Genomic DNA, 65,326 nt, shown 5'->3' on the forward strand with positions numbered 1-65,326 from the left:
ACATATTATGCATGCATATATCCTATTACTGTGCAACTTGCAAGTTAAAAAAAAAGCAACCATAGAGTAATTACATAAAGTGGACATTTAAGAAGGGGACAAAGGGTAGCTGAGCCTATGATTTTACCACCATAGTATGATTCATATATCACCAGCCAGCACTGAGAGAGAGGAGAAGCAAGCTGGAATCATTAGCCTCTTCCACCAAAAATCTGTGTTGAAGAGTTTAATCAGAGAGACAAAACTTGATCTGTGCTAAATTCCAAAGAAAAGCAACATAGAGTTCCGAAGTGGTCCTCTCCCTTTGATGCGTGAACCAGCCTTGGAAGAGGATCCTTCTTTGCAATGATCCCTTTTGTCCTGTTGTTTATTGTTTATTTCTTTATTCTTAGTAAAGATAAAGGGTCGCAAAACAACACATGACCTTGTACATATTTTACAACCTCTAACTCACACTCCAAAGACCTGGCCAAAACCAAATGCTTTGACATATTCTTAATTTCATCTTCTGCCATTCTCTCACTCTCTCCCTCTTTCTCTCGAGAATCAAGAAATTAACATGGGCAATGAAAACCATCATCAGCATCAGTTCCACTATCACAAAAGCACATTCCTTCCAATGCTTTGTTCAAAGCCATCCATCAAAGAAGTGACTCTTCCTCAGTGGACAGAGCATCATCCAGTGTCCTCTAACAACGACCCTTTGTCCCCAAGAATCAGTTGCATGGGTCAAGTGAAGAGAAACAACAAAATAGCAGGCATCCCGACATCAAACAGGTTCAATTTCATAACCAAAAGTAGCATCACTTCACCTGTAGTCAAGTACTCTAAGCTCAAAAAACTCTTCTCTGGTAAGAACTTTATCATTAGCACTCCACCAACTACTAAAGCTTCCACCACCATCTCAATGTGTGGAACTAGGCAACGGGTGGGAGCCAATGGTGCAGATGTGCCCAAAAACCAAAAGGGTGTTAGGAATGAGAATAATAATAAAGATGTTGTTTGTGTAAGCATTGAGAATATGGATCCTCCTTTGCCTGTGATGAAGCGAGTGCCCAAGTTGGAAGAAGATAGTCTTTGGAAAAGGAGATCAGGTACGGGTAGGCCTGCACTCAAAAGTTTACATCTTCAACAGATTCACCATCCAAGGATTTGTCTTCAGCCTCCTACTGTTTGATTTGATGGCCTGTGGGATTGGGTTGGGATCACATCATAACAGATCCATATTTGTTTTTTCTTTCCTTCTTTTTCTTTTTAATTAGATTTTACGTAAACTAGACAGATATTGTAAATGATTTTCTCTCTTAATTTTCTCAGCTTGAAATTTCCAAGTGTTGTTTGTTTTCTTGAGGGCATGGCGGCGATGCAGAGAGAGCACCATGGTCATGCTTGGGTGGGATATATCAGTAAACTGGTCAAAGTTAAACCGTCAAACAATTAATGAATTTTAATTATTTTATTTTATTTTTATAATTAAAAATTAATGACGATTTAGGTGAATTATTTTACCACTTATAGTCTTATTGAGTTTGAATAAGATTGCCAAGCTTTATGTTGAGAAAAAAAGATTGAGTTAAATTTATGAATTCTAGATTGGTAAGATTTTCCTCTTTATTTATGTAATTCTAGCAGAGAAGAGGATAGAAGTGTAGTCCTCTCTGATATTTTTAAAATGAATTTGCTCTGTGCATGTCAAAATATTAATACAATGTCAAAAAAAATAAATTCTACTATGTAGCAAATGCCAAGAAATGGTCAACATAGACAATGTAACAGCAGAGAAATTGTATTAGTAAGGAATTTTATACAGAAGTTTTTATGACAAACAGGAAAATATGAAGAGAAGACAGTGGTGTGAAATAATGGAGTTAATAGAATAAAAATAATAATAAAAGATGAAAAAAAAAACAATGTATTATAGAAAAAGTCATAAAAATTTATTATATAAATAAATGATTTAGTAACAAACACATTAGGTACATTATTAGAGTCAGTATTCTATAGAAAGAACCGTTGTTTGTCTGAACATTGGTGAACCCCGCAAATGTCACATAGTGGAAATTTTGTATAAGGAAACGATTATATAAACAGCAAAAAGAACAGTTAAAAGTTGTTTTCTTATTTTAAAAATTATGTATGAAAAATAAAAATAATTAAATATAATATTACAAATGATACTATAATTTTAATATTAATAAAACCGGTTTCGTTTGGTAAGATAAAAGCATAAAGAGGGGAAAAAAAAAGCAATAGAATAGGAAAAAGGTGAAAGAGCTGTCATTTGCCTTTTCTTTATTCGTTCTTAATCTTCAGAAAATGGGAGGGATGAGACCATTTTAAGACCAATATATATATTATCCCACCATCAAAATTTCACTCTACACACCAAAAAACAAAAAGACCAATTTTTTATTCTCCCTCGTTTTCCTTCTCATTCAAAATTCCCATAACAAGCCCAATATTTGAGTTAAAGGCCAGCAATGTAGAACCATGGTTGGAACTTGGAAATAGTAAGTCAACATTCTACACTGAAGGCGAAATGATCTAAGTAAATCCTTTAAAAAATGGAGAAATTATAAAATTAATGATTTGTGAAGATGAAGAGGAAATTGTTCAAGTCAACAACATCAGGCCATAACTAATCTGAACAATATTTGATGGACAATATGATCAACTGCGTACAAAAAATCAATTGAAATAAAATTATGTATATCTTTGGTGACGGATTACATCAACTGCTTTAAATAAGACATGAATTAACACTTTTTGCTTCCAACTTCAAGCAGCAGTTTTTGAATATCTCCCAGGTGTGGGTTTAAATTTAATTAAGTCATCTTTGCCAATTGAGACAGCCGCCAAAACCAATTGAAGAGAAATTTGAGGGCATGCGAATTCGTGTACTTACCTTAAACTTGACAAAATTAAACAAATAATCTCGAGAATAACTTTTTTTTTTCTTCAAATTATTTCAACTTATTTATCACCACACCAGTGGCAGACACCATATATGGCTAAACCAACAATCTTTCATCTAGCATAAATAACTAACAATGAAAACATAAATAAGAGTTGAGATAATACTTTGTCACTCTTTCTTTAATCTTATTTCTTTTCTTTTTTTGTCTTTCCTTTTTATTACCTGTTGTGTCATAATTATATCAGTTATAACATAATTTTGAAAGAATAATGCTATTTATTTTATAAAAAATTATAATATTTTTTATGATTAATTTTTTTCTTTAACTCTATCTTAATCATATATGGTTGTGAATGATATAAACTATAAAGGAACAACACGAGAAAAAAAGTAGAAGTGACATAAATAAAAATATTAAAGTAGATGAGTGATAACCCAAGAAATAATAAGATAAGAAATGATATTATACATAAGAATATTAGAGTTGTATCTATAATGAAAAATATAACTAAATTATTTTTGGTCACCTGCAAAGAATACCTATGAAAGCTGTAACATCCCTGTTTTTATAGTAATTATAATTGTATTGTTATTATAAATATGCATGTGAAAAAATATTAGAAGAATTTTGAAGTGTTAGAACTATAAGATTCTCACTGTAAAGAGAATAAGGCAGTAAAATTGAAACATTCTGGAGCTTTCTCACTATAACAAGAGAAGTGGATAACATTGTCTCACCTTCAGCAAGAAGTCTTGTTGTAGCGAGAAAGGTCTGAAACAAAAAATACAGAAAACAGAATACAATGTTATCTGATATTTTTGCTATAGCAAGAAAGCACCTCGCTATAACGACAGTCTCTCACTGTAGCAAAGAGTGTTACGAGTAATCTCTCGCTGTAGTAAGACATGTTCACTTCTCACTACAGTGAGAATGTTGCGATTCTGAGGGTATTCTAAGGTTTTCATGCATGAAAACTTCACTTTCTCTCACGCCCAAACTTCGTTTCTCTGAACTCTCTACAATTTCTTAGGCAAAATCCCTCAAAACAAACACTGATTTCTTCCCAAATTTGTGATTACTCATTCGTTTCATGTGATACAAAATAAAAGTGCCATTTTAGGACGTTCTTCATCATCAATATCCATTTAGATCTTCATTATAAAGTAAGGGGGCTCTATTTTATCATTATATGTTATAGATTATATGTTGAGCTCAATAGAGCATATTTATGTAGCAATTTTTTATGAGATATGCTTGAGTAATTAGTATTAATAAAGAAAGATTGTTGATATATATATGTCTGACTGTTAGTTAACTGATTATACTATGTTCATATGAAATATATGATGAGAAAATATAAAATTATGACTAAGCAAGTTTCAATGATATTTAATGAATGCATTGGATATGGTATGACTTTGTTATTAATAAATGTCTAAATACGATGAATAAGTCATCGATGATTCATTGAATAATGTGATTATTGTAAATAGTTACAGAGATACACTGGAGGTATAGAGTTAGATAGGATAGAAAAATATGGAGGAAATGTAAGGTGGTTAGCGACATTCGCGTATGTGTACACATTCTGTCTGAGAGCGAATGCGTCACATGGCCTTACACTTGTTTCTCAACTAGACTCTTAGCTATGCCTTTGCTAAGTGACCCGTTATTGTATACGTTATATCCATGTGCATGGGCTAACCAACGACTATTTACATGATTGAGCAAGACCTTGAGAACCACTGGAGGCATCAAATGATTGTGATGTACTGAGAGTACGTATTAAGTATGGGCTATTTTGCTGAGTTCCTTAGAGAGAGTTGTCTCGCGCCCCTGAATATTCTCTACCTACCCACTTGTGTCGATTAAGGGTACATGTATCCTTTTGTTAAAGATCATTTGAGCTTTTTCTGAGAGTATGGCATGGATTACTTCAGCGTCGTAGCACCTGGTAATATTGCTCCTTTGCTTTTACTTTTTTAAATAGTCTTAATATTTATAAATATTAATACATATATCCACTTTGGATTTACTTCAACATTCTTTAGTATTTTTTATTTCAACATAAGAAATAAAAAAAAGAGTAATAATGAAAGGGTAGAAATTGAAGTATAGGTAATTTTGATATAGTATTTTTATATAGTATAAGGATAAGGGCAGATGTAGCCAAGTGGATCAAGGTAGTGGATTGTGAATCCACCATGAGCGGGTTCAATTCCTTTCGTTCGCCCATAAAAAAAAAAAACCAAATGAAAAAAAACACACACAACACAATATCAATATAAACATACAAAAGAAAATGTCAATGAGATTGTGTAAATATGTGTGTTGAATGAACATATGTTATGTGATAATGTCGCATGAAATGATGATTATTATGTGTTTACGGTCTACTGGAATAAGTGATACGATGAAATTGTGTTATTTTTAAAAGATAGAATAGTTATTCACCCTTACACAATCCTACTAGTAGTAAAGATGACAACACGTCCTGTGCGGATTAGTATAATAGATTAAATTATATTTTTAAAGAGTATAGATGTGTAACACATTTAAATTTTAGAGTGTATTTTGAGAAGAATCAGGAATACGCTTTAAAAGTAATCTATACTTATACAGTTCCTTTTGATTTTTTCATTAGTGGCCAAATTCATCAGTCTCTTAATTTTCATCTATACTAGGAAATAGAAAGATTTTCTTCGATCATAAATAATGTATTTACTTATCGTGAACATGATTTGCTAAGAATGTCTAATAGCTATACATTTGAGAGATTCCTTAGTATAGAAATGGTGGTGGACTCTGGTAACACCTACCTTGAAAAGGATGATGAATTAACATTGAGGACTTGACGAAAATTAAGGGATGACATGATATAGATGAATATGTGGGATGAGTATGAACTGCTGTATATTTTAAAATATGTTAAATGGAAGGTTTGTAAATGTAATATTTCATGATGTAAATAAAATTTTGAGTATGTTAACATAGATTTATAGCATATTTATACAGTTATTCCTAATTTTTATGATTTCACACATGACTTTAGTGATGAAAAATATTTTATTTTAGTAAATTCTGATTATTTGAATGATGAAAATTTAATTATTTCTTATAACTCCTCATAAATTGACATATTTGAAATAAAGAAATATAAGGTATTACAAAAGCACTAATAGAAAGAGTAAATTACAAAACTTTTTTGTCTAATAAAAATAAGTCAAGAAAGAATTAAAAAAATAAAATTATTAAAAGAGATATTTTGATTAATAAATTCTTAAAAATTTTGAAATATTATTTCACTCACATCATATTATATAATTCTCTTTTCTTTTCCTATTTTTAATTTTAGTAAAAAGCAATGTAAAAAATTATTATTAAAATAAATTTAATTATTTTGACATACAAATATAACAAAGATGACTATAGGCAGGATACAATATTATACATTCTCATGCTCATAAACATATACTAAAAGAGAGATCAAAATAAAATAAAATTATTTTAATTAAAATCAAATATAATGTAATTAGATAAATATATAATAGAATAAAAATATGACAGACTAGTAATATATCTTATTGCATTTACCTATTAAATCTAAATTGAATTATTATTTTATATAAGTGTAAAATAGGCTGTAAGGGTGAATACCAAAATCTTTCCTTAAATGTTTCCATAAGTCCAACAACTCAACGGACTCAAATGTTATTATGTGCTAAAAGTTGTCTTGACGACCTTAACGTTTCCTAATGGATTGTGTCCATCTGATTTATGGTTGAAAAATAATTCACATTTTTAATTAAAAAACATACGTTACAAAAGATAGTTTTATTGAATTTTAAAACAAATGGACCTTTAGTTAAAAGTTCTGCATTCTGACTAAGACATACTTGTTGACCCTAGTACTCACCTAATTATTTTAAGAGTTCATATCACAAAATTGATTTCTAGAAAGATATACAATGCATGTTTAGATCAACGTTAAAATGCTGGCAGGTGTTAGAAAAAAATGCTCAACTTGACACAGCCCAGGGCCCAGAGGGTCGGGCACAAACTGGTATTAAAGACGGTACTTAGAAAGGAACTATTAGTTGTGATCCAGCATGCTATCTTGATAAGGCCCAACCAAATTCTAGGCTAAATGAAACAGTAATGAGAACTAATAAACTTAAAAGAGTAGTATTTGAATAGAAAGTCGCATTCTCAGACCCAAAAAAAAAAAAAAAAAAAAAAAAAAAACACTACAGGTCCCAAACTCTCAATGTTACTATCTAATTAAAATTTCAAATAATTTATGTACAAAAAAGGTAATTTATAATATCATTACAATTGCAAGCTAGTCGACTAAAGAGAGGGATATATAACTTCATAAAAGATAGAACACTATCATCACACATGCCTTTTGCTTTTGCACAAGTTAATTTTCAGGAAATAAATCTTCAATTAGTGAATATACACAAAAATGTACAAATATGGATGTGTATATCTAAAATTCAAATTTCATGCAAGCAATTTATCACACTTTCTAAAACTCAAACCAGCATAATGATAAAATAAAACCCTTCGACCATTCTGTTGATGTGGAACCGCTATCCACCCAATTATTTAGTCCATGAAAGCCTTTTCTTATTACGTATGTAGAGCTTCAGAAAAGGGATTTACTGGGAAAAATAAAGGGTTATCGACAATATAAAAAAATGAATTAGGACTAATCATCATTAACTACATTAAAATATCACGGAACTCTGGTCAAAACAATTACAAGACAATCACCGTTAATACTCGATGGGAATGCGAGGATTAGGGAGGGGGTGTAAAAATACAAATTTAGGAGGTGGAAGGTTACATAATTTATGTGCTCGGTGAATCTGATGCCGAGCACGATCCCTTTCAGAATTAATACGACTGTCATAATATGTACACATCAACTTTACAGAAAAACTGGTGATTCCCTGATCTTCCCTTGTATGATTACAAAAAGGAATGCATCTGTTCCGTCCTTCCCACGAGTGTCATTAAAACGGAATGCATGCCCTTCTAATACAAGTAAATGCAAGAAATGCTCATCCACTGTACAGTTTACTCTCATAACGAATGTACAACAATGCTAACAAAACTAACCCCCGCCATAGCAGAATGCAACATTCTGCAACAATACAGTGACCAGAGAACTATCTCTACATTTTGCCATTTTCAAATAAAATTCATCCACGAGCAAAACAGCATGGCATCGAATATTATGGATGTCAGCCTTGTGGGCAAAATAAAAATAACCAGGCTGGGTCCAACACTCTACCTGTCATGCTCCACTGGTCCAACAGCAAATACATCCTCATTAGATTGCTTGTCATTTGACAGGCAATCAGCGGGAACATATGCATATCCTTTAGGTAGCATTGAATTCTTCATAGATGCTTCATCAGACGTCATAACAAGCTCTTTTCCAAATGTCTCAGCATGCTGTAATTGCAAATAAGCAAGACAGCATGAGGGCTTGTCCCACTGAATCCACAATTCACCCACCCGCAAACCAGATATTTCACAGTGAAAATTGAGTGAAAGAGAAAATAGGATATTAAAGTCTTAGTCATTATGCACCTTTCTAGATTTGGATCTCCATCCACACTCATCTGTAGTATTACGTGATGCAGCAGCTCTATGAGGAATCTGCTTGCCAGAAAATTGGGTCCTATCTGGAATCTTGTTATAATGACTTTGCGAGGTTGAGCAGTCATCCTCCAATTTCGGGTCTGTGTCCATGGATACAGCAACCCTGACACGGTGCTTAGCAGCAACTGAGCTGTCCACTGTAACATCATCTGATCTTTGGAGTGCTTCACTGCATGATCTGTATCCCTCCGTGTTCCCTTTAAGCGATGTTGTAGCTGATTCTGAACTACCATCTGGAAGGATGAAAGTACTATGAACTAGTACAGACCTAGCAACATGATCTCTTTTAAAAGCAAGTATGTCATGTGAGCATAACACCAATTCCCGCTGCAAATGTCCACAAAACCAGAATTTAATTATCAGAATGATTATGTAAGACATCCAACTGTATCAAAATCCAGACATGAGAACCAACAGCTAACTGAAAATCCAGAATGAGATTCTTATGACAGATTTCAGAAATAATTACCTTTAATTTTTCACGTTTGACAATTCTTTCACAAAGGAGACGCAATCTCTCTAGTTCAACCTGTTTCCAAAGCATTTAGAAAGAATCAAGTTATTTGATAAACACACAAAATTACATCATTTATGTGAACAAATAACTATAAAAGCAGACAGCACTGCCTTCAAAACAGAAATGATTATGTGAACAAAAGAACTATAAACCAATCCTTTACATACATGAATGAAGGCTGCTATATAACACATGCAGAAGTTTCTTCATATAATAAGTTTGGTAAAGAACCATTCAATCTATTTTTTCTATTAAAATATAAGAAAAGTGCATTGGCATGGCGCACACCCAAGCGAGGTTCCAGAAACTACTATTTTAACCCAGCAGATCAGTAACCCTACAAAACCAGTTTTAGCCAAGGTTATCAAATCAAGATTCAGATTGTGAATCAGAAAACCTAAGTTCCAAATCACAAATCAAACCCTATTGTGAATTGAAAGATTCATGTTAAATAATAAAAAATAGCATATATAGCTAACAAAGACAAAAAAATACATATCCATGCTCAATAACTAAAAAACACAATTTTAGGAACAGGTAAGGAGACAGCACATCTACAGTCAGAGGAGGCAGAGAAGAGAAAACAAAATGGGGATTCTCTTTCTCCAATATTATGTGCTTGGACAGAATTGCACAATTTAGTCACAGAACTATGATTCATGGTGCAATTGGTACAACTCACTCAGATGCAATACAGACAATTGATGTTGCGTTTCGAGATACAATACACTGCATGATTCATATCGCTGCTGCTCCATATCATTATTGGATTGCACAAACCATATTGCAATTCATTTGATACTGATAACAACACTTCTAGCCACTTCCTCCTGTTATTACTAGCAAGATTATCAATTCTTCTTCCATATCTTATCAGTATCTACATTCCCCCGCACCAACTCACAACTCCTTAAATTGGATTTATAACAGGTAAGCTTTGGGGAACACTAAAAGGCCAACATTTATAGAGATATGTGAATGTGAGATGGGGTTTTTGGTCAATGTCAGGATACTTAATTACCACAAGAAATTTTTTTAGGAGACCACTGTCATCATTGCAACACATTTATTTCCCACAAAGCACTTGTAAATATTGGAGTGAACCATGTAGCATACATAACACTACATCCAAAACTTGTGAAGTTTTAGACAGTAAGTTTAAAATTCCAGAAATTTATATTATCTGCACAATGATTTCTTCATTGCGAAGCACTTCCATGCCCAACCAGCCTGTCATTTCCAACTAAACCCAGACAGTGTGTTCTAAAGCCCACACAACAGTCACTTTACAAGATACTTCCAACCTCACAAAACTCAGCAATCTATTTACTTGAGTTTGACTCAGATTAATAAATGCAATAAGCACCACCACCATTATTTGGGTGATCTGGCAATCAAAAAATAAGACCAAAGCATAATCTTTATCCAGCAGAATTTAGACAGTAGAAATCTACAAATAAAACACATTCCAATTTCTTATGACAACATATCCTATTATCAAGCCCTACAAAATATGAGGAAGTGATCAAAGGAAAAAAATGGAGAGTGAAGTCTCACCCTAATTTGCCTGATACTTTTTAACTCTTCAATTCCATGTTTTAGAGTTTCAGCCTGAGCAAATGTGGAACAAAAACTTAAGATACCATTATGCTAGACTAACAAAAAGGACAATTTACTACAAGAGACAAAATCAAACCTTTGCCTTCTGCTCCAAACTATGTTTTTCACAGTAAGCTTTGTGTTGTGTCTTGCCACCAGCAATCCTCACATTCATGTACAAACCAGCACTTCTAGCACAAGATGGATGAAATGTGGTCTGACAATGGCCATAGCAACACTGCATTCAAAATGTTAACATTTACTTGTCAATCAAGAATGTTAACTACAAAAGCTTGCTGCTTCAAATAAAATTAAGGATAAAGAAGAAAAATAATTTTTTATGTTATCAATACCTTCAGGCATACACCATGCTTGCGATGGCAGATACAGCAAATGTCAACTCCTTTCAGCACAGTTTCCTGGCATTCAGCAATATACATAGATAGGTGTTAGAAAAGATAGTTAGCTTCCTTTTGAAGTAGACAAGAAAGAGAAAGAAGGTTGGAGTTCCAAATTAAACATCTGTTTAACCAATGCACATACCATTCCTTCAACAGCATCTATTTGTCCTCTTCTGAACGTAGACTCAAAAACCCACTAGTAGATATTGGAAAAATGCAAGTTAATACTTAGGCAATCTTAGGTATTAGACAAAGATAACAACAATCCCAACAAAATCAAATGAGAATAATTAACCTCAGCGCAGAAGGCATGAACCCATTGACCATCAGAAGATTTCCTAAAAGCACCAGTAGTACCACCACAGAGAGCACATTCTGCAACAACGTAAGGCTTCTCCCAGAAATTGATAGCAGATGCCCCAGAGCTCCTTGATGATAAATCTTCACAAAACTCACAGTACCATGGACCTGTTGTTTCTTTCACACTACGATAGCAATCTAAGTGCACTGAAACCTGAAACAAAAACAATAACTCAGGGACAAAGATCAGAAAATCAGAAGAACAAGTACAAGAAGGACCAGGGCTGAGTTCTGAAACCTTGCAACCAGAGCATACTAGGATAGGGTTTAATATAGTCTCAGATCTTCTGCAAATATCACATGATTTACGTTGCTCCTTAGAAAAATCTGAGGTTGGCATGCCAAAATCTGAATATTTCTCTGACGAAACTCTTGTCACAGCTACTCTTGAAAGTGTCTCTTTGGCTCGCGGCATTGGCTGAGAACAAGCACCGGTCCTCCCATTTAAAGTATCCAATTTTAATAAATTCTGAAATATCATATTCTATTGTGAATACAAGTAGCTTATTATTTAAAGAAATGAGAATAAAAAAACATATATGACCTCCTGTTGCATAGATTCATCTAAGGTATCTTTCCGCAAAGAAGAAACCCTAGTAGATGCTGCAGCAGCAGCAGTTGCAGCAGCTAACACTGCCTGTGCTTCCTTGTGCTTTCTCTCTTTTCTACCCTGCTTTTTCGCCTCCCTAAGATTACGTAGATATTGATTAACAGTTACAGCATCCCACCTCAATTGATGTGCTTTATCAATCTCATGTGGCAAACTCTTGGTAACGTTATAGATTAAGTTATCTGCAATTACATAATCAAGAACAATTAACTGTCAATCCAGATTTTAACAAAGGGGGGGGGGGGATACCGTAGCTCCAAATTTGAAAGTGGGATCCAATACAAATGATAGTACCAACTTCAAATTAATTTTAAAAAACAAAGATCTTAATTAGAATTTAGGAAAGAATGAGTAAAGGCACACCAGTAAGCCTCTTTTTTGCAACTGCATTCTGCAATAATCTATACTGAAAATATACAAGCTCCCCCTCCAATTCATCTTCTGGAGGAAACTCTGATAGTCCCATTTTTCTAGCCATAACCAACTGCTCCACATTTACTTCCTCAGCCTTTGAGATGTCAATGCAAGTTGAGTGCTGATTTTTGCCACTTGAGCAGCCAATAGCCCCACAGGATTCAACCAAAGAAGAATTTTCCTGATCACTTGAACCTGCTGATTGAGGAATGTCTCAGTCTATTGCAAGGAACATATAAAGAAAACACCAAGATGCTGTTTGGTATGTGGTCATTCTAATTTTCCAATATTGTGGTTTGAGAATTGGAATTTTTCATACATCTTATACCCAAATATTATACGAACATTTTTTGACATACAAAGGAAATTAGAATGATCATACCAAACACCTATAAAAGATATTCAAATCTATCTCAATAATGTCCTCGGAGGGCACCCACCACAAATCTGCTGTAATTTTTTGCTGATGTATGGATGGATATAACTAGAGAGTGTATCCTTCTTTCTGCGATTGAAAAAATGAAACTGGCTTTAAAGAAGATTGCCAACATATGTAAATCACATCAAAGATTGTCTACTAACACACAATAAGAGACAAAAGCAGTACATGCTGCAAATAACAAAAATAGCCACTTTGAAAAGCTCACATGAAACCAGAATCAGGCAGTCCTAAAGCAGAATGAACAGGACAGGGTTGATCAGAAAGCATAGAAGCATTCTGCAAACAAACACAAGACTTGTCTTCTGAAACACATCCAGGTAAGCTGGATTTGTAAAGTTTATCAGCATTGCCTGCATAATGAAGCTATACAGTTTAAAAAAAACACTAACAACAAGAGAAAAAACCCAATAACAATAACTTAGAAAGTATCCAAGACACATTTACAGTTAAAAGCACATCAAAATGCTTTAAAACTATGCTTTTCATCGTACACAAAATATGCTCTTCCTTTTAAAAAATAAAGGAAGGAACAAGGAAATTTTGAAAGAAATTGCCACACACCACCAGCTGTTGAATTCATAAAATAACAGTTTCAAGATGAAGAAATACCTTGAACTTCATGAAAAACATCCTCAGACTTGGTTATGTTCTGCATGAAATAAAAAATAAAGTAAGCAAAAGGATTTCTTTCTCGACTTCTGATTTCTATAGAACAGAAGGAAAAGGAAACACAAAGAAATAATTTTCAAACAATTTGGCCATTAAAAGTATTTAAATTAGAAAGAAGTAATGGATTGAGAATATAAATATACTTTTTTACCATTCCATTTCTTTCATTATTAAACTTCCAAACAGGTAAAAAAAAATCGATTCCATCAAGTTCACCCAAAACATCCAAACAGACAGCCTAATTAAGAAGCATATTTTGTCATTAACCTATTTCATAATATTTCTTTTCTCTTAGTCTTTCTTTAATTCAGTGTCAATGTCCTTCCATCACAAAAGTCCACATGGAAATCACATTATAAGACACTAAAGATGTATCTGTTTAAGATTAGGATAGTCACTTGTTGCACCATGTATATCCTCAAGGAAGAGTCAAGTACTGTTGACTCAGTCATGCAGAATCAAGTTCTTGCTGATTATAGTTGTTTGCTGATTCAGTCATGCAACAAGTACCATAATTTATTTTGCTTTTTTTTTTTCAATGAATCAATCTTCTATCATGCTTGTAGGATGTATCTGTTTAAGATTGTTATTTGTTTAAACTTATTGAGTCTTCGTGTATCACTAGTTTTTACTTTATAGGAAGTTATTTGATGCTTCACTTGTATTAAATTTAGCATCAGAAATTAAGCAAGCACAGGATTCCTGACAAAAGAGGTTTCACTAGTCAGGAAAAACAACATTCTTGAAAGTAGACAGGTCAGGAAGGAGGAACATACAAGCACAGAAGAAAACCAGACTTCTATGAATTCTTAATTTTGAATCCTTAATAAATAAATAATGACTAGCATTTGGCAACATTTATTTTCCAGTTAAACATCACACACCTGAGACTAAACCCAAATAACAAAAGTTGATGTTGCCATGATCGTAAACACATTCAATGGAGGAGAGTAAAATCTATATTAAAAGTCCAAGAATGTAACTTCAAGTATACCATTTCAGAATTCAAGATAAAACCATATTAAAATGGTGGAAAATGATCCCTACTCAAGGTTTCTTGGGAGATTGGTAGGAAAGAAATTTACAAGAGCTAAACTGGTAAGACATCTTTGGAAAGAAGGAATTTTGAAAAGCTATAGTTTATCTAAACTAACAAAAATAGGGAAATGCATGAAGTTTCACAACTATATTAAAATGGAATTGGAAATTTACGCTATTATACTGAAGGAGTGCCAGTAGAAAAAACAACAAAAACAACCCAAACATAACAATCAAGTCTTATTGCATGCCAATAAGCAAGGTTAAAAAAATGAATGATCGAAAGTGCCCAGTGCCCACCATGAAATTGTAACAAAATATATAATGTATTTAAAAAATCCTTGCAATAAGAGTAGATAATGTTTTGGGAGAGGGGTAACAAAGTTCAAAAGGTAAGAAAAAAAGAGAACACAATTGGTCATGTGGTTCAAGATTGACAAAGTAACAAATGGGAACAAACAAATTATAAGCATAACCATGGACAGGACAAGGCTACTCTAAGGTTAGTTTGTTTGTAAAGTAAGAAACTGAGGAGTTATCTACCATTTGATATAATGTAAAGTGCATGATGATACTAACACATAAAGATCCAAGGGCACCCTTTACTTTCTCACTTTCCAAACAAACTCACTTTAGAGGAGCTTTTTCCACATGGACAATATTAAATGTCATTAATCAGATTTAGAACTTCTAGGGTCAGGTATAACTTAACCTAAATAATTTAATACCAAATTCTTAAACAAACATCACTCACTTTGTTATATGCATAATCATCAAGAATTATTTATTAGAATTTAGAATAATATTCAAATATGCAGGTAAGAAATTCTAGAAATAAAAATACCAATTCAGTTGCATTGGGAATGGATGCTTCATTGGAGCTTGCTGGATTGTCACAGTTAGACTGACTAACTTTGCACCTGTCCATTGGCATCCCATTCTCATTTGTAACCCCCTCGGATGAACATATCACTTTATTATCCTTCAAAATCCTGATGTTACTGACTGTTCTCCTCCTTGGGGGAACTGACTTAACAGCAACAGGATCCAGCAAACCAGAATCTGATATTGGTAAAGCATCAGAACCATCAGTGGCTCCACTTTCATTTTTTGATACATTGCCTGGTTTGAATTTAACTTTTAAACCTCTCTGAAATGCACTACTAGTATATACGTGGTCTTTCAGCCAATTGACTACTTTGTGTCGCACATCAGGGGCCATACACGCTTCCTGCTAGAATAATATGAGACAAATATTAGAAACATTAAAAAAAATATTATACCAAGAATAATCACTTGTCCACAAAGTGTACATGATAAATTTTGGGCATTACATTGATATTTGCAGTTAATATATCTGGCAAAACACCTATCTCCGATGCTACATCTTTAACATCAACTTTTCCCCGATCAATCAACTGCCACAGAATGGATGTCAATTTAAAAAAAGCAGAGTAAGATAAATTGTTTACAAAAGTATAGATTAATCCAAAACACATACACGACCATACTTATAATGCCAAATACCTTTTTCAAAACACTTGCATCAACATTATCACTGGCTCTACCTACCACTCCAATATTATGTTGTGACACAGCACCACATCCCAATATGTCATGAGTACTATCAGATAATCCTCCATCCTGTCGTTCATCATTATGGTTCAATATGTCCAGACTGCTATCAGAAGTTAATCCTCCATTCCTACAGTCTTTCAAATTGTGTTCAATACTCACTGGCAATGTCACTGGAAGACCATTGGCTTCTGAAAATTCACTGCTAACTGCAATAGAGCCTCCAGATGGCAAGATACTTTGGCTCTCTTGTATATTTGAATGCTTCAAGCAAAATGCTCGCAACTCAACCTGACAAAGCATAACATAAAAAGGTATATGACAATCAACCCTTGAAACACTCATGACTCAAAAAACAGAGACTATTGGCAACATAGGAACTATTTCATTATTGCTATTCAACATCTTGCTTGATTTGTATTCTACTTTCTTCCTGGAAGGGGAAACAAGGGTTTGAAAAATACAGGCCACTCACATTATCATTACCATACTTTGCCCAAACCTCCATCCTATGTCTAGCTTCCCTTGCACATAAAGGATGGAAAGAAGTCCGGCAGGTTCCTGAAAACACCACACAGAATAAACTAATTTTAAGAGCGAAAGATAGTTATTAGATAAAAAGGAGCACATCAATTGAAATATTGTTTAGAGACAGTAGCAGCAGTGCATGATACAAACTGTATATGATAGTGCCACAAAACCTTATCCCAACATGATACTTTGAAATAATATAATCATTTTAAAGGCCAAATCACCCAGCTTTCAAGAACACTAGCTGGCTGCCATGATTTAGTATATCCTTTAGTCAATTTAAATATCCTTAAAAAGAGAATCTTTCATTATCTTCTTTATTTTTCGTAGAACAGATTCACTACAAATTCTGGGCTATACCTATAATAGAAGAAATATGTGCTTGGGGACGACCCAAAGACTCATTGGAGACTAGAATATGGCAAGTGTCAACACATACTTAACAAAAAGACCAAGCAGTTCTTGTCCATCCAAACACTGATTTAAAAGGCACACAGACATATTCAGGATCAGGACACAATAACAAGAAACAGAAGTACCAGGGAAGAAAAGCATATCCACAATTTCTAATATAGCTTAGAAAATAGTCCAATGTCCAATATCATAAACAGAAAGGTTTGGATATCACAAGAAGCAGAGCCAAACCCGTTGCCTGAATCTCTACTCTATACAACTAATATGAGCTTCCCCAACAAAACATCAAATTTCAGTGTCTTTAGTTTCTCCCTAAATCACATTAAAGAAAGATGAACAAAGAAAATTGCACGAAAGACATGAACAAGAACAAGGTCCTATTTACAACATTTTCTTGAGCCAAAGAAAGATAACCAACTATAAAAAAAGTAATTCCAAAAGCTTGCCTGGCATATTCAAATCATAAGAACAAGCATAATCAACAAGTCAATTGTCCAAGTCGGATACTAGTACTACTGAGAATATGCAGGAGTCAAACACAAGGATAGGATGGTCACTTTAAGATTGAAATGTATAGGACAGCCTTAGGAAAAAAAGAAAAGAAGTTCATCTTTCAACTTGTTAATTTCACCAGTGAAATAATAGAAATCAAAATAACATCATAAGGAGCACAGAATTAAATATGCATAACATTGTTTTGCAAGAAAAGAATGTGATTCCCTGAACACAAATTCTTGAATAAGGCACATTATGTAATGTATAATACAACTACTCTAATTTTGAACCAGATTGATATTTCAAAAATAACCATTAAAATCAGTCAGACAAAAACTAATGTTCTTAGATAACTACTAGCTTTTCTGTAAACCAGATGTTTGATCGCTTGATCAGTACAAGAATACATATGTTGATGAGAGTACTAAACATCAAAAGAAACAGAACAAATTTGTTCAGATATACAGCAAAGATATTGACAGAATGGTTTGCACCATGATAACTAATATATTAAATTGAGAAACATACATTAATCAGAGAGTAAATTGAGCTTATTTTCAATACACCTGATTTAAAACACAAATCATCTTAGCACAAAGTAACCCAGCCATCTAATTACCATTGGGCAAGAAACATACAAACTACAAGCCAAAAGGCAATAGACAAATAGAAATTATGTGACCTCAAAACATTGCTGCATGAAGTCAAATCAGAAGCTTAACTAATGCACAATTAGGTAGTTTTGAAACATAGCAATGCTAACCTGGAAATGAAAAGTGCACAGAACAAGAAGGCAATAAACATACCATGGCTACACCGAATACAAGCACCAAACTTCACTTTGCAAACACTACACGCTACTTTTCTCCTGGTTTCCTTGACTTCTCCAACATTCATAACAGGCTCCATCTTCTTCAAATCATCTACATGGGCCTCAGGCATCCACAGAGAGCAAAACAAGTGCACAAACTGGACAGCCACAGCATCTTCCACGCTATTATTAACCGGTTTTAATGCGCCACCCTTCTTTGGGCAAAGAACACAAGGATTCACAGATTCTTTAACATGACCCTTCTGCTTACACCAGGAGCACAACCAAGATTCATCTAAATCATCATGCACACCATAGCACTTTCGATGAACCGCAACTTTACAAAAGGAGCAGACGACCAACTGGTTGGAATCTCTTCCAGTGTCTCCCCTGCCACAATAATGGCAAAATGGTTGGTCCCCATCACAAGGACTACTCATTATAACTCTCTCCAAACCAGCATCACCACTCAATAGCCTCCTTTTCTTGGAAGGGCGCTCAGAAGCTAAAGAAACCTTATTCCTACAACCTAAAAACCACTCTAAACTAAGAAAACAATCTGAAGTTTGGTGATTCTTGTCATCCTCAGGCAAAGCTTCTTCAACAGCAACATTGTCAACTGACTCAAGTTTCAAGAAACCATCATCATTTTTGTTGTCCTCACAAGACTTCTTTTGATTCTCAGAACTAACTACATTGAATTTGGGAAAAGGCTCCTTTTCATTCTGACTACTAGTACTACCTGCATTAATCCTAGAAGCACTTCCCAAGTGTGGAATCAAGAAACACGCACGAGACGCTAAACTCGAAGATGAAGAGGCCTCAAACAAGGTGTCAATATCAGCCAAGGTCAAGTCCCTGAAGTACTCCTCAGTCTCAACCCAAATGTTAGATGCTTCGGGCTTCTTCTTATCCCTAGATGAAGATTTCTTCTTATCCCCACCAGAATGAGACTTCTTATGGCGCCTTCTGTTATCAGTGTGACGGTTCAGCAAACTCGCTAACCCACTTGGCAGAGTAACTGCAGCAGAAGTGGACGTTTCTTCAGCAACATCAAAGGGGGAACGCTCGCTGAGTGCTTTCCTAGCCTGTGACAAGTAATCAATCTCAAACACAGTGGAGTCTTGAGAAATTTCCACCGGAAAATTGGCTGGGCAGGGCCTCTCCTGGGTGGTGGCATCCAGTTCTCCCGCCATGTTCTCCCACCGGTGGCATCGGTCCCCTGTCATCACCGGCAACAACAAGGTACCAAAGAAAGAAAGCATTCCATCATAGAAAAACGAAACCCTAACGTAACAAGCCGTATAGATAACCTTATCGCATGCGCCAGTGGAGAGAAAGTGACAAACCCAATCGAACTTGACTCGATTTCAGAGTGAGGGAACGAAGGGAGAGGGGAATAAAAGGATAAGCCCCGTTTTCTAGGGTTAGGGTTCAGTTATTGTTTGGGATCCGTTTTTTTAGACATGTAAAATTTTTCGTTTTGTGCAGTTCTATTTCGCTTTCAAGGGGCTAGAGAGAGAATTGAAAAATTGGGTAGTGAGATGAGAGAGAATAAAAAAGAAAAAGAGAGAGATTCGCTCATTTTTTGCAGGCACTATGTTCCCTTTCGTAGATATTTTATAACCAGGGTATTGCTACGGTGTTGTAGTGTCATACGCTTTGTTTCCTATGCCACAAACTGATGTACACGTGGCACGCATGACACTGAAGGGATGCAAACGTGCACCTTACCCGCTACCTACTGTGTCAACCCCAGACTCGGGAGCAACAACAACAATGAAGAAAATGAAATGTCCTTTTTAAAAAACAAAATTAAAATACTCACTGGCTATATCTATATATATTGTTTTTTAAGGTCATATGAATTTTTATATTCTCTAGAGAAAATTTTAAAAAATTGTATTTTTATATTTTATCTACTCACATTTTTTTACTCACAAAAACTACCCTTTTTTCAATATCATAAAGATTACAGACATTAATTTCTTAATCTTTATTCTCTCCATAAGGTAAAAAAACTACATTTCAGATAGTATATTATTTGAGTATAAATGCATTAATATCTATCTTCTTTTATTTCCATTGTGAAAAGTTTACATATTAGTGAAAAGTAGTAAATTGAAATGAGTTAAACAAATAAACAAGAATAAAAATGTTGTATATGACAATTTTGATAACAAAACTTTTGTGTTGTATAAAAAATATTTAAAATTATAATTTATATTAAATATTACACCTGCACTGTACAGACTAAACATTTATTAATTAAAATTAAGAAGCTTTTTGCTCATTGTATAAATATTATTATTTATATTTTTATATATTAAATTTGAATCACAATTTTAATTGAATTTTTTAAGGCTTGTTTTATTTTTTAATATTTAAAAAAAAAACATTGTGCCGTCACTGCCATGTGATTTATTTTATTAGTTGAGCATTTATTTATTTATTTTGCAAATTTTTTTATTTTTTCAATCTTTAAATTTAATCTTAAATTATAATAAAATTGATTGTAGATTATATAATATTCTAGAAGATTTGTCTACTTAATTCATTTTTTTAATATAAGAAAATATTAAATATTACTAATGCAATATTTAATTTGTTTAAAATTATTATATTTTCAAATAAAATCAATTTTAAGAATCAAATTGAGATTGTATTTTATAAAATAATTACATGAAAAAATTAGACTAATAGAAACTCATTTATTTTTAATTAAAAGTTAATTTCTCTTTGTTTTTTTAAACTCAATTTTTATCACGCGCCTCTCCTTTGTTTTTTGTTTTGTGGATTATGACATTTGTACTTTTATTAGGCTACATGAATTTTTCTTTATGAAGTGGTCTTCTCTTGACTAAGGTACATTGAAGTTGAATGTTAACTGTTCAATGTCAATGGGAATCACATTAGTTGCTTGTGAAGGTTTTGTAAATTTTGTTGTTGATTATATTTGTAAAGTAGGAATATGCTCTTTTATTGAGGTTGAGTTTTAAACTATTATTTTTTTATTGTATTTTGTTAAAGCTAATAGCTTTATTAATATTACTTTGAAACATGATTACATAAAAAGGGTTAATGTTAGAGAACAAAGTTAGTAACAATTACTCTATTTATTTGGTTATTATAATTAAATTATTGCTAAAAAATATGAGTTATGATTATTTTTTATTAAGGGTGAAAAAATAAGTCAGTCTATCTTGTTATGCTAAAAGCCCACCTAAAGGCAGGCTAGCCAAAACCCGTTTTATTTAAAAAATGGGTCAAATTTTGTAGTTCAATTCGTTTAAGAGCGGGTTGGCATGCTAATAAACCAACTCGTCAAAAACTAAAAAATTAAAATTAAAGTCATTGAATTAATAGATTAGTCTACTAAGAATTAACTAAAAAATTACAATAAATAATATAAAAATATTTTTATGCTAATAAAAATTTATATTTAATTATTTTATATTTATTTTTAAAAAAAATTGATCCGACGGGCTAACCTACTCTGATCAGGCGAATTAGATAAACTGGTGTATTCATTATATTTAGCTCAACCTGCCAATTTGGATGGGTTAGGTAGGCCAACCCATAAAACTAGGCTCATTTTGACACCCTTAATTGTTATTTTATATTTTATAAAGTTAACACACACTGTATAAAATGTTTTTTTTATGCCTTGCAATTGATTGCCCAATTTTTAGGCAATAAACCCCACCAATTAGAAAATAAAATATTTTTATTCTTATATTTCTATCTCTTCAACTTACATACACATATATCAAAATAAAATAAAAATTACATTCCATTATATATTTAAGATACTACAACTTAATAAAATATATATTTATCAAGATAAAATTTAATAATTAATTTTTTATGATAAAAGATATTTATCTTTTAATATTTATCTTTTATTTCTTTATTATAAATATAGTTTTTTCAAACGTAATATAAGTTATTTTTATTTATTTTTATGTAAAAAAGAATACATTCCTTAAAATACCTTAATTTTTTATTTATAATTAATATATTTTATAATATAAAATCAACCTTATGTATTATTAATATACAAATTTATACGAAGATAAATATGGCTTTTAAAATAATTATAAAAATTAATAAGTTTTACTTATATAATAACATGTAATCAATAATGCACCTAATATAAGTTGACAGATGAATATGTAGAGTAAAAGGATAGGTGAGATTGTTGGTATGAGCTGTGCCGCGAGAATAAGTTAACTGTGGTGTTTGGTTTGGTTTGAGGGTTACACACGAAAATACACAATGGACTTAATGGAGTTATGGGCAATTTTCGGCCCCGGCGTCGCAGGCGCCGTCTTTGGCGCCGGCTGGTGGATCTGGCTTGACGCCGTCGTCTGTAGCTCCGTTACCGTTGCCTTCCTCCACTACCTCCCTGGTAAATTTCTTATCTCGTCTCTCTCTCTCTTTTGGTTTTAGGGTTTCTATTAATCGATTATGCTTTTGATTGTCTTTCTTAAAGGAATTTTTGCATCTCTTGCGGCTTTGATGTTCAATTGCGTTAGAAAAGAAGACATTGATTATTCTCCCTACGACGAAGGCGAGTGGAGGTACTTGATTACTTGCATTTTTCTGTTATCTTGTTTTAACCAATTTCAAATTCAAATTAACCATTCGATTACCGAAGTTCTTAAGCGTAGTCAACATAATCAACCACCGCGAGGGTTTGCTTGGTTGGCGATATCGTTTGACTTGGAATTTGGTAGAAGAATTATGTATTGACGATTCATCGCGTTAATGCCTCGTAAAGCTTAGGTTTTCTTTTGGTTCAACGCGGTTAAGGAGTGTGAGTAGTGAATATGCCTGTATTTTGAATTAGTTTATTTTACATGAGTCGTGAGCTTAGAAGTTAGGAATTTAGGTCATTCGCAGATGCTGGGTTTGTTCAACATGTTGTCTATTTTGTCTCTGTGAACAACATCTTTTGTAGTGAATTTATGTTTCCCCAACACACTGGTTGAGGTCTCAAGTAATATTTAGAAGTTTAGAACAATTGTGTAAAGAATGTTGACGTGTGAATATGTTTCGTCCAATCCACTAAGTTTGAAGAACAATTGAGTAGTTACACATTTGGTCTTTGAATGCTACTGAATTATTTACCTGGTCATCTATGTTTTTATTTGCTATGTTCATTACTTCAAAGGTGCTGTTTTTCTCCTAAGACATGGATCACTAATTAAATGATGTTAATGGTAATGAATGTCTGTTACTGTTATCCTTTCTCCAAACTGCTATCAATGAGAATAGAAAAACAAAATCTTATGCCACCTTATACACACCCAATTTGAAGTTCCAGTAAGGAGAGATATATTAATCATGTTACTATAGATAAAAGACGTGTGTATAAATAAATTAAGCACCTCAGTGTCCCATGACCCTGATAGAGGAATGCGATTATGCAAGAAGGGATAGAAATGAAGTATGTCTTGGTTATTGATGCATGTTGCATCAAGTTAACTAGACAAAATAACTTTTGGTAGTTGTATTATTTGTTGTTCCCCTCACCTTAAAGCCTTAAGCAATAAGAGTAACTTTGTATTTGTTGTCTTGAGAATTTATTTTTAACCACTTCCTCTTATTGACAGACTGAAGCTGTGGCTCTTCATTGCATATGTTGTATCCTTTGTTTCCTTAGCTGGTTCAGCAGGTCTACTGATCCAAGATTCAATTGATAAATCAGCTCCTTCAGTTTGGACAGGTGTTGCAGGTGTTTTGCAGTGTGTTTTTGTCTTGATCAGGTAAATGCTGCTTGAACATTTAATGATTCATCTATGCTCTATTCATCTCTCATGCTTCTCTTGATAGCTGATAATCACATAAGATCTTTACTGTCTGAGAACTTTTTGTTGCTTCCAGTTGTGATGCAAGCATACCTTCTTTTTGTAATGGAAGAAATTATGTGTTGAAAACCATAAAAAACTGAGAATGTTTAATAAATCCTCATGGAAGTGGATATTTAGAAAGCTGTTTCAAAATGTCATTCAAACAGCTATCAGATTTCTTCAGAAATATGTACGTAATTTTTATTTCAATTGTATATTCAGGATAACATGAAACCATTATGATAATGATTTCTGAAGTCCTGACTGTAAATAAAATTTTCCAAAAACAGCTTGAAAGTGCAACAAAATTTACCTTATGTCAAGATCCTTCTCTGAAATTGAAATTTGAGAGCATAATCGTGTCACTCTCCCTTTTCCATCTCCTAAAAGTTATAAGCTTGAAAAGTATCAATACTTCTGTTTGTTTCAATCTTGAAAATAGTTTAGATATTACTGCGTTCTTGTTTGGTGTTGGCTTCTCTTTGTAGCATGGATGACCCCAATTTTATTTTCATGTTCTTTACTTGTATTCTAATTCAAATTTGCATACAGTGGACTTGTATATTGGACTTCTCATCCTGAATAAGGCACACGAAGATATAACTTGAAGATTCAAATTATGCCAGGTTATGTCCACCCATGTATCATCTTGTTTATTTTATGTGACGGGAAATGGCTGACTTCATGTAAATCAGTAAATGTAAATTGTGCTAACAATCTTGAGCCTCCGGGTAGATTCATAATATCTTGTTTCATATAGTTGATCAAGATCTGTTACCTGAATTGTAGTCGCTTGGTGTTGGTATCTATAATGTCCTCCCCCATCCCCTCTTAATATTTTGAACTTACAGCATAGAGGAAAGGAATTTCTTTATGGTTCTAACTGGGAATAATTCTGTTGACGACATCTAGGTTTGACCAGAAAAACTCTAAATGGAGAATTCAGATAAGTTATGTATGAAAGTTTGTGTAAATAGCATTTTCACTGTGAGCAGCTAAGGTAGGACTTGACAGAGATTCCCAGACACAATTCTCCGTCCTTCATTTATACTCGTAAGTCGTCTTCTTTGAAAAATTACATAAAAGGCCGAGAGTCCGAGCAAAATAAATAGATAAATAAACTTCTGTTAAACGGGGGCTATGGAAGCCCTGCATGCACAGCTTGAGTCAATTGCCCATGACAAGCGGGCGGAAGTTTCCATGTTAATAGCCATTAGGTTCTGTGTTGTAGAAAATTGGCATTGTACCTGGCGTGACTGATAACTCTGATACGACATTTCCATGGCTTTTTGATAGCCGGTGTGATTATGGAGTTCACTGTGGAAGGGCTAGTGCAGTTGCAACCTCCAAATATAAAGTGGCCGGATGGACACTGGTCATCACTGTTTTGTGGAACTCATGTTCAGACGGGTTCTGCTTAATGCAATATGTCTTGACATTTCAATAAAATTAGACTTCACGTTCTTTCTTGATCATAGTTTTGTAAGCACGAATTCCTCAAAAACTCGTTTTCATTTTGAATCCCACCTGCAGAACCAGCATTCGTTGTTTCTTGACTGGTTGTAATTCAACCATTTTTGAGATGCAGTGGCAATTCTTGGTATGTACGCAGATACTTTACAGTGACGTCAGTACGTTGGAGCTCGCCTTAAATGAAGCGAAAGAATAAAGGGAAAATAATGCGTAAGTGCTCTGTATCAAGTGCAAAAATAAAAAAGAAGTAAAGAATAAAACTAGATGCGACAACTAAGTGGAAATAGAATGCTCAATTTCTTAATTTATCCCACGCTGGATATTTATCTAGTACTAAATCTATGCTGGGATTGAATATTGATTATTCATGCACGCCGGCAACTAAGTTAAAAACGATGATATTCGCCAATAATATTTCACGTGCTGCGCAGAGAATCAATATTTGTTTTTAAAATAATATGGATAATTCGTCACCCCAAGGTATATTTTTTTAACTCATATCTAAACTTCGAAAGGCTTCAGAGTTACAACAGGAATGATAGGCAGGGATATTATTAATAACGTTTCCCCTTTTATTGTCTATCGTTAATCTAACCACAGATAAAATTTTCAATTCTATTTTATTATTTTCGGCCTTTCCTTTATTTCTTATGATTGTTAATTATCGCAAATATATTAATTAAATTATGTCATATATTATTAAGAACAACCAATTAGAGAACGAAACACTTTATGGCAAGTAAAGGGTGAGGTTGGATCCGGTTTCTCTCAAGTATAAAAAATAATTGGACACCATCAGTTGTGTTAATTTTGTCCTTTATTCATGTAAACCTCTTATTTAAAATAAATTATATCATATTAATAACATATATTGAAGGGTTAGAATCTCATGGAGTGATAAAGTCACTGTAGAGAATCCATTTTTGCGTGTGATTTTTAAATCTTAGCTTAAAATTTTAGCATTTTGAAAAATTTTTGAAAAAAATCGGATTAGTTGGAGAGGTAGATGGATCACTAGTTTCAACTGATTTACCTATTCAAAGACCGGTTTATAGATGGATCTAATTCAGAATTTTGCCATTTATAATTAAGAATGATGAGAAGAAGTAGGGGGGTGGGTGGGTTTGAGGTTACGACCTTAGCTTAAAAAATCTAGCATTTTGAAGGAAAAAAAAATCGGTTTTATTGAAATAGTTTCAGCTGATTTATCAATTCAAAGATCATTTCTTGGACTAATAGATTTCGTGGTTGTACAAGACTAATCAGTAATTAATGTAAGCATCAAAACCATGAATAACATTTAAATATATTAAAATTACTTTCTTTCAAAATTCAAATGACCAATCCTCTGTATTTTATTTTATTTTATTTTTTATTAGTTAACTGGACTAAGAGTTTAAAAACATAAAGGAACTTAAACAAATATTATGAAAGTCTTCAAAGAATCTAAACTCAAAAAAAAGTAAAAGAAAGTGAAAATTTTAAAATAAGAGATATATACATAATTTTTTAACTTTATTTTTATAAGACTATCAACGTACTTATTAACTTCTCTTAAAATATGACTAAATCTAATAAAAAAATATTTTAATAAATTTCTAATATCACTAATAAAAGTAAATAAAGTATAATTATCATTAATATTCAAAATGAAAGATAAAACTTTCTTAAAATCATATTTAATTTAAATTAATTTAATATTTTTCTAGATGACAAGTTACAAACCTAAGAGAATACTCTAAAACTCAGCTTCAAAATAGATGTTTAATATTAAGAAAATAGTAAATAGTTATTTTAGTCACTAAAATATAGGGAATTGGTCTATATTTTAAAAATTAACGAGTTAATCATTCTCTAAAAACCTAAATGAATCTTTCAAACAATGTTCCAATATTACAACTAGTTGATTAATCACTAGTTGAAAAGGATTTTTGTTATCCTCCCATCAAAAGTCAGCATTATTTACAAGAGTGAATTTTTACGAGAAATGATTGACTATTTAATTTATAATCACTCGTATAATTTTTTTTTGTTTACGTTTGTCTTACTTAATATTGTCTTTTTAAATTTTAGTTATCATGTTATTCTTTGTTTTTTCAGGTGAAATGTTCCTATTATTGTTCAGATTTTGATAATTAATGTTTTAAAAATTCTCTTCAAGGAATCAAAAGTATAAATTTTTTATTGAAAATAGCATTGAGATGTATTAAAAATTATGTTAATAATATTTTTAATTAAAGCTTTTTTTTATTTTTAATTCCTTAAAGAATACATTTATCCTTTAGGACACTTGTTAACATTTTTCTTATTGTTATGTTTGAATCTTGTATATAACAATTTATTGTGTTCAGTATTTTGACTCAACAATTAGTTGATAAATTCATATGGACATAACGTTATGCATTAGGTAAAGTTGTCATAAAAGTATTTTGAATGATTGCAAAATGTATTAAACTTTATGGTTGGTAGGCTGACAGAGCTCCAAATCTTCTTTAGAACTGCTTGAAAACTAGGAAGCGTAAAATATTCTAAGTTCATAAATCTGGTTGAGTTTCATATTCTCTCCAGAATTGTTTAAAAAAAACAGGAATGATCAGAGAAAGTATTCGAAGTCCATGAGGCCAAAATAAGCTTTCAAACCCCAGAATTAGTCTAAAAGAGAAGTCAATAGGAAAATATTCTAAGGCCATAATATTTAATGAGCTTCCAAGATTTTTTTCAGAAATTACTCGAAAGAGAGAAAATAAAAAGTCCTGGTAGGACTCAAAAGATATTGTAACATTTAAGAGCAGCTGCCAACAGTTACCAGCAGTTACTACCAGACGAAGGTTCAATAACATGAAGAAAGATCGTGGGCGACAACAGTTATAGAAAGAGTCTCAACTGTCAGTACGATCATAAGCAAACATGGATAATAGGCAGCAGCAGTTTTGAAAGTAAGCACGCACAAAGACAGTTACTAAGAAAGTGCCTGCAAAAGAAGGCGAACGGTGGTGATCTGCTTGCCTATAAAAATCTCAGAATTTCATTTTTCAGATGATGATTTTTTGCACCCTGACACTGCATCTAAAAATCTCTGCACATTGAAACCCTACACCGCGTCAGACACTAGTTACAAGGAGACTCACGATGGGAGCTATTCACTGTTGTGAGGAGTCGTACGTTACATTTCTGCACATTTACGTTTCTATACTTTAATTTCAGTTCACTTTGCTTGTCTGTTATTATTTGTTTCTGCAATTCAGTACTTGTTTTACACGCTCTATGTAAAACCTCTATATTTAATCATGTTCATGTAATTATTGCTTACTATTCCTGTTTAAATCCTCCACTTTATAATGCCAATTTTACCGTTACATTAACAACATACTTAAAAGAACTCAAAGTAGACCTAATTTCAGTCCCCAAATTGTTGTTTACAAACTGTTATTTTTTATCGTAAACAGTATTATATTCCTTTTAAAAGTTTCTAATCACCGGTAAAAATTAAAATTTTGTTTCATTATAGTCGATAGTAATAAATACTGAAGTTGACATATATAGTTGCTGAGATTGGATTTAGGTTGGTGGCCATTGTCACTAAATAAAAATGACTGGACCAAGAAAAGTGTGAAACAAATATTTTCATGTTAAGAGGACATATGCATGCATTGCCTTTTCATTGATTTTATTCAAGAAGAGTCAAAATCAAAGAACAGCTGATTTATAGTTTTTTTTTTCATCGTTATGTGTATAATAAATGCAACAAATTTAAAATATAGTTAATAATATATATATATATATATATATATGACTAACTTGAATAAAATTTGTAATAATCACTTGTAAAAAACATCATAAGATAAATCAAATTACACTTCAACTTTTAAAATAGGCTAGTAATTTAAATAATATTACTATTAATATATATATATATATATATATATATACATAAATTAATGAGAACTAAAATAATAATTTAAGAGGTGTTATAAAAACGTTACATGACACCTTGAAGCATAGTTATTAAACTCACATTTTAACTCGAAAATTTGTGTGAGTTTACAATCTTAAATAAAAAAAATTATGTTAAACTGCGTATAAATCCGTTTTTAAAGTAAATTCAGATAAATTCAACAAAATAAAGAGAAAAACATTTTCTCATCAAAATGACATTATTTAGCATTAAATCATTACTTTTTTTTTCTTTATTACAAACTGTGAAACACTACATTTATAATTAGATTACTGATTACTTTTTCACTATTTAAGTATAATTTTAATTTTATTATTATAATTTTTTAAAATATTATTTTTATGTGAATTAAACTCTCACGAGTTTATAATGTTTAAAGTCACCTCATCCTTCCGCCTCTTGGTTCTGACATGGCATTACTTTCTTCATTGTTCAATTTGTTTTAATTTATAATTTTATTTCTTTTAAAATTAATTAAATTTTAATTAATTTCCAGTTAATTTTTATTTTAATGTTAGAATTTAAATCTTAGTACACTACATCAAATTACAAATATATTTTAAGTTATAATATTAAATAATGCAAACTTAAATTTAAAGTACCCCAAGATATGTTATCTGCACAAATTCTTAATTTTAAAACGCCTGGTCCCTTTAATTTATTTATATAATAAAAGCATCTATTATACATGCAATACACAACTAATTTCAGCAACGGTTCCAGCCAATGCACTAAAACTATTAATTAAAAATGGTTAAATACACCATTAAATAATTTTAATTAATTAAAGAGTTATTGGAGTATATTTTCGATACAATAAGATTTCTTGTTCTATAAAAGAAAACCTTCAATTTTATGTCTCCAACGAATCCCAGTTAACGGCTGAACGACCACTGGAAAGTATACGGATCAAAGAATCATACCATTATGCTCTAAAATTAGAAGCTTTTAATTTCCTTTTTTTTTTTCGTAAAATTGACCAAAAACATCATAAACTTTATCATGTAGAATCAAACCCTCTTGAAAGAAAAACGGATCAAAATACCCCAAAAGATGCAATTGCCCAGCACCTTCCACTGCAGACAAAATAGCCCTACCCTACCCCTACCCAACCTATAACTTTTAACCCAAAAGAAAAAGAAAGGAAAAAAAAAAATATCCCCTGTTAAGCAGGCAGGATCGAGGCACCTGTAACTTATTGCAATATTTGCAAAATGCAGGGTTCCGATCAAAACCCACCCACTTCTTTCACTCCCAAATCATCAGCCTTCTTTAAAAACGAAAGGGAAGAATGTTACTAGCCATCTGCCATCAAAAAATGGAACTTGGATCTATCCTTCATATAACCGAACATTAAGCTTCAGATCTGGAGTCAGAACTCAATTCAGCAGAAGCTCCATGCAAGTTAGTGGCAAAAAACTTGGACAACTTTGGTTGCATGCCCTGACATAGCTTTAATGTGGTCGTGCCCAATTTCATGCACTACAAAACCAAAGTCAACAAAGAATAAGCAAACCCTTTTGGCCAAATTATATTGATACCTAAATAATATTTACTCAGCCAAGTCACTCACAACAAGTTGCTTTAAAACGTCTCATTCAAGCATGCAAATTGGTCTTATATATTACAAATCTATTAAGGTCGACAGATAGGGCAGTTTTGGACCCATTCCATTCCATGAAGCGAGGCTCCTAACTTAAAAGGTTAGAATGCCATAAAACAGGGTGATAGATGCATAAGAAAACCTAAGAAAATTTTGATTCATAGCAATCTCATTGAAAATTAAATCAGGGTGATAGATGCTCACCTCCTGGTAAAAGGCATTGATCTCCTCTTCAGTAAGGCCTTCATCCTCACCAGAATCCTCCTCCCAGCCAAGAGAACGAAGGAATGCAGCCTCTTCCTCATCAGGAATTGCCTCTTTCTCTTCATCAGCAGGAAGTCTGTCATGATCTACATGGGTATCACCATTGCTAGTCACTTCAGAACCATTTCCAAGATCTTGAGGATTTGCAGGAGGGTCAACGGCTTCTCTATTCACTTCACTAGATTTATCCATCGTGAGAGATGAAAGCACCGGGCTAGAACCTGGAAGAGCTGAGGAGTTCATCAGAGTTTTCTTCTTGATGAGATTGAAGAAATCATTCCGGCTCTGCACTTGAGAAATAGAAGGTTTCTTATCCATGGTGGGACCTAATTTCGAATCCAAAGAAACAGGCTTCCGCTCTGTGGGAGATTTGAGATTGTTAGGGTTCCTCAAAGGTGTAGAAGCAACTGCTGAAGCAACAGCAAGAGGATTTCCAGGTCTGCTACTAGAATAATTTGTTTGATTTGAAGTATCCTTGGAAGTAGGGGAAACACCATTTTCCCACACCACCGATTTAAGATCAGTAAATTTCCCAGATATCTTTGGAGCATCACCTTTGGCATTTCCACCACGAACAGAGTGATTAGCAATGTGCAATGCAGCGGGTTGCTGTGGCACATTCTTGGCAGCCATATTCATCTCAGCATTTCTGACTACTGTCTTGGGCTTTGATTTCTCAGAAGAATTATTAACCTGACCAGAAAACTATCAGAGAATTGCAAAAGCTTGAGAAACAAATTTATCATTTATCAAGTACAAGACAGATGAATACAAAATCCCAGAATATAGTAATTTTTAATATTTCTGATGTATGAATAAAACGTAAGAAACATTTATCCAATTTTACATAATTCAAACCAAACATCCTCCACTGATTTTCATATATAACTGATGCAGACCAGGATACCATCAGAATCAATTTTTATATCATTGAAAGATTACAATGAAACATGTACATTTCACAAAAATAAATAAATTGTCTTTCAAAGAGAATTTTATAAGAGAAAAGACAAACATCCATAAACCAGCTTCACAGCCACCAATGCTGCAGGAGCCAGCGTGAGCATGTTAAAAAAACTAATGCTACACAATCACATAATGTAATGTGCAAAACAGATGAAACCGTATAGCTTTAAAAAATTAACTAGTTGTTCATATATTAATTAATGCACAATGAGCATGCAAGATTCTCAACAAGAAACTATCTGATGAAATGAGTGACCTGCTTCATGATTCTCAAAATCATTTACTTGGTCAATGAATCTCTACAATTTGAATCACAAAGAAATTTGAAAAATAGAAGACATGCCAGGAACGCTGTCCATGTTCCCCTTATAGAAAGGAAGGACAGCTAAGGGAGGTTAATAACTAATTAACAACTTGTAGCTTCCATATACATCACTCTCTAGTATTAATTTGTGCATTGGGTAAGAAGTAATCAAAGAAAAAGGACAAACTTTTGAACCATATCAAGAGGATATTTGTATTTCCTACATGCATTACACACAGTAAAAATAAACACAAGCAACATTCACTAGGAAGATAGACATGGAAAAGAGATTTTGTTTGATCTATACTTACATCCAATCAGTTGTACAAAGTACGAAAAATAAGTTTAGTACACCATATTAATAGGACAATACTTTTGTTTCTTGTACAAATATAAATTTCAAAGAGAGAAAATCAGAATGAAAGTAAAAAACACAAATTACATAGAGAAAAAGGGTAAAAACTATTATAGAAAATCAGTTTGCAATAATATTAGAATAAAAACAATAAAGCAACATAAGATTGCAATTAATTTGTATTTGTAATGATGCACTAATTGATGACCAATTTTGGTGATCATGAAGTGATAAAAATACAACACAAGAAAATTAGACAGGAACTTCACTGCTGGCCAATTCTTTGGTATTTCTCTCTTCCTAACTCTAATGCTTTCCTGAGATCCCCTACCCCTACTTTATTCCAGGCAGTTATCAAATTCAATACTTATGATGCCTATTTCAAAATCCCCATCCTTGCAAGTCCAAGTTGTTAACAACTTCAATATTCCTAGTACCTATTACAAATTCTCAACTTCAAACCCGCTTTTCAGTTCTAAATAACACCCCATCATAAGAGCAAGGAATGGGCCAAGGATAAGTGCAACATCAAAATAAAGAAATCAAAATAAGAAATCAAAAAGATAGAAAATATCTAAATCAGAGCAAATTTTGCAGTACATAACTGATTAAACAATATTTCACAAGGCAATTTTCTTACCAGGGTCTTAGGCATTGATGGCGTTACTGGAATCAACTGCCTTGACTGCTTAATAGCAAGTTCCTCAAGCCTTTGGGTTTTGACAGACACCTGCAATTGATTAAGACCTTATTAACTGGTCATGAAAATCAATAAAATCATTATAATTATAATGTAGATGGTGACATAAAACTATCTCAACTACCTGAGGAGTAGAACGAGCTCGAGATGGAGTCTGTGCCAAAGCTTCAGCCATGTTAAGACCAGATGATGTACTTACAGAGCCAGAAGTTGGAGTAACAGTTTGTTGCGCTGCTAGAGATCCAGTACTACTGCTTCCAATTATAGTAGGCACCTCTGCTAGTGCAGATGTCCACCCCTCCCCACCAATCAAAGCTGAACTGCCAACAGGTAGAGTTTGACTAGCAGTAGCACCCAAACCAGGCGATGAAACTCTCCCTATTTCAGTTATTCCCTGCCTCTCCTCAGCTCCAAGGGATGGAAAATCCTTATCAAAAACAGCTTTCTGAATGCTACTACCAATACTACCCCCAGAAAGCAAGTCATTAGTGCTGTTATGGTTGCTGTTGCCACCAGATTTTCTATCTACAGCAACTCTGTGGGTCAAAAGCTCATTTTGTTTTCTGGAAACCATTGAATGAGATCGCCGCAAAGCATCTCTCTCTACCCTTCCAGGAAAGAGGTCAGCTAATGGTTCAGAACAGTCACGATCCCAGTAGTCTCCAAAACTTGATCTATCTTTCTCTCTATCACGATCCTTATCACGGTGACTTCTGTTAAAACTACTATAGGCATGCTTGGCAGAACCGTTGATACTCCTTCGAGAATTTGAAGAAAATGTCCGTTCAAGAAACACAGAACGAGGGCTATCAAAATCACTAGTGGTCTTAGAAGATCTATTCCTTGTGTTATGAGCAGCATAAGAAGAATCTACACAGCAATGATAGTAGTTGTTAACTTTCAATTATTTTCCCCCATTTTATGATATAACCTTATTATAAAATTATGAATTAAAAAAACACGTTTCTGACATATATTGATGCACCCAAAAAAATTACATTTTATTGTATGTAAAAAATATCTGAATTGATTAAACTATGGCATTAAAATTTGTAAGCAATTCAGAAGCCAGGCCATTGAAAATACCCGTGTGAATAGATGGAGTTGCAAAATGGTGGGCTGAAGTGCCAGCCCCGGCAACGCTTCCAGCACTTCTCAACCATTGTGGAACTAATGCAGGTTCACTTTTTTCCATAACGAACACTGAACATGATCAGATTTAACTACAAAAAAACCCGTGCACCTTCTTCACCACCCCTTCCCCGACGAACAATACTATTGCACTTGAATAAGAAACTACTGAGTACTGACACTAAGTCACCCTCATCTTTCTTTCTTTTAGATACCAAAACTAATCAAGGATGACCTGCCTAGAAAGAAAAGCGTACCAAATGAAAATTGGAGCAATTCCACCAAGAAATTAGATTAATCCACAAGTCAGTATTCTCCAGCAGTTAAGTAACAGCAGTTTATCTTCACAGAAGCTACAACCCCCGATATTTGCTGCCCTTCTACGTAAAAAAGATAATAACTTCAACGTTCCTAAGCGGTTACTCCACAAAATTAATCACAGATTCAAAGCCGTAACTGCTCCAACAACGCTTAACTGAAACAGGCTTCAACAAACCACAAACAGACACTGTTTCCCCTATTCCCCAATCAAGCAACGCGCCAAAACAACGGAGGCCAAAACAAAAGCCCCGTGACTTGAAACACGAGACAATGCCGTGAAGCAAAAGCTTCTCTACGCCTCCATCTTCAATTAGAAAAATGGATTCGCATAAAACCTCGAAAACTCAGAGAGCCACCATCGCTGCGGGGCAAAAAATTTGAAGAGGAATCGATCGCACACCAAAAAGTACGGCTACAGCGACAATGAAAGAACTCTAAAAATCAAACAGTTGAGCACCAACAATCCAAGAAAACCCCCAAAATAAAAATAAAAAAGAGCCCTATAGGGCAGTGTGGAACTCCTAAAAAATGCGTTGAGAAAAAAGAAACCCTAGTAAATACGCACGTGGAAAAACTCCTCAGGATACTAGGGTTACAGAGAGGGGGAAATTCGGGAAATTAGAAAGCGAAAGAAAGAAAGGGGAGAAACTAACCCTAGACTTAAAAGCGAGGGAGTGATTGATGAGACGAAAACGCAACCGTTTCAATAACCGCCCGAACGTAGAAGCGGTATTGGCAATTAACGCGAATGCGTTTTGAGGTGGAAGAAGAAAGAGTGCGGGAGAGAGCAATAGCGAAGTGTGAATTTGTAGAGAGCGAAATGGCGTTGATTGAAATAGAAGAAGAGACAGAGAGTGTGTGTGGGAATAGAAAATAGGGTTTTGTTTGTGCCAAGTGCGGGTGAGGAGTGCGATGTGGTGTGAGAGAGAACGCGAGAGAAAGAAGGTATAAAATTTCTGTTAGTTTGGGATACTGAGGATGAAACGTATGAACAACAGCCTCTTCTCCTAAATGCTATTTACAAATCGAATTAGGATATTAGCATTAATGTGAAAATAAATGTGGATTATTTATTTTTCTCTCTCTTTTTCTTCGGCTATGACGTTTCCTTCGCTGCACCTCCCGAATAAATTTCCATCCCTGTCCCTGGCATTCTTTGAACCTTGTGTTTTTTATTCATTTTGTAAATGTCCTTTTCTGCCCTTCTTTTCCGCAATCCATAAATTAAAATTTTATGAACGGTCTATGATTTTTCTTGACCCAAGACAAACGCACTGCCTGAGGGCATACATGGCACTCTCCCATTAGATTTGAATCTTTTCCTCTATCTAATGGTCTTTCCATGGGTTCTCCACCTAACAGATACACCTTCAGTTAGTTTCATATGCTTTGTATGACATGAATATTGCGTGTCCATTGTATATTTTGTCACATACACAAGTATGAAGCTTTAGTTTTAATTATACCTTATTTTTCGTCTAATAGAGGGATATGCAGGTAATTTACACAATTAGTTTGCTTTTCCCTTTTTAATCTTTGTTCATTAAATAAATAATCAGTCAAATCTTTTTAAATGATTTGAAACTTTTTAAATGGTACCATCTATATTGAAATATTACTATTATCATAAAAAAAAAGAATAAATACAATCAATTATTTATAATTCATTTAAACATCCTATTTTTTTTAGAGATTATTCCCTTTTGTGAAGAAAAGAACACTAAAGTGATATAATATTTTGCAAAAAAAAAAAATTATAGTCTGTACACACGGTCAATAATTTAACTAGTATTAATTTATTTAACAATCTTAATTATTTTCTAATTGTGTCAAGTTTTGTTAATTTTTTCGATTAAATGATTACTTATTCAACATACAATTCAAACAAAAACATGTAACATTAGGAATAATATGCGTATTTAATTTAAAATAATAAATTTTAAAAATGGCATACATCACTTTTAAAAAATAATATATAAAATAAGACAAATTTGAAGAGAAACACTCTAGTTAATATAAAAAAAACTTATTCGTGTTAAGTTTCCTAGTTGTTATGGTTTATCAACATATTTTTTTAGGTCATTATCAAATATTTGATCGTATCTCGTTGCTGTTTTTGTTGTTAAATCAATTTATTTTTTTACTATTATCTTGTCGTATTGTTACGACACTTTTTTGTAGATATTTTGAAGTTTTATTTTAAATTTAGTCCTTCTAAATATTATATAAAATGGTTTAATTTTCATATATTAAAATTTTTAATTAATAATTAATAAATTTATTTTAGATATGCATTTTTAAAAATTATTATTATAAAATAAATCTTTCAATTTTATGTCAATATCTGAACTGATGACATGATAAAAGAAATTTGCAGTCTCGAAGAATTTCAATTTGATTCAATTTATTTCTAAGTTCAAAATCAAATGTTAATGTATAAAACATTTATATTGTTGGTGTTTTTTAACTGTAAAATTGATATATTACTAATATAGCTTTTTAAAGTAACAATAAAATTTAATTTTAAAGTATAAAAAAAATTTACTCCAACAACTAATTATAAATTACTTTAATATTATGACAAACTATAACTAAATGGCAATTTAAGAATCTAAATTTTTTTGTCTAAGTTTTATTGGTATAAAATTGTCTTGCTAGGATTCGAACTTGAGTCTTCAAAGTCCAAATTAAAGGACCAACAGTAGAGTTCGTAATTTTATTTATAAGAATCTACACGTTAATAATATATTTTAATTAAATTCATATAAACTATATTTTTTTATATCTTATGAATGTATAGAATTTTAAATTTATGTGGATTATAAGAGAAATATTCATTTTTAGGAATTAATACTTACATATTTTTACGAAAACTAACAAGTAGCAATATATTTGGAATATAATTCTTCGTGTATTTTTATAAATGAGGTATCTTTTTATTTTAGCTTATAAAATTTTATGAGAAGGTTTTAGCTCAAATTATTTAAATAGGTAACATTTCTTTATTTTTTTTTCCTTTAAAAAATATCATAAAAACTGTTTCTTGAAATGTTACGAGCAATATATACATTGTTCTCAAAATAATAAATTTAGGTGTAATTTTATAGGTTTTTTATTTTATTTTTAATTAAAATTAAAATTTCACTGTAGTAACATAGACATGTGATGATCTATATTGTTAACAACGTAGCTATAATCTTATTAGAAATTGACAACAAAATTAAACAACTACACGTAAATTTTGCCTTTTTGAAATTATCGATAAAAAAATACTTCCAATATTGTCTACTAAGACACGGGAAAAATTTTGGACTCAATCCTAACCCAACTCGTATAAATTTTCTTTACGTGTATTATCTTTTATTTTGTTATTCCCTGTGCTTCTCCGAATTAAATCTTAGTAATTTTATTTCAAATTGGACCATTCTAACCCATAGATAATAACTGTGTATATAATTTAGATGAAAAATCCTCACAAGATAATATTCTGAATATATTAGTCAATATATTTATTGTGATTAGTTTGTTAAAAAAACTAAATATTTAAAAATTTGATTATTTTCTTTCTCTTTTAAAAGTTGTTAGTATTAAAACAAAGTTTTTTGTCCCCTCATATCATGAGTATTTATAATTTATAAACTATATTATCCTTAATAACTTTATTTGAGTTTAGTAGATTCATTTACACGACAAAATTATCTTAATAATCTGTTTACAAATTACAATCTTAGATTTCGTTTAAAGAAGACTAAATTCATAGCCCCTAGTATCCTCGTGAAGAAAATCACTCTTCGTAGTGTTCTAATAATATTAGTCTCAGACTTATGTCAATCTTCGTAAAATATATTCTGATTTTTTTGTTAAAAGAACAATTGGAAATTAACTAAAAAGTTTAAATTCTTTTAAAATAATACCACGTTTAAAATTACATCCAAATTATATGGTTTTTTTTTTAAATAAAGTTTAATGGAAAATTAGCCTTAAAAAAAAAACTGAATTTCTCACTTGTAATGACCGTAACAACCTCCTAAGTCATAATGCCTAAATAAAACCTTAAAATTGAATATTTTATCACATTATTTCTATAATTATATATTATTTTGATGCATGTTGTATTATATAAAATACAATTAAATAATTATTCTCAAGGTATCTATAAATATCTAAATTATATAAAATTTTGCAAGTTTTAAAACGTTAATATAAAATTCCAACATTTAACAGTTGAAATACTATTTAAAAAATATTAAATACGACATTTCGTAAAAATTGACGCTTGATGTTAAATAATTATGTGTGATTCATGTAATCATGTTTTAATTTGGGTTTGACCTTTTTTATTTGATTATATGTTTCTCATTCCCAATAAAATGAAAGTTGATGTCCTTTTGTCTCTTATCTTTTAATCCGTTACACTTACGCTTACATAGGGGCCGAACTTGCTTAAATTTATTATTCATATAAAAGTTTAAATAAGAGTTTTCTGAAATCTTACTATTATTATTATTGTAATATTTTGATATTATATATTTTATTGAGAGGTTTAAGTTCATTGATTTGTATATATTATAAGGTTCATTAACATAGTTAGAGTACGTTTTGATAAAGAAATTATTTAAGCATTTACAATAACTCATATCATAAATTTAATATATAATTTATATTAAAATAAATTATTAATTAAAATAATTATATTTTAATAATTTATTATAAAATGTTATTAAATAAATATTTAAAATTATATAAGAGCTATAAATTATTTTATAAGTTTTTAAATTAAAAAAAAACACCTAAAGATAAATTTTAACCTAAATGGTCTATAGTAGACAAATAAGTTGTGTTTGAAGCTTCTAAAAATATATTTTAGTCTATTTTTATCCGTGTTATATGAAATTAATGAAGGATAAGTTAAAGATAAAAAAAAAATTTGAATGAAATATTTATTTTGTAACAAATAAAAGATAAATAAGGAACTATTTTTTTAAAATGGTAAACGGTATCTTAAAAGTACTAATTAAAAAAGTATGGAAATATGATTTTCAATTAAAATTTATTTATTATTATTTTTAAAAAGTAAACAAAATCCTTAATATAAAAAAACTTTATCCATTCAATATGCTTTAAATATTATATTGTACTCAACATATTTTACATCCACCTTGGTGTCTCTACTGCAGTTAAGAATAAAATTTAAGGTTGTCCTTAAATAAGTTTCAAAACTATTATAATTCATATATTTTAAAATTTTATGATTAAAATTATTTGAATTATAATTTAAAATTCCCTCCATTCCACCTTAAAAAAGACACACAGTTAAAATTTAAAAAATACAAAACGAAATTAAAGCAAAAGTCTTAAAAAGTGGAAAATTCCACAAAAGCAATCCTAGTCATGCGTTGATCGCCGATGTGGCACCGCGTTTTGTGTTTCCAGTTCAACGGCGTTTACCAGTCGCGCGTGTGTGCAGTCTTTCTTCACTTTCTCTTCATCTCTTCCTTGTTCCATCCCCATTTCTCTCTCTCCGGTCAGCTCCTTTTACTTTCTCTCTCGTCTCATAGGTTTCATTTCTCACCTGAGACCACGAGAGAAGCATATAAAACTCCCTCTACTTTTCTTCAATCTTCTCCTAAGAAGCAACCATAACCACTTTAGGTTTAACACCTTTCAATTTCAAAACCACCTCATGAATTCTTGAAGCCATTGTCGTTACCGTTTTAGATGGCTTTAGATTCAGTTCTCCATGCATCATCTAGCTCGAATTTTTGACCCCAGCAAGATAAGCCATACCATGGATCGCAAGAACCCCCGAAGAAAACCCAAGCTCGAGCGCCGAAATGCGCACAAGTACTTCGAATACGACGCCGGATCGTCTTCATCCTCGCTCGACGACTCCTCTGGCTCGCTCTACACTCGCTCCATGGAGTTCTACGACCGCACCAGCTTTCGAATTGAGGGAGTCGAAGGTGAGTTCGATCGTATTTGCCGGAGTTTGGGGCTCTCAGGGCCAGAAGACTTCTCTATTCCCGCGGCGACATGGGAGGCAATGAAGGTCCGATCCTCTTCGGATATTCTTCCACGGTTGAAGCTCGACAAGTTGGATGTTCAGGAGAAGGAGGAGGAGGAGGAGGAGGAGGAGGAAGAAGAAGAAGAAGAAGAAGAAGAAGCGAAGGTAAACGAGGAGAGAAAATCACCAAAGGAAGGTGAATTGAGAGAAATATATGAAGATAGGATTAGAGTTAGAAGCGTGGATGATTCCCCCACTGAAACTAGTGTTAGTGGCGGCGGCATCAACGGGGCTCGTCCACCGATGCTAAAGCCGCCGCCGGGGACGAGGGTTCAGGTGGTGGATAACGCGAGTTCGACTTGGGACCTTTTTAGGGATTTGGCTCCGAAAGGGGAAGGGGTGCGATTGAACCATTCAGGGGATGAGAGGGAAGTAGTTAGAGAAGCAGAGGCAAAAGAAGAAGGGCAAGATGGTATGGTAAGTCCGAAGAGAGAAGAGGAAGAGGAAGAGGAAGAGGAAGAGGGGGTGGATAATGCGGAGTCGTGTTCGTTTTCCACGTCAAACGAAGATGATTCTTCTAGCACTAACTCGGACCCTAGGTCCAATAATATATCTCCTAACGCCAGAATCAAGCGTATTATTACCGCCGGCAGCTGGCAGAAGGGTGAGTTTTTGGGGGGTGGCTCGTTTGGCTCCGTCTATGAAGGAATTTCTGAGTAAGTCGAATCAATTCCTGTTCACTCTTCATTTCTCCCTTTTTAAAAAAACTTATATTCTTATTGGGGGAATGAAAAAGGGTTTACCACCTTTTACTTTAGCATGTCTGTGGTGTTGCTGCCTTTTTTCTTTTGTGGTTCTTTGTTGTTATGTTTTCTATTAGGACAAAACTAAGCTGCATTTCTGTAGATGTTTTTAACGCCGTTTTCTAATAAAAATTAAAGTTTCCCCCCGATAAAGGTCAGCATTTAACATTATTGCATGTTAGTGAGAAACTTTATCTTTTGATTGAGAAACATCACTAAAAATATTTAAACGAACTAAACTTAAATTTGTCCTTTCTTTTAATGGTAGTTGTTTAATGTGTTTAAAAACCTACTGAAAATCTATTACATTAATGCCATTTTGGAAAAATCAAATTTAAATTTTGGATTGCAGGGCAGAATTAGTGAGTTTAGTGCTTTGGTAGTTTAGGGAGTCTGCGACTCGGAAGGTTAGTTCAAGAATATTGTTGGGTGGGTTGTATATGAAATAGTTATTAAACGCGTACTTCTGTTTTCATTGAAAACCATATTAAAAGTGCCTGTATAACACACCTAAGTCTTGTCCAATAAGTAATGGAATTAACTCCTTCGATCTGACAGGTTGACATCTGTTGGGACGACTACTTAATTTGAAATTTTATATGGTTAACAATCTGCTGAAAAAGAGCATGATGACAATTGACAGCTACCCTTTGTGTGTGTGTCCAATATTGTCCGTTTGATGGGTGATGAAAACTAAAGTTCTGAAGGGTGTGTGAACTTTCAATTGCTTTGATTTTTCTTTGCTATATTTCCTAAATTGTTTTATTGGTGCTAACCATAGCCCTATTTCCTTAAGGGCAATGGTTAGGGATGCATTGGTAACATTTAATATTACTTTTTTGAATTAAAAAAATTTTACTTTTAACTCCTTAAACCATTGTTTTGGTTAGCAACTGTTTAAACCTTCAATAGTTTTTTGCCCCCAAGTTTTCTCACTGCTGTGTGGTTTTAATAACTTTGCTATTAGACTCTTACTGTTGAAGATAATTTCTGAAATGCGATTATGCAAGTTTTCAATTGCTCATCCTGATTAGAAAATGTATTTGGGCTTCATTACTCTTCTATTTCCCCTTAAATTGAAGGGTGAATTAGATCATCCTTTAGGAGCTCTGAGAATTGATGCAGCAATGCAGATGGCTTCAATTTGAATAGATAATGAGAATGTATTTAAATCCATGGTTAATGAAAACTGTAGAAACATTTAATGAAGTGAGGGAGCTATATTTTGTGGGCAAAGAATTTTGTAGTTGTTGTTTAATGCCAGATTTTTTTTCAAACCCCAAAAAGTATAAAACAATTATTTCTAATTTAGCATCTTCATTAGTTGCCTACAAAAGGTCATCAATTATCATCAAATGTTTTCCTTTCAAATTGCTGCTGCTTTTGAAAATTTTATGTAGAGCGCCCAAGGTCAAGCTTATGATAATTTAGTCATCTATTTTATATAATGCAAGTGATACTAACGTGTTATTTATACTTTCTGAATCATTGTAGTGATGGATTCTTTTTTGCTGTAAAAGAAGTTTCGCTGCTTGATCAACGCGATCAGGGAAAGCAAAGTGTCTATCAACTGGAGCAGGTAATGGGCTTACGCATTTTCTACTTTTTAGCTTATTTTTCATTTCACACTTTACTTTTCAATAATAATTTTTTTAATGAAAAATAGAAAAGAAGTTTTCTCACATAATTATTCTGCTATCTTGTGCAATACCTCATAAATCATTTGAGAGGTTACTATTCTTCATGTTTCTCCCACTATGCTTATTTTCTCACATTTTTCTTTTTCAGGAAATTGCACTTTTGAGTCAGTTTGAACACGAGAATATTGTTCAATACTATGGCACAGAAATGGTACTTTCTTCTGTCCAGCCTCTCTTTTCTTTTTTATGTTCATTTTGATATTTTCTTCTTGTTTGCAATTGTTGAATCTGTATTGGAAGTTGCAATTACAGATTATGTCAATGGTAATATAGGTCCATAATCTCAAAACTTGTGTTTTCAATACGAGTGGAATGTTTGGAGTTAGAGTCAGGACATAGTTTCATAATAGGCCATGAAATTTAGTCTAGTGTTTGTATGACAAAGGATCCACAAGACTTCATGGAATAACTAATTCCGTAAAAATTCAGACCTCAGGTACTATACTAATTTGCAATATTTTTGTCTCTTGTTATAATCATTTTAAACATTTTCATTTGGGGGCCAGGATTTGCTGTCTTTATTTTCACATCTAACAGAGTAAGCTCATGATTCAAAATGTGATTTGTATTTCACACTTGGATTGATGGTTACGCAGGATGAATCAAAGCTGTATATCTTTCTTGAGCTCGTAACCAAAGGTTCCCTTAGAAGCCTCTATCAGAGATATACTCTTCGAGATTCCCAAGTATCTGCCTATACAAGACAGATTTTGCATGGTTTGAAGTATCTTCATGATCGAAATGTGGTTCATAGGTGACTCAAGATTTTATTTTATTTTATAATCCTGCTTCCCTTTCATTTATGAATATATGACTTCTGCTTTTCTGTGATAATCCTGGTATTGAATCATATGATGTGGTTCGGGTTTTTAGAACAATGCTGGCAAGAGTCCTGTTTATGGTTCTTGCTTTCCTTGCTTCAAAGGAACTTTTGCTCTTACTGTCAAAATTGCAATACATTCTTTGTAAATAACTTCTGTGGTTTGTTTTGTTTTCTCCTTGTCATTTGGCTGTGTTCATTTTCTTCTTTGGACAAATATAGCTCAATTTTCACTGCTCAAAATCCATTTTGCTTATTTTAGAGAAGTGTAAACGTATACTGGGCTAAAGACAAGAGTAGAGGAGTGAGGTGGATAGAAGAATCCAAAGGGGGAAAAAAGGATATCTCATCCAGTTCTTGTCATTGATATTATTTTTTTGCCCCAACCCAAATACCTTTTGATGCTAATATGCAGTCTAGTATTTGTGGACGAAATTAGTTTCTTCCACCTGTTAGTTACTTTGATCTGAAACTTTGATATTTCTAATGATTAAAAAGGAAAATCGTATCCATCAATATCAGACTGAATGGTTATAATATATCCAAGAACAATTTTGGGAATTTTAATGGGCAGTGTTTTTCCTATTGGTTAAGCTCATGATTTCTTTAACATCCTCTTTACTATAGTAGTTATGTGATTGGGATGAAGCAATCTTTGTAATTATAGTCTGATCATATTTCCTCAATTTAAGGGACATTAAATGTGCAAATATATTGGTGGATGCAAGTGGATCTGTCAAGCTTGCAGATTTTGGATTGGCAAAGGTATCATCTTTTGTTAATGCTTCGTGTTCTAGTATTTCTTTTATTTCTTGAATCATTTCCATTTCCTGATATTGCATTATGAATTTTTTAGGCAACCAAATTGAATGATGTTAAATCGTGCAAGGGAACAGCATACTGGATGGCTCCCGAGGTTTGCCTTCAACCTTAACTTTTGAACAGCAACACTGAATAATTGTTCATCTATTCAAATTTATTAATGGGGTGCACATAGTTCCATCTTCTAAATAATTTCCTTGACAGTAAATGGTTGTGTTTAATGTTTGACTCTAGTTTAAGTTTCTGCTCTTCTTTTGCTGTGGACCTAACACATTAAATGAAATTAAGTTTTCAAACAGTAGTAAACTGTATCCATTCAAATGCTACTGATCTAAAACTCTAAATGCTTTTTCTTACATGCGCGGTTAGTGGTGGTCCCCCTTATAACCAAAGGGAATTAATAGAACCCCATGAAAATCAACTATATAGCAACATTAGATCATGTTACACTTGTTAATAGGTTTGTGGAGAATATGGATTGTTGAAATTTTACTTTGTTCTTTTGCTTTGACCCCTTTATTTTCCATATGGCTTGATCAATGTAATCAACAGCTGGACATTATTATTAATATTGGTTTAGCGGTTATGCATATATTTTGTTTCAAAAAATCATTGCCTTTTCGTATATGGAAAGAAAGAAAACTTTGGTTTTGAAATTGAAACCTTAAGCTTTCTGAAATTCTTCCCTTTTGGGGTGTTTTTGCCATTTGATTCCTGGGTAGCATAGGTATTGATTCTTAATCTGGAATATGCAGGTTGTAAAAGGAAAGAACCAAGGTTATGGGCTTCCAGCTGACATGTGGAGTCTGGGATGCACTGTATTGGAGATGTTAACACGTGAAATTCCATACTCGAATTTGGAATGGGTATGTGTCATATTGTTGCCTATTTAACTCGTCATATTCCATACTCATTGTTTTCACAACTGCAATTCTGATTTTAGTTCCGCTCCCAATCTTTTTATTTATTCATGTATTTGGTTTCGTTTGTTTGTCTTTACAAAATTTTTGCTTTAGCAGTTTGTTAATTGTCAGGCCACCCGTTTTTATCCAAAATTCTCTATGTTCCTGCCATTTATTTTGTAAATTAGCTTGCAGGTTTTGTTGATGCTCTGTCCCACGTTTTGCATTGGGCAGAAATTTTGGTTGATGATTCTTTAGTGTTAGTAATATATATATATATATATATATATATATATATATTGCCTTTAGTTGTTTCTTCAACTGTGAAAATTGTATTATTGTTGGTTTTGACTGTTGAATTCAATTAATCTCTCCTCTAACAACAGATGCAGGCATTATTTAGAATTGGAAAAGGCGAGCGACCTCCTATTCCTGATTCTCTTTCAAAAGATGCACGGGATTTTATGCTGCAGTGCCTTCAAGTTAATCCAAATGATCGTCCCACTGCTCCTCAACTTTTAGACCATCCATTTGTCCAAAGGCCACTTTCCCAGTCCTCTGGTTCTTCATTTCCTTATATTCATGGCCGCAAGGGTTAAGCAATGTCATCTTCTACTATGAAACACGAAGGTAAAGATCGTTACATACACCCTATCTCATTTTGCCACTCTGTTTTTCTCTTTTTATCATGCATGGCACTTGAATTATATAGAATAACTGTTTTCATAGCTGTCCATTTTTGTAAGAATTGTCTTTCATAATTCATAAATTATGACATCATTTTGGTTGGACACAAAATGCCTAAGATGCTTGAAATGTCAGTTTTGGTTTTCAGGATTCACATATAATTCCTTTAGTTAAAGTTGGGCAGGGTTCGAGTGCAGTTTTATTCTTAATTGGGGACAAAAGTTCAGGCAAGCATTCCTGAAAGAAATAATAAGAAAAGGAAGATAACCAGAAAATGTTTCTAATCTGTCATGGTGGAATTCAAATGTCAAACTATATTATTTTCATCCATTTGTGCAAATCATTGTAGCATAGGTTGAATTTGTGGTTTATTTGATTCTTTTACTCTTCTTTTACAATCTGTCCTTCATTGCATGTGACATTTCCAATGTTCAGTATTCAAGTTGCTGGAGTTGATCTTGGGTCCATTACTGCAGCAATTGTTGAGTTGCTCGTGTTGAAGCATTCAGAGTAAGCTTGCTTGTAACTGATGTTAAGCATTGCTTTGGGTCTAACACGTGATATGTCGCTCCAGAGAACCAATACTGGGCACTGTCATTTTGGAAAATTATGCTCAATGTGTTACTAAATTTCTCAGTGATGACTTGTCTGTCGTAAAAGATGAAGTATCAAGAACCAACATCGCGCAGAAAAAAGTTCCCTGCCTGCCCCCGCCCCCCCACATCTTAGCTGACCGGTGAGAAACCTGTAGAGCAATCGTAGCAAGAATTGCAAACTATTCTAGTTGTACATATAATTTATTTATTATTATTAGGATTAAATACTATTTTATTCATGAAACTTTTTTTTATTTGATTCTTATATATAAAAAAATTGTAAGTAAGTCCGTGAATGAAAAAATATTTTCGAGATAATCCTTGATGTCTACTTTTGGTACAAAATTGTTATCACATATTTACAGATTTTTTTAATTTTAATTTCTATACATAATATAATTATTTATTATGGTCCTTAAACATAACACAATTTTTATTTTAGTCTTTATACGAAAAAATTAATTATAGGGGGCAAAATAAAAAAAAACGCATTTTCTAAAAAAATTGAAATAAAAAAATGTGAAGAGGTAACAAATAATCATCATCAAACACAAATTGAAAAAAATATATTACGATGGTTCACGATATAAAAGATGATTTAATGATTTTAAACTATTTTACTATAATTTAATGTAGTTATGAAAATTATCATGAGAATATAGTATTTAAGATTTAAGTAGTTTTTTTTTTTTGTGAAACATTATGATGAGAGAATGTAAAATAACTTTCATCTTATAGATTAAAGTCTATGATTTAATTTACTCATACTTCTAAGTATAATTATGATAAATTATTTATTTTACGAACAAAACTTAAATTCATTCCTTTAAGTCTAATTAAAATTTTGCCTTAATAGCTAACATAATAAAAGTCAATGTTAATGGATTATGCTAATTTTAAAGATAATCTGTAATTTTAATTGAAAAATACAAAATTTATTTAAAAGAATGTATGTAAATTCTATTTAAAAAATACAAAATTTTCAATAATCTCTTAAAACTATCAAAGAAGGTATAACATCAAGATAATTTTTACTAAATTTTTAAAGACTAACTTCTGATACAATTTTTATATTCACATTAATTTACAGTTATATTATTTAAAGTTAGTAAATTACCTTAAGTAATTTATTATCAATCACCATAACTTGTTTTAATGGTAAGTTTTATTTTGACTTATCTAATTAACCAATTTTTTTTATTTATCATTTTAGTCTTTATGCACAATACATTCTCTTTTATTTTGATGCCGGAGTTTAAATTTTCTTACCTCACACACGATACCAACCGGTAAAAAATATAAGAAAATGAAAAACAAAAGTGCTGAAAGGCACGCCAAGGAAACAACTATATCAGGTGAATGGGCCTGAGGAAAGGGAAATGGGCCCCAGTATAGCAACAAGTTAAATAGGCTCATGAGCCCACATAGCAGGACACTGCTTATAATTTTGATGGTGTTATAAAAGTTGAAGATGTGAGTGAGAAGGAAGCAGCGTAGGTTAGGTGTTGCAGTAGCGGAACACGTCACCTCTGCCAACCATTTTTTTGGATTTTGGAGAACGTGAGCGCGAAGATCGGGCACTCGCTCCGATTCCCTTCCATTTCACCGTTTCAAGCAAAGCGCTAACCATTTCTCGCACACTTTCATTTTCAGGTATTCCTCTCTTTCGATTCGTTCTCTATGGTAAGGGTTTTTCCTCACTCTCCAATTTTCTGATCTCCGATGCCTGTCGTTTCATGCTTCGCTCGTATTTCCACAAAATCTAGTGTTGTTTTTGTATCTGCATGTGCTTTTGGAAATTTTCGTTTAACGCGATTTCTTGATTTATGATTTACGACCGCTTTATTACGTTTGTCCGCGCACGCGCCTTAGACTGTGATGGAATTGTGATATTTCCGCGACTGCGACATTGAACAATCTTTTATAACTTCCTCTTTCATTCTTGCTCTGCCATTTTTTAAAAGTGATAGAAAATGTCGGATTCCAGGTTATAATCGAGAGTTTCGCGCATAGATGATTTTTAGAACTTTAAATTGTTTAGATGAATTAGATTAATCTAATGTAATGTGATTAATCATTTTCTTTTTGTTTAATGTTGTGTGCTTTCTAGAAGCAGTTGTGTGAACTTAATTGATAGATATTGTAAGCTTGTTATTTCTTAGATCCTGGTTTGAAGGTTGGTATCATGTTGTCTTGATGATCTCAACTTACTGTTAAAAAAAAATATGGATGCTCTCCTTCACCTCCCCCCCCCCCCCCCCTCTTTTCATTGTGAAAATGGTGAATTATTCCATGCTTGTGCATCTGTTGGATGTCATATTATTTTCAGTTAGTTGACCTCCCAAACAGTTGATTCTGGATGGCTATGATTAATGAAAAAAATCTTCAGACGTTTTATATGTTGATGTTGAGCAATTAGATTGAGAATTTTGGCAATAGCTACTAGTCCTTTGCTATTTATTTGTTTACTTGAATGTGACGATTTTTTTATATTTTTTTCCATCCGGAGAGAAATCAAGAAGCCTAAAGTTCCATGCCAAGTGAACTACCTTATTCCAGCTCTTCTTTTAAAGATAATGTGCATTATGTAGGAATCAGATATGGCAGGACAAAACTCGTTATAGATGGATTGATTTTACAATCCTTTGGTTTGATTTGTATTTGTTATCTTTTCTAGTGACATTACTTATTAGGGGATTTCATTTTTTACTGTTTTATCTTAGAGTTGTTTACGATGTTGTGTGTTAAACTATGGTGATGAGCATATAATAGAATTTTCTTGAGGTTATGCCCTCTCTATCAAGCTTGTCAAAATTGAGTTTCGAGGTTGGAACAGAAAGAGGGGGGGGGGGGTGTCTTAGTTTGTAACAAAAATCATAAGAGTCAACTAAAATTCAGAATTATATTCAAATGCATATCTATATGCATAAGAAATAGCATAGATAAATAAATCACACCAAACATTTAATTAAACTTAAACCAAAGTTTCTTAAAGTCTTATACAACTAAAAAAATATTATTCACGTAAGTTCTGATCACATTAAAACTAAAGCAACACATAAGTCATAAGTAACACCCAAAACTACAACAACAACAACAATCAAGCCTTATTCCACTATTTGAAATTGGGTAAATGGATCACATGACACTATTGAGCTCGACCCAAAATTAAATTTTAAAAAATATTATTGATCAAAAAGTCTCTTTTAATACTTTCCTCTAAGATTCTTTTGGGTTAGCACCTAAAACTACAGCATAAACAAAAATAGTCTAACTCTAAACATCTAATGCAAGCCAACAACAGCAACAGAAAACACACATCAACAAGCAGAGAAGAGGAGAGGGGTGTTTTTGGGAGAGGTTGAACATGAGGGAGAGGGGATCACATGCAAAATTGCAGTGGTAGGGAGAGAGGGGATAGAGAGGTGTTATTGGGTAGCAAAACGACGCAGAGGGTATTAGTTGGGTAAAGAGAGGCTGCTCAATATGAAAGGGACTTAAATAGGGTTTCTTAGAAGGGGGTTGTGAACCCAGCCCACTTTGCATGCAGTTTATAACTCATTTTGGAGTGCCATTCCAGTCCCGTTCAACGAGTTGGCATGCCACTCCACTTTGAGTTGGCTTGGAAAACGCTCTGCAGTGGCACACTACACCTAAATGTCTAAGAAACTCATTAGAGCAGATGATCCAACATGCAAACACAATTTTAACCACCTTGCTCTATATTAGTTTAGTTACAAGTCACATGGTTAGTATTAATTACTGTGAGCAGGGATGACATAATATTGTATTTCTACTATTACTTAGACATATACTTCTTATAATCTTGATCTTGATACTACAAAAGCTATTGTGGCTTAGATGTAACTACAGATTATTGTGGCAAGTACCTATATATGGTTTGTTAAAAAAAAATCTGCAAAGTTGTATAAGTGGTATCATATGAAATATGCACTTTTGACATTTGATTTATTGTGTTTGGATTGACCAGCATTTTAATGTATCGTGTTAGAATGTCTGTCCTTTTTATATCACCCCCTCTATCTGATCAGTCCCAGGTTCAGTTTGTAAATGGCTAAAGATGGTAAGGTGCGGTGCAAGTCCCGGTGTCAAGGTCACACGACAACCCCATGTCTTTTAACTTGTGCAAGAAAAAATCTGAAAGATGTTAATGTAAAGAAGAGGTTTTCTAAAGCATCAGAAAAGAAAGATTGGGAAGATGCAACCTGCTCAGTGTGCATGGAGGTCCCTCATAATGCTATCCTTCTCCTTTGTTCATCCTATGACAAGGGTTGTCGCCCTTACATGTGTGCTACTAGTCATCGCTATTCAAACTGTTTTGAACAGTACAAAAAGGCATACACAAAAGCAACTTCTGTTCAAAGTTTTCGGCTTGAAACAGACAATTCAAATTTTGATTTAAGCACAGGTGACCCTAATGACAATACAGAAGTTCCTGAGCTTCTTTGCCCCCTTTGTCGCCGGCAGGTGAAAGGTTGGACAGTAGTTGAAGCAGCACGGAAGTCTTTGAATGCCAAGAAAAGAAGCTGCATGCAAGATGATTGCTCCTTTGTAGGGAATTACAAGGAACTTAGGAAGCATGTCAGGTCTAAGCATCCATTCTCACGACCACGAGAGGTGGACCCAATAAGAGAAGAAAAATGGAAGAGACTTGAGTGTGAAAGAGAACGGAATGATGTGATTAGCACAATTTTATCTTCGACACCAGGGGCTATGGTACTTGGGGATTACGTACTGGAGCCAAATGAACATACCTTTTATAGTGACGAATATGATTCTGATGAGGAATATCTGGAGGATGATTTCTTCTCAGTGAGGTCCTTCGGTTTGGGGAGAACTGGCCATTTTTTGTCACACATTAGGTATAATCAGGACCGTGCTGCTGATTCTTTTGCCATTGATCGTTTTGGTTTGCAGAGTGTTGCACCTACAGGTTCTGCTGCTGTCTCTGGACGTGGACTGCACAGGCTACTGTTAGGAAGGTCTAGAAGACGACGGAGGCATAGGATAGCAAATGCAAGAAGGTAAAATCAAAGACAAACTATAGAAATGTGGGGGAAAAGCTGCACTTCTGCAAATAGTATGCCATTGATCTTGGCATGGCTAGTTTTGTTGCTATGCCAGAGCAATTTATAATTTAATTGGCAGAGTATGGCAGTTGACCCCTTTTCTAGTTGTGTACCATCTCATCTATAGATTGATGTGGTATGACAACTTCCCTCTTTTTTTTTTTAAGTAGACTGTACAAAAGGCAATTTTAGAATGCTCACTGCCTCCCTGATTTCTAGGTTTAGGAGATCCAGGTCATTATGACTGTTAGATCCCATAGGTTGGACTGGTTTCATTCGGTCATGCAAAGTGGTGAATTGGACAGGGGATTAGGGACGAGATGGTCCCAAATAATTTCATTTTGAAGTGATGCTTTATTCTTCCTATGATGATTTACTTGCTGTACAGTTTGAATTATTGTATAATAATTCATCTTTGATAGTGTTAGAAATATGGAATGTCATTCATGTGTTCGCTATTGGTAATTGTTGAGCTGATGCGGTAAGGTAATTTGACTTTTTCGCAGATGTTTGAACTATTTCAAATTCTGGCCTAGAGATTATGCGGTTTTTTTATGCTATTGCTCTAAGATACATTCAATAAATTATGCAAATCAAGAATAATAATTAAAGTTAGTTAATTTTTAAAAATATATTGTAACATACTAATTTTATTTTTATTTAATATCATTGAATTTCATTTTATTACTAACATTTATCTCTATTAGTTTTAAAAAGTATTTATAAAAATTTTAAAAATGTTCTAAAAAGTAATATCTTATAAAAGGAAGGCCTTGTTAATGGGAGTGAGTTTATTTTTGTGTCTTCTAACAAAATATTTCTATTTATATTCTTTTTAGCATTTTCCTTATAGTATCAGTATCACTGTGGATTTGATCACCATCGATAAATGCTAAGCATTGGTTGAACCTCTTGCTGATTTGTGCTAAGGACCCGCGTGCGGCCCGACCCGCAGGTTGTCTGTAGGTCTTTCAGCTGTTAGCATTTTTCTCTGGACTATGTTTCGGATAAAAAATTATATAAAATGTTTCTACGCTCTTTTTTAATTTTTTTTAAAAAATTACAAAAATATGATTTTATTTTTTTTGTAAAATTACAGAAATATAATTTTTTTAATTCAAAAATTGTCATTCATGACTTTTAGCCATTGACCATTTTTTTTATATTTTTTAAATATTTAATTATTATTTTAAAAATTGTTATCAGTAACCTCTGATTTTTTTAATTTTTTAATATTTTTGAAAAATTGTCATTAACAATCTTTGACACTTTACCACTTTTTTTATATTTTTGTACCTACACCATTCTGAAATTTTAAAAAATATATAGAATTTAAATATCATATATAAAAAATAATGTAATATATTTTTATTATTAATCTAATTTCAAGAGTAAAAGTTGTATTTTAAATAAAAACTATTTAAATGAGTGTTAATAAACACATTCTAATATTTATTTTGTAGTATTTTTATTACATTACATGTGTGATTTTGATATCTTAGTAATTTTTTTTAAAAATTTTGTTTCTCAACTTTATTAAATAAATTTGTGCTACCACTTTTATTTAATTATTAATGAAAATAGTTAACACAACACGTGATTCTCGAATGTTAATGTTGAGTTAGTTATTTAAAAAAATTTAACTTAGTACACAGGGTAGAAATGTATTAAATAATTACGCATTTTAATAGCTTAATTTTAGTTAATTTTTATGTTCTCATTTTATTCTTAATAATTACTTATTATAAATATAAATTAACTATTATATATAATTTTATTTTTTTTTAAATTTATCACAGAAAAAGTAATTTAAAAAAATTAAATTTACTTCTCATTTTATATATTCAAACATAAAATTTATTTTATATAATTAATAAATAATGCTAAATGGTGCAAAAAAAATTCCACATAAAAATTTACAAAATCAATTTCCCATAATTTCCGTCAGTTCTCTAATTTTTTTTTTATATTCTCTATTCACTGTTTAACCAATAAAATTTAACCTGCTTTTGTATCCGTCTAAATTTGTATAGAAACTTTCCATAGCAGACAATATTATTAATAATTGATTATAATATTTAATCATTAAAACAATTTATTTATTTTTGGGCTAATCCAAACATATAGGAAGAATTAATATTCTAAGTTCAACAACTTAAAGAGTCTAATGATTCACTTTATATGTTAAGTAGTTTTAAGCTCCTGAAAATTTAAACTTAACATCACATTCATCATTGTAATTGTAGGCCAACAATTGCTATTCATTTTTATCCAAGGAAGAACTGATCTGGGTCTGGCTAAATACAAAATTTCATTCTTTCTGAGGTATGCAAACAAAAGGTGTAAACTTTGAGGTGTGCAAATTGCAAATATCAAACATCATCTTATGACCTGTAAATAAAATGGCATTCCTTCAGTTCAATCTCAATGATTTGGTCCTTCCAGAATGTAATTCGGCGGATGAATCGTGGATGAGAATGAGTTACAGTACACATGTTCTCTCCAACATTCTCTAATCTTCCAAATATGACTATCATTTGAGAAAGCAACGGATCTTACCCATCTTTATTTGTTTCTCAAATTTTAGAATTAAGTTACATGTAAAATGAGAAAATAAAGTTTTATCTACTGTTGATTTGAACTAAGAATTTATAAATATAGATTTTTATCTTCTCACTTTATAAGAGTCAAATTCCAAATTTTAATAACTACATTTAAATTACTTTTATGGTGCAAGTTTGAACATTTACTTATTTCTTTGAGACAGAGATAGATACAAGTTGTAAGTGTTAGTTCTCCTTTTTTTATAAATCTGTAAAAAAATATTTTTTTTCACAAACAACCAAAAAAAAGTAAATTTTATTTATTTTTGTTAAAAAAACGTTACAAAATCAAGTTTTATCATTAAATAAATATTGTTTCTCATTTAAGCAACTTTTTCACTGTTAAATATGGTCTAATGCTACTATCCATTCAACTCTATAATATGTACTTTTCCCCACCTTGATTTTTTCTTTTTTAACTTTTTCAATGTTCGTGTTTCAAGCTAAAGATTTTCTGCTAAAAAGAAAGGCAATATCAATTGGAGTGGAAAGAGCTCAATCAAAGCTTAAGAAAAACCAAAGAACATGTCGAATTCCGATATGAGAAATAGTGAAGAAAGAAAACAAAAACAAGGCACTGAAATATATTCAACGCCCTGCATAAGACCACGATTATAATATAATCTTCTTTATCACTAAATTTCCTTGCATGACAACAGTTTCAACGTGTTCTTCACTTTACGCTGCAAACAAGGTTAAAAACAAACACGTAAAAACAAGACAAAATCAAAGTTTTGGAATCCGAATCGAAATAGTGAAATACACAATCCGAATCAATATTGAATATTGTATTACCAAAAATGGGGTTAAGTTTTTCCCACTGGACTTTCCCTTCTTGACCTCGTTTCTCTCTTTGTTCTCTTTGGAATCCGAGCAGATTCGAACCAACTGAGGTAACCACATTCCCTTCCGCTAAATTTGCAAAGTTCTAATATTAATATTGATTATATTGTGCCATGCATTTCCCTACACGTAATTGGAACATGAAGTAAAAAAAAAAAGAGGAAAAAAGAGGGAATTTACCTTGCTTTTAGTTTTAGACCGTGACTGAACCTTTTGGGACCCTTCATTTCTAAGTTGTCGAGAAAGAGCAAGAAGCATAGCTCGACGATCATAGTTATAGGTTCTTTCATATGTTTTGATGGTCACTTTCTCTGATCGATTTATGAAGCAAGTTTTCTCCGATTCAGTGTACACTGTGATCACCACCCCATTTGTGTTTCTCTTCACATTCTGGTTTTGTTTCTTCCTCGTTTCTTTTGATGCCAATGCCATGAGATGGAATATAGATCAGAAGAGATGAAAATGAATGGAATGGGAATTGATCTCGCTTTTAACAAATCACGGGATATCGAAGACTTTAATGCCAGTGAATTCGGTTGTTTTTTCGGAGTTTATACATGTGAACTAAAAACATTTCGTTTTTCATTCACATATCATGAATCTCTCAAAAAGCAACCTTGAACAGTCGAGACCGGCAACATGGGATATGGGAAATCAATGCTGTACTATATAAATCCAGATTACGATTAATGGGGTAACATTACCAAACGAGAACACATGAAGATTGTTTTTGTTCTTTTAATTTACGGTATTAGATCTTTGAATTAAATGTTGAACTGCATAAATCGACATTAACGATTAATGGGGTAGTAAAATTGCCAAACCAGACCACATAAAGGTTCTTTTGGACTTCTTTTTCTGGGCCTCCATTACTTTATTTTGAGGGTCCTTCCTCTTTCATGTACAATGCAAACGTAGGCCCATGTTCATTTTCTAGTTTTAATATTGCTTACACTAACAGGATTTACTTTTTGCACCTCATTTTTTGTTTTTCACACCTTTATTAATTTTTTGTAATGTTTTATTTTAAAAATGTCATTTTTTTTCTTTTCTTTTAGGCAATGCATCTATTATAAGAAAAGAACAACAACCCCTTCCCTGTAAGCATGATTAACCCAAGTTCTATGATGCTCTTTCTATGTCAGTGTATGGCATTTTTGAGATAGGGAATAACATAAGGAATAAGAATTTGAAACATTTATCAAGTTCATGATTTTAAAAGATCGACCTCATTATTGTCAACTCTGCATGATGGAAAACCAACTTTATTTTTGCGGCACTTGAATCTCTCGTTCTCCTCCTTTTTTTTGTCAACTTCTACATAATAACTCTGCATAATGAATTGGGGTGGTCGATTGCAGACGTAGGGTTCTTGACAAATTGGGAACTCTAGTGATAGGTTGAGATTGGGCTCTTGAATTCATTGTTTGCTTAACAAAGTTCAATTAAGAAAATAATAGATTCCGAAAAAAAAAATAACAATCCAAAAGAAATTCTGGAGTTATAGTTTGTCCTCTTCTAAAAGTTTAATTCTGAAAAGTATTTGAAGTTAATTTTGAAAATTAAGTTCCAGTAAACAATAATATCTTCCTAGAAATATCACCTATGCACCATTCTTTTTTCCAACTTAAAGTATAACAAAATGAGAAGCAAAAGTACGTGCGGGGAACAAGTTAGAGGTAGTGGATGGTAGATCCTCACAAAATAAGGGATCACCAAATAATGATATTGTAAAAACGAAGATGTCATTTTCAGAAAAAGAAGAGAAGTTAGAAGGACAAAGAAGACTGAGTTCTAAAAATATAGAGTTTTTACTTAATATAATGAAATTATATTTTTGATAAAAATATGTTAGATGGAGTATGAAAAGCCAAAATATGTGCAAAAAGTAACTCACACTTATTAGACTACTGACAATAAAAACTACTTAAAAAATATATATTACTAACTTCATGAAGTTGTTTGAGAATAGAAGTTTTGGAAGAATAGAAAGAAGAAAGTATTTTTATTTAGATAACTATTTTTTAAAAAAAATTCAGAATAAAAAATTAAAGTAAATTTAATTATCATACGATGCTTGTTTTGCTGTCCAAAAATTTGAGGGGCATCTAATGTTCTTTTTATGTAGATCAATAGAATGTATTTAAATAATTTAATTTATTTAATATTTATTTTTATTATAATTTTTTAAAATGCATAAAGATCTTTTAAGTTTTTTAATAAAAAAAATATCCCTTTTAATCTTTTGTTGTTATATTGGTGGCATTTATGGTGTTCTATTTCCAAATTGAGCATGGTAGGATTCATAATCTCTGCTCTTTTATAGTTTGTATTGAAGATCAAAGTTCTGTATTAAAGTTTTACATTATATTGAAGATTATAATACCATATCTTTTTTATACGATCATTATCAACGAAAAATATTATGTCCACACCTCATTCCTTAAAATCGTCTATGAAATAAAGTACTTCACCTTATGTCCTCACTTCATGTCCTGATATCTTTTGCTGACAGTAGTTGATCAAACCAATTTCTAGCAATGGTTTCATAAGCTTCCATGTAGCAACAAGTATCATAACATCGATTATCAATGTGAGACTACAAATTGCTGCTACAAATTTGTCTGCAACAATTAGAAAGCCACAAAACAACATTCTATAGTCAACAAAAGCCATCACATTGCAACAAATTCATAAAATTAGAATTTCACTTGAAATATTGCTTTTATCCTAAAAACAGAATGTGTTAACGATGTTGATCATGCAAACGCATAAATGATGACTTATAGTTATGAAATAAAATTAAAAAAGTATTATATTAATGCCTTTGTGCTAACTATTTTAAAAAAAGAAGAATCTCCAATAATAGCATATAGAAATGGAGAAAGTAAGATGACAATAAAAAAAAATAATTTAGAAAGAAAAAGGTTATTAAATAATATTAACTTTCAAATTTTAGATTAAAAGAGCATTTAGTAATAACAAGTAGTATATATTTTTAAAAATTGATGAGTAATAAAATTTTTATAACTTTTTAACTATAAATTTGTAATATATTTACAGAAAACACTGTAGCTTGTTTAGTCCACTAAACTTGACAGGTTGAAATAAATACTTTATACTCATTGACTTGGTTAACTTATTTTGTTTTAACTCACCAAAATACAGATCAATGACTGGTCAAAGATGTTAGTTCCTTGAATTCATATTTAATTTTTAAAATAAAAATAATTATTAATTAATTAAATCTTTTTATTATTAAAAATATTTTTTTTATTTTTTTTAATTTTAATCTTTGAGAGGATAACTCGTTGACTTGTCAACCTACTTTTAAATTGATTAAACTAAAAAATTTAGTTTGTTTTCTAACTAAGGTGAGGCAGGCAGGTTGGACTGATCCGTTTTCACAGCCAAAAATTTAATTTAAAAAAAAAAACTTCTTCACTTTTTTTCTCTAAAAAAATCAAAAACAATCGCGGACTGATCAAGGTCTTCTACATGGGACCATTGCCCAAGTTCATTTTAGCCTCAAAATGTTTGGGTTAGTGAGAGGGCCATACATATCTATGTATTATTGTCCTCCCAAACCCATTAATAAGAAGGGGAGTTAATGTCAACCCTTAAATACAGTCTTTGTTGAGCAAAAAAACAAACACATCATCCTACTTTTTTAATTTTTCAGACAAAACTTAACTGCAGGATATGGCTTTTTTTTTATCAACATTAAATTCATATAATAAAATAAACACATATAATCAAAGTAAAACTTTAATTTTAATTTTTAAAAAAACACTAAAAACGCCTATAATACTACTACACTTAATTTCTGTCCTTTCTTTACTAATACAGTGAAAAAACACCATACATATAACATATATAAAACAGAAACATTTTCCGTAGTCATCCCTTTCATTCTTTCCAAAAGTCAAAGTTTTGAAGTTTAATATTAAAAAATGGGCATGTAATCTACACGGGGGTGGTCATTTTCCATCTTAACCAAGTAAGTCCTTTTGGACAAAAGCTAAGCGTAAATTATCTACTCCCTAAACTCGGTTTCCAGTCTTAATAAAATCTCTGTGAAACTTCTACATTTAAAAAGCTTACTCCTCAAACCGACATTATATAATCAGGATGTCTCTGTTAAAAACTATAATACTTAGTTTAGTGTGTTTTCTAGTTGCAATATGGCTTCAACTAGGCTTGCCAGTGTCTTTGGGGGCATCCACTTGAAGCAACAGAAAGCTATTGATAATCACCAGAGATATTTCCAATAGAATGGGTACATCCAAAGTATTAGTTGGGAGATATAATATAATGTACAGGTAATGATTTAACGTTGAAAGTGAACCACATAATATATTGTTATGCCGACTGATTAATTAACTCATTACTCTTGTATTAAGTTATGTCGCATGTATTTTAAAAAGCATTTAATTTTATTAATTATTATGATAAAATGAATTAGTTTTACTAAGTACTCTCATTAAAAGTGATGAAATTGATAAAATTATTCTAATAAACAAAAAAAAATATTTTTTAATATGCCAAAGACAAATAATTTCGTACAAATAAAATATATTCAAATAATATGTAATATGTAAAGAGAGAGAGAGAGAGAGAGTAACTTTAAGGACACAAGGGGCAAAAGTAGGATATATGTTTAATAATGAAGAAAATTATACAATGACGAGCTTGTCATTATATCTTGATCCAATATTTTAAACGTTGAATTTACGTGTTTGTCAATTTATATAGTCCTCACTTTAATTTTTAACTATTGACACTTTTAGGAAAATAGAGCTTGTTTGATTCATGACATTGACATCTGGATCAGGTATACCTCAAACTCAACTTTGTCCGTGTTTGTTTATTCTTTTTCCTCCACTGCATAAGCTTTGCAACTAGAAATATCATAATTTGAAAAGCAAGGTTCATGCAGCGTGATTGCGTCATCCATTGCGCTTTTCTTTTGTAGTTTCCAAGGAATTTAAATCCGACTCAAGTGAAAATGGAGTGAAAAAAAAAAAACAACCAGAGAGTGCATGCATGCTTGTGAGCCTTTCCCTATTCGTTATCAAGTGCAATCTCTCGGGTGAGAAAAGAACCAATGAAAGGTGATATTATGAAATCTAAATTGCTATCTGTCTTCACCAATAGGAAGCAAGAGAATATATATTTTTGAAACATTTCAATGCCCTAAGTTGACAAGGGCGTTTTGTTTATATGTGAAAACGGAGTTTCCCGTATCCTAATATCATTATAACCTTTATAGATGGTAGTGATTTATTTTCAAAGTCATCCGGGGAGAACCAAGCCTTAAATTCCCACTAGTAATCAGTCATATAATATCCAATTCAGACAAAGATACAGAAGAAGTCGCTTATCACTGCGGAGGAATGACAGGGGAACATGTGGGTGGAAACAGAAGTAACGTTGAACGGACAAGAAAAATATCAAACGCCAAACAAATTATATGTGGTTTCTGTGGTATCATCGTACGTTTCGACTTGAGAAAGACATAAAGAAACTTAAAAAAATTATATTTTTTTCAATAAGCTAAACTGCGAAATTATATTTTCGTTTGTTATATTAATATTAATTTTCAACTCTTTTGTGATGCATTCGTATTTTTGAACCGGAGTTCATAACTTCTGTGAAAAATATTGTTTCACCTTTCCAGACAAGTATGCTAATATTGTTGAGATATAAAAAAAATTTAAAAATTGATAAACATGTTGTGGGAAAGTAATATATATATATATATTACCTAAGCTGGTGATATTTTTTTTAATTGTATTTTAAAGATTAAATCTCAACTTTGTTGTCAGGTGAATTTAATTTGGAAGAAAGTGGCAGGGAAGTGTACAAATAAAAAGAAAATTCATGGAAATGAATATTTATCTGTGTGGCTAGGTGAGATGTAAGAGGGAGAGGGTGACAGAGAGGGAGAGAGAGCGACCACAAAACAAGGTGACTCCAGACTTCGTCAAAGAGCCAAGCCAATCTCTCAGATTAACCCTCTCAGTTCCCAAGTAGCCACTGCTTTTTGGTGACTGTCCTTTTTTTTCTAAAAATAAAAAAACATTGTTGCCAAATTTGTAACCATGACCCCTTTCTCTCTCTTGCTTCGGTACGTAAACCAGCCCCATGTTTTGCTTCTTTTGGGTTCCTTGGCTGTTGGGTGCTGCGATGCGCCACTTCGCACTTGCTAATATGTCCCTCCGATATTTCCCTTCAGACTTTTACCATTGGTTGCCCACTCCAGTTTAAATTACTACTATATCTTTGCACTCCATTAATATTACTTTCTAATGGGAATCTTGCTCACACTTTACCTTCCTTCTATTCAATATCTTATTAATCTGTGGATCTACAATAATCCTCTTTAAAACCGGTGGCTACCATTAAATTACTGCACCATTCACTTCAAAATTCAGAGGAAAATAGTAAAAAAAAAGTAATAAATTGTATACTTTTATTATTATAATAATAATAATAATAATAATATATAAAATTTAATTTAATTGAATTTAAAAATAAACTATTTACTATATCATTTTACTGATATTTTAGTTCTACTTCTTCCCCCTTTCTTCTCACAAAAAGACAAGTATGCATTGAAATAAATGATTTTCTACACGAAATTGTATATCTAAAATTCTTTTTTTGCAAAATCATTACATCCAAACAAGGTTTTTAAAAAAATCTCCTTCAAAAAGAGAGTGATCAATCATGTATAAGTCATACTGTTTTGTTTGAGAACTCTCAGAATTATGGTAAAAAATTGTCATGGACTAATAGTAAGTATGTAGAAAATGTTAAGCTCGACTCTTAAAGATTGAGATTAAAAATTAATAATAATTTTTTTCTTAAAAATATATTTTATAAGCTCATATTAATATTATATGTATACATATATATCTTTTCACACTCTTTGATGTTTAACAATACTTAACCCGACATTTTTCTAAACATTTATGTTAACCTACTTGATTCATATGACTAAATAAGAAAGAGGAGTGTGTTGTGTAATTGAGAAATGTCTCCATTATTATGTTGTTGCGTAAATTAAGAATGATTTGTGTTGGGTTAAAAAACAATATATTGTTATTGATATGCCATATTATACATAAAACATTATATTGTTAGCATAAGTTTATAATATTTATATTAACAAACTCTAATATTAAACATTTTTTTTATTGTATGACATTTTCTTCTAATGTTTTAATACGCTCTTCTGCTCCTGGAAATGCTCCTTCAGTATGCCTTCAGCCTTCTTCTATAAGATCGGGGATTCTGTCCTAAAAATTCTCTCTCAAATTTTAAAATTTATCTATGAATATTATAATTAGTTTTTATGAAATATCTCTGAACAAAATGTCTAGTAAAGAACTAATGAGTTTATTTTTTGGTACTGTATGGGTATTATTCAATTAAAAATTCAGATATATCATATACTTTTTTAAAATTTTATAAATTCAAAAAAGATTAAATATTTTATTATATTAAACATGATTACTTAAAGAAATAAAGTTTTAAAAATAAATAAATTATAACATATTTAAAATTAAATTAAGATTAAAATAAAAAATTCAATATAAAAAATTTTATTTGTTAAAGTAAATTCTATAAATACTTTTATTTAATGATAAAATTTTTATTTAATATATACAAATAGGAAGGTAAATACATTTGCGTTATAATTTAATTTTTTTCTATTTGATTTAATTTAGATTTAACTCGAATTACATATCTGAATATGATAGATGAGTTTATTATTAAAAAAATTATATATATATAAAAATTTAAATTTAAAACTTTATTTAAATATTACTAAATTATTTATCACTTGAACTGAGTTGATAGTAATTTAAGTGTTATTGAACTTTAGAGAAATATAATTACGAGCAAATAACTTTTTTTTGGGCCATTTTTTACATCCAAATCCAATTTACCAATCAACGTTCTGATGGAAAATTAACTAACGTCAAATACGAATTACAAAGGGAGTTTTTCGATATTAAGACGCGTGAAACTTCAAAACTGAAACTTCTAAAGGTTAAAAGAATTTATGATACAAAATCAAGCAAACTATAAATCTTTTCCAAGAAATAACATTTTTATCGAACATTAATCAAACAGAGAATTCTTACTTATTCTGGAAATCGCAACTCAGCCGATCAAATGTTGAGGGGACTTTACACTGTTTCCTTCTTAATTTTATCAAGACCCCTTAGTGTAAAATTTTATTTACCAGCTTAATGGAGTTCATTTAATTTCTCTAGCCTCTTCACCCATATAAATACCAGTGAATGGTAAGTTTTAAAATGCCACAATCACAAAATGCAACACATAATGTGACTTTTTTAAAAGGAAAAAAAAAAAAAAAAGCAAATAGTTTAATTATAATATAGTAGGCCCCATTTGCGTACATATAAACAACATTACAAATGTGAAACAGGAATTTGACACCGCAATGAAATAGGTGGGATTCCTCGGACTTTTTAAAAGCAATATCAGGCATTAATAAAACAGAGTTTAGTTACTACTAAATGGTAAATTACTGTAATATTATTTTATTTCTTATTATTTTAAATTGCTTATATATATTTATATTTTATTTTTTAAAAAATAACATGTACAAAGCTTGAGTACTATGATTAGTTAAAAATAAAACTACATCAAATAATAGTGGGTGTATATTATTTATATATATATATATATATATATATATATATATATATATATATATATAATCTAATTAGTATAAGTAAGAAAGATACCAGTATCCTTAAGAAGTACAAACAACTCAAAATTACTAAAGAAAATAAAAATGTCAAATCAATGTAAACATCGTTTGTGTTTATAAATTATAATTACTTAAAAAATTTACTAATAAGAAGCTTAACTTCGAGTCTCTAGTTTGTGTATTTAATTATGTAATTGTATGCGGTTTTTTTTTAATATCACTTAAAATAATCTTAGAGGACTTAATCTAAATCTCTCTACAGTTATATGGGTTCGTAATTTTTTTTTTACGTGTGTTGATTTGATAA

The 65,326-nt window shown here is 31.9% G+C and overlaps 6 protein-coding genes across 13 annotated transcripts; 4 read left to right on the forward strand and 2 right to left on the reverse strand.

Annotated features, from left to right (window-relative positions):
- Positions 1-559: 559 nt before the first annotated feature.
- On the forward strand, positions 560-1,177 carry LOC113867183. Its single transcript, XM_027502297.1, has one exon. It carries the CDS (start codon positions 560-562, stop codon positions 1,175-1,177), a length of 618 nt encoding a protein of 205 aa, XP_027358098.1.
- Positions 1,178-7,606: 6,429 nt separating this feature from the next.
- Positions 7,607-20,066, reverse strand: LOC113869883. Of its 4 annotated transcripts, none has more exons than XM_027506391.1 (19): positions 18,466-20,066; positions 16,695-16,780; positions 16,172-16,510; positions 15,979-16,062; positions 15,489-15,878; positions 13,547-13,586; positions 13,143-13,287; positions 12,936-13,000; positions 12,445-12,693; positions 12,016-12,263; positions 11,710-11,940; positions 11,407-11,625; positions 11,254-11,307; positions 11,064-11,129; positions 10,808-10,948; positions 10,669-10,722; positions 9,064-9,123; positions 8,523-8,921; positions 7,607-8,384 (listed from the first exon to the last, which is right to left on the reverse strand). In XM_027506391.1, the coding sequence occupies exons 1-19, from the start codon at positions 19,733-19,735 to the stop codon at positions 8,217-8,219; spliced, it is 4,308 nt and encodes a 1,435-aa protein (XP_027362192.1). In that variant the 5' UTR covers positions 19,736-20,066; the 3' UTR covers positions 7,607-8,216. The 4 variants fall into 4 exon arrangements, with proteins under 4 accessions (XP_027362192.1, XP_027362210.1, XP_027362202.1 ...); XM_027506409.1 differs by having other exon boundaries at positions 7,617-8,384; positions 12,445-12,690; positions 15,489-15,875; XM_027506401.1 differs by having other exon boundaries at positions 7,617-8,384; positions 12,445-12,690.
- A 2,589-nt stretch (positions 20,067-22,655) lies between these two features.
- On the forward strand, positions 22,656-25,877 carry LOC113869929 (transmembrane protein 50 homolog). 2 transcript variants are annotated; one of them, XM_027506480.1, is made up of 5 exons: positions 22,656-22,881; positions 22,966-23,053; positions 24,089-24,241; positions 24,878-24,951; positions 25,238-25,877. In XM_027506480.1, exons 1-4 carry the CDS (start codon positions 22,749-22,751, stop codon positions 24,909-24,911), a joined length of 408 nt encoding a protein of 135 aa, XP_027362281.1. In that variant the 5' UTR covers positions 22,656-22,748; the 3' UTR covers positions 24,912-24,951; positions 25,238-25,877. The 2 variants fall into 2 exon arrangements, with proteins under 2 accessions (XP_027362281.1, XP_027362272.1); XM_027506471.1 differs by having other exon boundaries at positions 24,878-25,793.
- A 4,658-nt stretch (positions 25,878-30,535) lies between these two features.
- LOC113869906 lies at positions 30,536-36,454 on the reverse strand. 3 transcript variants are annotated; one of them, XM_027506444.1, is made up of 6 exons: positions 36,051-36,454; positions 35,032-35,809; positions 34,070-34,815; positions 33,886-33,975; positions 31,561-32,313; positions 30,536-31,235 (listed from the first exon to the last, which is right to left on the reverse strand). In XM_027506444.1, exons 2-6 carry the CDS (start codon positions 35,138-35,140, stop codon positions 31,107-31,109), a joined length of 1,827 nt encoding a protein of 608 aa, XP_027362245.1. In that variant the 5' UTR covers positions 35,141-35,809; positions 36,051-36,454; the 3' UTR covers positions 30,536-31,106. The 3 variants fall into 3 exon arrangements, with proteins under 3 accessions (XP_027362245.1, XP_027362236.1, XP_027362229.1); XM_027506435.1 differs by having other exon boundaries at positions 35,032-36,454; XM_027506428.1 differs by having other exon boundaries at positions 30,696-31,235; positions 31,561-32,325; positions 35,032-36,454.
- Positions 36,455-40,852: 4,398 nt separating this feature from the next.
- On the forward strand, positions 40,853-48,058 carry LOC113869923 (mitogen-activated protein kinase kinase kinase 1-like). The gene is made up of 9 exons (XM_027506456.1): positions 40,853-42,117; positions 43,699-43,783; positions 43,993-44,055; positions 44,501-44,658; positions 45,417-45,489; positions 45,581-45,640; positions 46,302-46,412; positions 46,835-47,078; positions 47,571-48,058. Exons 1-8 carry the CDS (start codon positions 41,138-41,140, stop codon positions 47,045-47,047), a joined length of 1,743 nt encoding a protein of 580 aa, XP_027362257.1. The 5' UTR covers positions 40,853-41,137; the 3' UTR covers positions 47,048-47,078; positions 47,571-48,058.
- Positions 48,059-49,210: 1,152 nt separating this feature from the next.
- LOC113870974 lies at positions 49,211-53,244 on the forward strand. Of its 2 annotated transcripts, none has more exons than XR_003505727.1 (3): positions 49,211-49,384; positions 51,784-52,957; positions 53,041-53,135. XR_003505727.1 is itself a non-coding variant. In XM_027507600.1 (3 exons), the coding sequence occupies exons 2-3, from the start codon at positions 51,803-51,805 to the stop codon at positions 53,063-53,065; spliced, it is 999 nt and encodes a 332-aa protein (XP_027363401.1). In that variant the 5' UTR covers positions 49,211-49,384; positions 51,784-51,802; the 3' UTR covers positions 53,066-53,244. The 2 variants fall into 2 exon arrangements, 1 of the variants encoding a protein (XP_027363401.1); XM_027507600.1 differs by having other exon boundaries at positions 51,784-52,776; positions 53,041-53,244.
- The last annotated feature ends 12,082 nt before the right edge of the window (positions 53,245-65,326 follow it).

The sequence above is a fragment of the Abrus precatorius genome, unplaced genomic scaffold, assembly GCF_003935025.1.
Source record: "Abrus precatorius isolate BTA unplaced genomic scaffold, Abrus_2018 Scaffold10, whole genome shotgun sequence".
Taxonomy (NCBI): Eukaryota; Viridiplantae; Streptophyta; class Magnoliopsida; order Fabales; family Fabaceae; genus Abrus; species Abrus precatorius.

Bases quoted from the DNA above. Each gene is read 5' to 3' on its own strand.
- LOC113867183 (XM_027502297.1), top strand. From the start codon at position 560: ATGGGCAATGAAAACCATCATCAGCATCAGTTCCACTATCACAAAAGC.
- LOC113869923 (XM_027506456.1), top strand. From the start codon at position 41,138: ATGCATCATCTAGCTCGAATTTTTGACCCCAGCAAGATAAGCCATACC. The intron at 44,056-44,500 runs GTACTTTCTTCT...ATGGTTACGCAG, and splicing joins AATACTATGGCACAGAAATG to GATGAATCAAAGCTGTATAT. The intron at 44,659-45,416 runs GTGACTCAAGAT...CCTCAATTTAAG, and splicing joins GATCGAAATGTGGTTCATAG to GGACATTAAATGTGCAAATA.
- LOC113870974 (XM_027507600.1), top strand. From the start codon at position 51,803: ATGGCTAAAGATGGTAAGGTGCGGTGCAAGTCCCGGTGTCAAGGTCAC. The intron at 52,777-53,040 runs GTAAAATCAAAG...CCTGATTTCTAG, and splicing joins AGGATAGCAAATGCAAGAAG to GTTTAGGAGATCCAGGTCAT.
- LOC113869883 (XM_027506391.1), bottom strand. From the start codon at position 19,735: ATGCTTTCTTTCTTTGGTACCTTGTTGTTGCCGGTGATGACAGGGGAC. The intron at 16,781-18,465 runs GTATGTTTATTG...TGGTGTTTTCAG, and splicing joins TTGTATTCGGTGTAGCCATG to GAACCTGCCGGACTTCTTTC. The intron at 16,511-16,694 runs GTGAGTGGCCTG...ATGCTTTGTCAG, and splicing joins CAAAGTATGGTAATGATAAT to GTTGAGTTGCGAGCATTTTG.
- LOC113869906 (XM_027506428.1), bottom strand. From the start codon at position 35,140: ATGGAAAAAAGTGAACCTGCATTAGTTCCACAATGGTTGAGAAGTGCT. The intron at 34,816-35,031 runs GTATTTTCAATG...ATTGCTGTGTAG, and splicing joins AACTCCATCTATTCACACGG to ATTCTTCTTATGCTGCTCAT. The intron at 31,236-31,560 runs GTGAGCATCTAT...TTGGTTTTGTAG, and splicing joins TCAATGCCTTTTACCAGGAG to TGCATGAAATTGGGCACGAC.
- LOC113869929 (XM_027506480.1), top strand. From the start codon at position 22,749: ATGGACTTAATGGAGTTATGGGCAATTTTCGGCCCCGGCGTCGCAGGC. The intron at 22,882-22,965 runs GTAAATTTCTTA...TCTTTCTTAAAG, and splicing joins CTTCCTCCACTACCTCCCTG to GAATTTTTGCATCTCTTGCG. The intron at 23,054-24,088 runs GTACTTGATTAC...TCTTATTGACAG, and splicing joins TACGACGAAGGCGAGTGGAG to ACTGAAGCTGTGGCTCTTCA.